This window comes from Sphaerodactylus townsendi, linkage group LG08 (assembly GCF_021028975.2).
Source record: "Sphaerodactylus townsendi isolate TG3544 linkage group LG08, MPM_Stown_v2.3, whole genome shotgun sequence".
Classification (NCBI taxonomy): Eukaryota; Metazoa; Chordata; class Lepidosauria; order Squamata; family Sphaerodactylidae; genus Sphaerodactylus; species Sphaerodactylus townsendi.
In genome coordinates, this window is record NC_059432.1 from 47,908,968 (window position 1) to 47,980,507 (window position 71,540).

Genomic DNA, 71,540 nt, shown 5'->3' on the forward strand with positions numbered 1-71,540 from the left:
CTGGAGGCCCCCCTGCCTGTCCGGACGCCCTCTGCATGCCCAGACCCCCCTTTTGTGTCCGGACGGCTCACTGCATGTAGGCCAGACAGCTCCCCAATGTGACCGGACACCCCCGTGCATGTCCGGACGCTTCCTGCATGTCCAGACGTACCCGTGTGTCTGGATGGCCCCCCTGCGTGTCTGGATGCGCCCCTGTGTGTCTGGACTCCCCTTTGAGTGTGTGGAGCCCCCCTGAATGTCCGGATGTCTCCACTGCGTGTCCGGACGCCCCTCTGTCTGTGTCTACATCATCGCCTCGCTCTGGGTTTCACCGTGGAATTCAAGAAGGGACTGCCCTCTGGACTCTGATTGGTTCCTGTGTATTTGTGAATTCAAACATATATTGTGGAATTTCAAATCTGAGAGGAATATATTTCAGAAAATTAAGAATCTTTTAAATGATATAAATCAAAATGCCTAGATGAAGAAAACAAAGGTGACATATACTTTGTTCTAATCTTTTTTCCAATTCATCACACAGATTTATAAAGTAAGTTGTGCTTGCTAAGATGATAAAAAATACCACAGAATGTTTACTTGAAAGTATAGAGAAATTTTATTGCAAATTAATTGAAATCAAAATACATGTCTCCCATTTCTGGCAGGCATTGCATGCTAGTCAAAGAAGTATATCAAACTCACAACACTGGAAATAATCCCAGCTGGAACAAGGCTAACTATTGTAAAGGGTCATTCAATATTTGTTCTTACTGAGAGATGTATAAACCATAGGAGTTTGCCACATGATCACCACCAGTATCTGATTAGCGTATGTAACGTTGAACACTTAAATCTAATTATATTTTAAGATCCAAAAGACAGGCAGCATTAATTTACTGCTCAGAAGAAAGCCAGATAGAACAAAGACAATACTACCAAAGGAACAGTAGTAACCAGAATTGAACTGATGGCTACGCCTCTTGTGTCAGTTGCATGCTTCTCCAGTTCTGTAAGTCAAAAAAACAGATTGGCATTTTTGTGTGTGTCTATATTTATATTTATTGGCATTGTGAGGTGTCCTCCCTGGACTGTGTTCAAGACTAAGCTCACAGTTGTCTGTCCAATATGTAATGGCAACAAAATAAAGAGATGGACAGATATGAATCATCTCTCTCAGATCAAACATCTTCAAGTTTTAATTTACACATTAATCTGCAGCAATCAACTTGAAAATATGTGAATGTCCCTGTGTTAATTCCCTGAAACCCCCAACACCTGCATTTTACACAGAGGTTCAATGAAATAGTAGACCTTGTTCCAACCTGTTATAATGTCAGTAGTATCCATTCCATATCTTATCACAGTATTATAAAACACTGCCTCCGAAAATATCAATGAATCTATAAATTCAGATTACCTACACAATTAACTAAATTATATATTAATCATCATATTTATTTATTGTTTTATTCTTTTTTATACTGGTCAATGACCAAATAAGCACATTGATTGATACCTGCCTTAGAAACCTACAACTGCCAAGATCCTCCTTCAAAGAATATAAGCCCTAAAAGCAGTTGCAGATATAGAGCCCCATCCAAGGCGGCGGCGGCGGCGGCGGCAGTGGCGGGGGGGCGGGGAGTGAATCCACTTCAGGGAAAGGTGCACTGCCACGCAGGCAGATATATTTTCTGTGGGGCATTTATCCCAGTGGAGGGGCAATTCCACTAATGTGAAGCTACTGCTGCCCCTCTAATGCTGGACTGCTGTGCTGAACACTGCATTGACTGCTGCATGAGCATTCCAGTGCCCCTGTTGCCCCCACCAACATAGCAGGGGTGGGCCAGAGCAGGGCCAGGGGAGGAACCAACATTAGTCAACTCTCTCCCAGCCTTTACACTGGCGGCTTTCAGGTGCACTTAAGGCAGCCATTTGGCTGGTGAGACCCATTCAGGCTTCTTGCAGAGGGGAGGCTTGACTTCCCCACGCCTCTGAGAAGCCTCTTTGGGGGTGATGGCCAGGCGCAGCTGTGGTCGGGTGCTCGGTTTGTGGATTGGGCTGATAGTCTGAGAATGGATTGGGGGAATTATCTTCCCAATATACAGTAATTTTTTTTCCAGTGGCATCCATGTGAGAGTACAGCTATATGAATGGCTCCACTGTGTGACAGACTACCATACTACTTTCATCCGCACAAATAGAAAATAAATTGATACTGGGCTATACATATTTTAAATATTGTAATGAAATGTCCTTAAACTGATTGAGGCTATCATATTCAGCAGTGTATTCCGAGTAATAATCTTTTATTATTTTAGACTATTCCTGAACATACTTTGTTTATTTTTATTTTACAGCATTTATTACTCACCTTTCTATTCTCATAAGGGTCACCAAGGTGGCTAGGAAATAAAAAAAATACATAAAATCACATCTTGAAAACCATTAAAACTAAACCACATCATCAAAGCAATTAAAATCAGAGCTAAAATACACATAAAGATATAAAAATAACAGTTGAAACATTGTGCCTCTGACTATCCAGAATGCTCCACTGGTCTACCCTGTACAGACACAATGGTGGCAGAAAATAATTGCTTCTTTGCCACCACCATCATCATGGAGTAGGCTTTAAAATAAGCTTTCACCATTGTTTTATTAAAATCATCCTATCTTTCTCCACTGCCACCTTAGCTGTTTCCCTTGTCTCTTCATTGAAACCCCTCAGAAGAAGTGGGCTCTAAAATTTGAGAAAGGGTGTGTCGAAGTGTTCTTGTCATGATTAAGAGTGACAGACTCTAATCTGGAGAACTAGGTTTGATTCCCCTCTCCTACACATGAGTGGTGGACTCTAATGTGTAGAAATGGATTGGATTCTCCCCTTCTCCACATGATGCGTGCTGTGTGACCTTGGGTTAGTCACTGTTCTCTCAGAATTCTCTCAGCCTCACCTATCTCACAAGGTGCTTGTTGTGGGTAGGTGGGGAGGGGAATAAATGATTGTAAGCCACTTTGAGACTCCTTTCAGTAGAGAAGAGTAGGGCATAAAAACAAATGCTGTTTCTTTTTCTCCTCCTCCTTTTCCTCCTCCAGGGTAATTTCCTCATTCCATATGTTAACCAGAGTGTCTACATAAGCACCAGCCATATCAACATCAAAATCACTTAAAGACATTCTGGTTCATCTAGCTCCAAGCATGGATCTAGAGGTGCCTGCCTTAAGGTGGGCCTGAGTTCTCCCGCATTACAGGTGATCTTTAAAGAGATCAGTTATATTTGAGAAAATACCAGTTTCACAGAGCAAATTCCATTGATTCTAAATGAAATCCCTCTCCAAATTCCTCTTTCCGCAGGCACCAAACCAAATCTGGGTGAGGGATTTCCTTGTAAAGAATTGTCTTCCCTAGGCAGGTCATTTGAATAGATTCCCCACCCCTGCAAAGTCTTATTATCCCTTAGTATTTTGCAGACAAAATTGCCCAGATCTGCTCTGGGTTAGATGCTGGTGTGGATGCTGGCGTGGTTCAGATATGGTGTACCTTTGGCACCTATTTGCCCACTTTCACAACCTTTCAGTTTGTGAAGCCAAAGGATGTGGACAGGATCCTTGGATAGCTGAGATCCATCCTCTGTGTTATCAGCCCTTGAACTTTCTGGCTGTTAAAAGCTGCCAGAGTGAGTTGGCTAAGTGGGTAAGGGAGGGGTAAATGTTTCCTTGATCAAGGCAATTATGATTGGATCTGTTCTGGAAAAAAATCCCTAAGCCCTTCTACGTAAGAGAATTTCTGATCAGTTTTGGGCAGAGTGCTTCTCAGGTCCAAGGGCTCTTGGAAGAGAGTGATTTTCTGGATCCATTTTGATCTTCCCTCAAGCCAGGGTTTGGAATAGAGACTGCTTTGGTTGCCTTGACTGATGACCTCTACAGAGGACTTGATTGGGGGCATGTGATGGTTACAAAAGAAAGAGCCCTTTCAATGGCAGCTCCACATTTACAGAATTAGCCTCCCCAGGAAGGTGCATCTGGCCCCCTCACTTTTTGAGGCAGTTGAAGGTGGTTTCATCTAGGACTGCATTTTGTTACGTTTAATAGCAATTCTGAATTGTTGTTTCAAATTTTGATTTTTATCTTTTCATACATCTTTGTCTATGTATTTTATCTATGTGGTAAGCTCCACAAGGAAGAAAGGCAGTTAGCAAGTATTTTAAGTAGATAATCTAATAAACACAAGTGAATAGTGATCTGACCATAATAAAGGAACTGTAATCAATTCCTCCATAGAACAAAATATTGGATTGGGAATGTAAATTGCACAATATTATTACTTGACACAGGCCCATGAGGGAAGCACAGCTCTGGTGGTATGAGCACATTATGCAGCTGGAGGAGATTTCTGTTGCAAAAGCAGCCCTAAACTTTGACCCTGGAGGTCACTGCCCACGTGGAAGACCAAAGAAATGGTGGGCGGCAGCATTGCTGGAGACATACATGCTGTCAACCTTACCCCTGAAAATGCCCAAATTCAAGCTATTTGGAGAAGAAAATGTCAGTGCTAACCCCCTCAAGTGGAATATAGCCCAGGAACAAGAAGAGACAGACCCATGGTTGTCATGTAGGCCATGAAATCCTGATTCACTATTGACAAGACAGCCTCAGCATGAATGTTGAAGTCCCTCAGGCAATTAGCTTAGGCATCCTCAGCACTATTCCCTGCCAGCTTATGCATGGAGATTGTTCAGCAGTGGGGTAGGATGTACACCAAGATAATCTCAATCCTGGCTCTCCATCCAACATTAAATACAGAGTCTCAAAACTGGAAGCATCCTGGATTTGGCACAATTTTAAGGGTTGTTGGCATAGAAGGAAACAAGAAATTACCATATTTTCAGTCTTCTTTTTGAAGCTTGATTGGTCCGAAAGTTACATCCACCTGGTTCTGGAGTGCACCTACATCTCTCCTTTTTCTGCGTGAGCACCCCTTGTTGCAACGGGATGAATCATCATGTAATCTGCATACTATCATGTGACATTTCAAGTAAACTTCATTGTGGTGTTCAAGAAATTTGAAGGTCTTAAATTTAAAGCGAGCAATATTGGGATTTGAAGAATTCACAGTTTGATAGGTATGATCCCGTACACATCTGGAAAGAAAGAAATCACAAATGTCTCATATTTGTTTAAATTGATATATCTAATTATCAACATTCCCAAATCTGTATATACTTAAATTCAAAGATTGGAGCCAAGTCACCCCATGAAACCCATTGTGGTGAAGTGAATAGGATCTGGGAGACCCAGTTTCAAATTGCCATCGCAGTAGAATTTGGTCCAATCACACATTCTCAACCTAACCTACCTTATAGGGTGGTTATGATGATAAAATATGAGAGAAGAATGTTGTAAGCTTCTTTGATTCCCATCGTGGAGAATCAGGCAGGGCATAAATGAAGTAAATAAATATCAATATAGCCAAAGATGGGGAGTAGACTTAGTGATTCAATAAACCCAAGTCACAGACCCCCCCCCCCAAAAGCCATATCAGCTTCTTTTACTGACAAAAAAAATCCCAGCTGTATTCAGCTGAATACACTTGCAGCTGAAAATGCTGAATTAGGCTTTTTCATTTTTTTAAATCGCCCTCTCCTCTGCGGCCATTTTCCAAACCAATGAAGGGGGGGGGGAGGAATCTCCATGCAGTGCTCAGTTAGCTTAGGATCTATCCCCCACCAGTGCTTTTCAAGTCCAGCAGAGGAAGGATCTGTCCCCTGCTAAGTGCTGGAGGGAGAGGTTCTCTCCTCCCTTTCTGCCATTTCCCAATCCTGAAGGTCTTGGAAAAAGGCGAGAGGAAGAACTGAAAAATTGGGGGGTTGTTTTTTTTAACCTGAATATTTTCAGTAATAGCTGAATAAAGGCAATGGATATGGCTTTATTTGGCTTTACCAACAATTTCCGTTTTGTTTTTAAATCCAGGCCAGAAATTTACTGATAATTTTTATTGGTGCCTGTGCCTTATGGGAAATAGATAAAAAGTAGGTAGGTTGGTTGAGGGGAAGGACTGAAAGAAGAAGGAAAGGTGATAATATGGGAGTTGCCAGTGGGAGGGAAAAGGAAATGGAATGGAGAGGCAGATACAGGGAAAAGTGTTGAGCCCTCTCCAATTCCTTGTGTATTTTCCACAACTTGGCACAACTGGGCCATAATTTTCCTGGGTAGAGGCTTTCAGAGGAAAAGAAGGAAGGAAAGGCAAATATAGCAGGACATATAAATTTAGATGAGATGGTATGTGGGAAGGAGAGAAAGAAAAAGGGAAAGGGGGAGAGGCTATGGGAGCTGCCAAGAAGGACAAAAGGAGGGAAGAGGAGAGAATAGAAGGTGAGATGCCTCCTACAAGTCTTTGTGAATTACCTCCTTGTACTAATATATTATATAATGGACTTTTGAGATTATATAATCCATCTTTTAGTAAACTGATGAGAATAACTATTAGAAGCAAAGTTACATTTTCTCCCTTGAGTGTATTATAGTGTATTTAATCCTTTGAAGTGTGTGTTTTACCAACTTCATTTTGAAATACTAACACTGCTCTTTCCCTATACCAGTAAAAGCAAATTTTAAACAATATATCAGCTTTGCCTCTGGATTCACCAAGAATTTTTATTTTTCTTCCTACTCAAGGAATCCACAGGAAGATAAAGAAGACACAATGTGGAAGCAGCTTGGAAAAGCATTATTAGTAGAACCACAAAGTAGGTGGTTCTTGATGATCAACAACCATATTTGATGCTTGTGGTCCATCTCCAGCTATTTCTCCAAACACAAGAAATTTCCTCCCACCCTTGTACTAATCACCAATTGGTTGCATGATGATATGACACTTGCTCCTGTTCCTCTCCCATGCCACCAGAGCAACTTTACACACAACATGGCTACCCTGACTGCTACAAGATGCAAAATGGTTCCCAGACTAGTGGGGCATAAGGAAATTCTAGAAGAGTCCCGGGAACCTCCTATGCATGCACAGCATACTGGGCCTTATTTAAAATGATCTGGATAGCAACTGCAAAGGATTAGCACCAGCTAATGATCTGGATAGCAACTGCAAAGGATTAGCACCAGCACAGACTTAAAGGAATGGGAGCAGAGAGGATGTTTCCCCATTCCATATAATATAAAACAGAACTGTTGAGAAAGGTCTTTCATAATGGGAATTAGGGTTATAGTTAATGCCTTTGAAATTTTAGGTAGCTATTTGTGGTCAGTGCCTGGCCCATTCTCAGCTGAGGCTCCTGCAGCAAAGACAAGGACTTCCCCAAAAGTGCAAGAGGAAAGTGGGACCCACCCACCTCCCTTATACCTCTGGCAGCCACTGTCTGCTCAGCCAGAAATCTCAGGATAGGGTCCTGGGCAGCAGGTAGCTGCAACAGCTGGGCATGGTCCTTGCTACCTTCTTTCTGGGCCTCAGAGCCTTGGGTGTTGGCTGCTGATGCCATGCCCCAGCCCCAGGACAACAAAGAAGGTGCTGGGGAAAGATAAGCCTCAGATGCCATCAGGCTAGCCCACAAGCTTGGAGGCAGCCAGCAGAAGTTCAGTCATAATAGTTTGGACCGAGCACAGAAGGAGCACAACTATGCAAGAACTTGGGAGGAACCAGGCAGGCAGGGAAGGGCTGTCTGAAGGCTCCCAGGAACTGGTCAGTGAAATAAAGGAGGACGGCCAGCAAGGACAGAGGAAGAGACTGGAGGAAGTGGTGCTCCAACCCCTAGCCCAGATAATGGCTAATGTTATGGAGGCTAATTAGGCACAGGGAGGAGGAATAAATGGTGGCTCTACAACCAAGCCAGAAGAGTGGCAGAAAGGAGGAATGTGCCACACTCTGCAGGAAAGAGAAAAAGGATTCGGGTGGTACTAGGGTTGCCAGCTTAAGGTTGGAAAATACCTGGAGATTTTGGGGGTGGAGTCAGAGAAGGCCAGGCTTTGGGGAAGGGACAGACTTCAAAGTGGTCATCATATCCTGGGAAACTGATCTCTGTTGCCTGGAGATAAGTTGTAATAGTGGGAGATGTAGGTTGTGCAATCCTGTGTTTCCCTTTACTATTCTGAAGTTTGGGGAGTTCCCTGAAAAGTAAAACAGTGCAATGGCTGAAGGCCAGGGGCCCGCGCTTGTGAGTGAAAGGCCTCACAGTAGCCTTCATTGCTTTGCTCACTGAATACAGCATACTACTGTTTTGTCACATAACTGTATATTTCTTTTTGTCGCAGTTTTGTCGCATAGTTGTGTATTTCTTATGGTTTTATTGCATTTTCAGATTGTTTTGGGTGTCCTGTTCTTTAATTTTGTAATGCAATTCTGTTACACTGTTGATTGTACGTATTAGACTATACTAATTGCATTGTTTTTAATTTGTGTAATTTACTTGGACTCTCAGGAAAAAAAACTGACCCAACAAGTTAAATAAATGAAAAAGGTGGCTGTAATAAAAAGGACATCTGACAGGATTGCTAACTTATGAATCCACACAACAGATCAATCCACTCTCCTGCCTTTGTTTAAGAATATTTGACTGTGAACTATTCTGTTATATTCCATATTTATTATTCATTTATATAAAAATACTTTGAGACTGAAAGTGGTTTGCACAATTTTTTCAAGAAATACTGGAGTTTTCTTAAGAAATACGATGCAACAAGGTAATCAAACTCTGAGTTTCTGTGGTATTTTTAGACCATTTTTCCTTTGGAAAGCTTGTGCAGTACACAAAAAATAAGTCTTTCACTCTTTGGCTGTATGAACTAGAATGACAGTAAGAAACACAGTAGGATACTGTCTCTAAAACATACTCACCCTGATCTGATCAAGTCATAGGACAAGGTGTTGAAGTCACTGCGATCTGGAGATGCTTCACATGTGTCAATAAATAGTTGCAACAATGGATCAGAACTGTTTAGAGTGGCTTGAACAAATACATTCTGGTTGAGCCGAACCATGTATGGATGGCTGTGAATTGGTGTGCTATAATTTGATGATTTAAAGAATGACATAAAGACGTCATAATGTCCTTGCTCTCCTTTGGTAATGTCAATGGGATTCTTGGCAACAAACTCTGTCTCAAGAACTATGTCCTTATTCATTGTACATGAAACATGATATTCAAAGTCTGGGTCCCTTGTAATGATGTAACCAGAGGGAGATGTCATGATTACGTTGGAATAGATCATAGTGTCATTACCCTTCTCCTAAAGAATAGAAAAACAATGAATGCATATCAATGCCATGTGTAAAATGTTAGGCAAACTATTTTCACATTGTACTAGACCACAGGTGTCAAACTTGCGGCCCTCCAGATGTTATGTTCTACAGTTCCCATCATCCCCTGCCAGCATCAGGCTGGCAGGGGATGATGGGAACTGTAGTCCATAACATCTGGAGGGCCACGAGTTTGACACCTATGTACTAGACCATATTGTAGAAGTCCTATGGCACAGAGCGGTAACATGTCATACTGCAGCCAAAGCTCTGCTAACAACCTGACGTCAATCCCAGTGGAAGATGATTTCAGATAGCTGGCTTCAGGTTGACTCAGACTTCCATTGTTCCGAAACCAATTAAATGGGTACTCAGCTTGCTGGGGTTAAAGTGTAGATAACTAGAGAAGGCAATGGCAAACCATTTTGTTAACATAGTAAGTGTTGTGATGTGATGTTGCCCCATAGATCATTAATGATCCAATGCTTGCACAGGGGACTACCATTACCTTTAGACCACAATAATGATACTTACTAAAATTATTAATGCTGCATTTTAATAGATTAAGGTTTATTTTTATCAGAGCCATCCTAATTTATATTTATATTGTATTTTAATTGATTGTGCTCTTTATATTGTTCACCGCCCTGAGCCCTCCGGGGGAGGGCGGTCTATAAACCTAATAAATAAATAAATAAATAAATAAATAAATAAATAAATAAAAACTTTCTAATAGAATTTTGAGATATATAAATTTATTTTATGCAACCCATGATTTTGAATTTTTAAAACTGTATTATTTTCCCCTTGCCAAAAAAAGAAAGAAAAAGAAATGGGACCCAAAAATACGCTGATATACACATTTGTTATTTTTTCAAAATGCCGAGCATACACAGGACTACTGCAGACATAATGCTGTCCTTTTCTTAGGACATGTAAATCAGAAGACAGTTCGGGGCACTCACACTTCTTATACCCTTGCAGGACAAATTTCTTCCTCTTGATTCAGCTACACTTACGGTAACTCCTGATGCTGACTTTAACTCTAACTTGGGTTCCTCCTAATCAGGATCTGATATCCTGATCAATGCTGATGTTTTTTCTTACATAAGGCATGAAAAGGGGAAAATCTCCAGTGGGGGTGGGGGTGGATGGGAGTGAAATAGGGAGAGTATGCTTCCCTATGTCACCTCCCAGTTTTTCCACCATGGTGAAGCCTATTTTATCTCTTCCCCATCTTGCATACTGAATAATAGAAGTACTTCTCTTGTCTGTATATGATAGGTGTGTGGCAAAAAACCAGAACATGATTTTGGTTTCAAATTTAATACCACCTCCCATTTCTTACTTGTCTTACTGTACCACAACCATGAAATGGTATCTTGAAGTTAATGTAGTCTGAAGTAATTTCACGTGTACAGGAAAAGTCCGATTGTTTCAGATGCAAATCCCATGCTCTGTAGCCCAGTGACTGCATATAGACTCTCTTGATGCGTGCATGCATGAATCCTCCAGAACATGTGAGTTCTAATTGATGGACAGAAACACAGTGTCATGCACCTAAACATAAATTTTTGACTTTGTACATGATCAAGTATCAACTAATTTAAAAGGAATTCTTGTGGCTTTGACTGGCTGTTCAAGATCAGTTAGATAACTAATTGAGAAATGGCATTAATTAAAATACAGAGTAAGTGCATGTAATTCTTACTCAGTAAGTCCACAATGTTTTTCTCTTTCCAGGGATCTCTGGTGATTGTTAGTTGGTTGTTTCTTTCCTGATTTTACATGGCAGTGGTGGCAGCTTCTGCCTTTTTCTCTTACACATGGTGATCTATCCTTTCCCCACTTCCTAGGAGCTTAAAGCATAAGTTGCTTTAACAAGCACTAAAAACACTGATATTTCCTTTTTCTCGTGGTTCTTGGTACATATCCCCATATATCTAGTACCAGGAATCCTAACCTAGCCATAGCCAATGCACAGAGAAGAAGAAAAAATGGAGTAAAAGAAACAGACATCTGCCAACACCAGTGCTGCCAAGATAAAGAAAAAAAGAAGAGGGGAAATTAGTGAAACTGCCACTGCCACCATAGAGGGGAGTAAGTAGAGAGACAGATAATCATCAGAGCATCTGCAGGACCCAACAAGGAGTTGGGAAAGCATATGCAAAGTGATCAGGAACTTTTTTTAAAAAAAAAAAAGCATTCCCCCTGGATACACTCTCTTTTTCTTTTAGTTGCCTGGCCTATCTGAATTGAGACAGAGGAATTTGCACATTAATATAAGAAAGACAGCCCAGGACAATTTCATAACAAGAGTGTAAACTATAATATTATTTTCTGTTCTATATATGCAATTCTAATAAGGTTGCTGTTTTCCTGGTGACCACAGGCAACCTCCCACCTGCCATTGTTCATTTTAGTTATGGGAAAAATCAGGAGGGGGAAGAATGACAGTGTTGCAGGTAATACTTATCTTTAACATGCTCTTTACCATAGAGGTTGGTCTTTATCACAGAGAATGGAGGAATTCTGAGAATATCACCCAGGTGTATTATCACAGACAGCAACTTCTCTGTCTGGAAGTAACATCCTTCTTGTTGATGGTTCACCAATTTCCTTTTGGTAAACACCATAGAGTTGGGAGAATTCTTAGGGGAAATGGAGGAAGTGACTTCAACCCCAAATCACCCTTCCCAGGCACTAATCCACAGATCTCCTTCATGTAACAAAATTTTAGTGACCTGTATTATCTTGCAATCTGTTTTCAGTAAGCAATGAATGCCCTTCTGCAGGTGAATCACCAAGGGTGCTTTGCAAAGGAGAAGGAGTAATTAATAGTATATTGTTTTCCACATGAATATAATGTAACATGGATTTTTCTTCAGGGGGAGATGTGCATGCAGATCCTCAGTTTCCAAATGTCAGACATTTTGTTTGAATTGCTAATTCTACTACCCACATTTTATTGTACATTCTGTATACTGAATGGAGAAAATAGAACTCACTTGTAAAAGATCCGGCTGTTGTCTTTATCTTATCTGTATACATAAAAACAAAAGAAAAGTGAGATTCTTTCTATGTCAAATGGCTCTGTATCTGTTCAATCAAACACATTAAGAACATAAGAGCATAACATAAGAACAAAAGAAAAGCCATGCTGGATCAAACCAAGACCCATCAAGTCCAGCAGCTTGTTCACACAATGACCAATCAGGTGCTTCTAGGAAGTCCATCAACAAAACATTCAACATACCATTGATTATTTTAATTTGTTATGTGACAGTATAACACTAAAACCCATGAAATCCACAAAAATCTACAAATTAAAATCACAAGGACAGTTAGATAATTGATTGAAAAATGACATCAATTAAAATACAAAGTCAGTACATGTAATACTAACTTCCGTAAGTCCACAAAGCTTTTCTCTTACCAGAGAACTCTGTGGCAGTTGGCTGGTTGTTTCCTTTTCCTTTTCCCTCTCTCCTTTTACATGGCAGTGGTGGCAGCCTATATCTTTTTCCCTTACACATGGTAGTCTAGCCTTCCCCACTTCTTAGAAGCTTGAAACACAAGTTGATCTACTAAGAACTAAAAACACTAGGATGTATTTTTCTCAGAGTTCTTGGTACAAGTTGACTACATATCCCCATATACCTAGTACTAGGAATCCTAACCTAACCATACCCATTGCACAGGGGAGAAAAAAAATTGGACTAACAAAAACAGACACCTACCAACACTGGTGCTGCCAAGATAAAACAGAAAAAAGAAGGGAAATTGAGTGAAACTGCCACTGCTACCCCACCATAGAGTGGAAGTAGATTAAGAGACAGAGAGCTTCCAGAGCATCAGCAGGACTCAAAAGGTAAGGAAGTTTGGAAGCAAATGCCAGATAACTGGGAACTCTTTAAAAAAAGCATTCCTCTTGGATACTCTCTATCTTCATATTATTTGCCTGGCCTTTCTAATACAGTCAGTCCATGACATTTTGTTTTAACAGGAGCATAATCTACAATGAATGATACTTTTCTCTTCTATATATGCACTCTTATAGGACTGCCATTTTCCTGGTGACAGCAGACAATCTCCCACCTGCCCTTGTTCATTTTAGTCATTAAAAAAATTGGAGGGGGAAGAATGATAGTGTGGCTGGAAATACTTGTCTTTAACAGGCTCTTTACCATAGAGCTTGATCTTTATCATAGAGACCAGAGTAATTCTGAGAATATCATCTAAATGTGTAATCACAGAAAACAGCCTCTCTGCCTGGAAGTAATGTCACTTCTGGTTGATAGTCTAGGATTTTCCCCAATTTCTATGGTAGAGATTATAGAATTGGGAGAATTCCTAGAAGAAATGGAGGAAGTGACTTCAACATCAACTCATCCTTCCCAGGCACTGACCCATGGATGTAGGTAAGGGGGGGTTCTTGGGTTTGAACCCCCCCCATTCATGTCCGAAGCTCCGCCCCTCCGTTTGTGGGTTTTAAAAACATTTTAGTGTTTTTTCGGTTTTTTCCTTATCATTGGAGGGTTCATTGTCAAACATTCCATCCCTTAGCACTTTATCATTGGTAGCACACGTTGTGCTCCAAAGCAGAGGTACATCCTTCAAATACGACAGAAACCAATGGGCTTGGAAGACCATAACTCCATTGGAGATTGCATCGTTGGCCCTATTTTACAAAAAGCAGCATAAATGTCTTATTGGATATGTTCCTACTTGATCAGTTCCCTAAGAATATTCAATCCAATAAAAACATGGTCTGTTTATTATAAATTCCAGCCACTTACATTGCAGACGTTTACCATTCCTGGTAACTAGAACTATATACTGCATTAAAATTGAAGTTAAGGAATATATGTGGTAAAGAGAGTGAGATTTTTACAACACATTTATGTCAGAATTTATGCATAAAAATTGGACATTGCCATAAATATTGGATAGATATTCTCCATACTAATTTCTTAGCAAGTATTTCAGAAACTCAGATGTGGTATTTCATTTATTAGACAAATAAAAAATGCACCTTGCACTATATATTCACATATGCCCTTCTCTATTAACATTCTTCAAGTGATTGAAAGGAAAGAAAAATGTAACTGAAAGTACAAGAGAAACAGGCATTGTGCAGACATACCTTGACAGATGACACTGGCATCTTCATGATGACCGCAGTTATGTGAACGCCAAGGTAAGTGATTACACTGAAACAAGTAAGTTTCATTCCCTGCGCAGTGGACATTATCCAACATAATAGGTCCTGCACCTTGACCAAAATTGGCATATATAGGTGCTGATTGCGCCGATCCACATCCAAGCTGTTTGCACACAACCTGTGCATCTTTCATGTCCCAACCATCGTCACAGACTGTTCCCCACATGCCATCGTGGTAAATTTCAACGCGACCTTCGCATTTGTTGCGACCATTCATTAGTCTCAAGGAACCTTCCCTGGGAACTTTAACAAAAAGATTATATATACATATATATATACATGTGTGTGTGTGTGTCCATAGAGTGTAGGTCTATCCAAAGTTTTTCAATGGACTGTAGACCCATCTTCTGAGTGGCTAACATTCTCCTATTCATGTATGTGTTTACTTGAACACAGCTTCTCAAAAATTAAAAAAAATAGGAAAACTATGTGTTGCCAGAATTGGCAGAACGAGCTGAAAAGATACCCATAATTGGAGTCTGCAGATCAAACGTCCTGGGGCTACCTTCAGCAAATGGCTGCAGGTAGGGAAAATCCCTTCAGCAGCACAAAAAGTCAAGTGCAAGCTGAGTAGGAAACTGACTAGAGAGCTTGACAGTTGGGCAGGAAACATAAGATGCCTCAGCTTCTGAACTCTGCACAGCAGGTGGGGAGCATCTCACAGATGACTTGAAGGGAAACAGTTCTCCTTTTAGCATCTTCAAAATAAGACGGCTTGTGCTGAAATAAGGCATCTTGAGGATGTCTTGGGGGAAAAGTTGTGAGAAGTTTTTCCCCCAAGATGTCTTTTTTTGCATCCTCTGGACGTCTTATTTGTGCTGTGCAGAATGGACCATGGGCCTGTCCAATGATTCTGTTGGGGAAGTATCTTTGTATGCTCAGAGGCACATCTGCAGTTCAGTGTAAATTCATCAATAAGTGCAAGCTGAGTAGGAAATTATATGTACTTTTTAATCCTTATTTACTTGATAATTTCAAGAATAATTTGAAATAAAATTCTAAATTAAAGTTTTGAATACAACACTGAGTAAGGATACAAAGTTTTCACCCAATGCCCAAAATAAATAAACTTCTCATCTCCTTGTTCAGGAGACTGGAACTTATTAGAGTGATAATTAGAGGAAATGGTCATTCTCCACACAGTATTAGGGATTACTAGTTAATGAATTGCCTAAAGACTATCACAGACTTTTAGTTCTATGTAACTGGCTTTAAGTGTTGCCCTCTCACAGGCAGATTTTCTGACATGTCACAGTGCAATGGGTTTCTCATTGAAATGAAAGAAAAAGATGACTATGTTTCGTTTCCTTATAACTACATCTCTACCAAGGTGCATTGAATAAGATAACAATCTTCAGTAAATTCAGCCAACCAAAAAGGAATCAAACTTACCAGAATAAGGAGCATTTAAGGACTCTGTGACGAGAAAGGTATAAGAGATGGCAGAGAGAATACATTATTCAGCTCTAATTTCACCTACAATCTCAGAGATTTCCCTAAGTTAGCAGCTCTTCTGTAGGCATAGGTCCAGTGTGCAATTGCTTCAGTTTTTTGACATATATTTCCCAGCTATAATTTCCCCTGCAATCCAGTATAATATGGTGCATTGTCAGCAGTTCTTAAGTGGATGATTAATTGGAGTTGAGAACGAGCAGGGCATAATATTTTCATTATTGTGATTCATCACTAGTTCCATGATGTGAGCTATTTTGCAATACAGATGTGCACTGGATACAAGCAATGGAATATTTTTAAGGCTTCCTTAAAGTGCAGAATTGGCAGAATCCAAAGGTTTGCACTGGCAAATCAGGCTTTATTTGTATTACAAAAATTTTATTGGCTTCTTGCAGAATATTTCTTCTGTAACAAAAGACCCCCTTCACTGTCATCTTACTGAGAGAATATCATTTATTTTACAGTGAAAGAAAGAAATCCTTTTTCTGTAGTTTACTGCCATATTTTTGTGAGAAGGAAAAGAAGGGAAGTGACTCAGATATGTATTGTGACAATCATAATTTTACACTAAATGACAATGTACACTAAACAAATGCTCTCTAGCAAGTAGTACAAGATGGTCCTTACCAGAGGAACTGCTTTCTTCTGGGATGGCAGTGGTTAGTTTTTACAGAAAAGAAAGAAACAGAGGATAAGAGCAATACAAAGTTAAGAGTAAGTTTTGCTCCAATTAAAATGACATGTTTTTTGTACAGTATCACATACATTCAGCGAATTAAGGGAAGTATTGCAAACTCTTAAGGAGAAAATCCAGCAATAAGATAAATTGTAAGTTCAATTTTGGCACTTGCCAGTAGTATTCACTGATTATGTTTTCATTTCTATTTCTGATCAACCAAGTATCCAGTTTTGATATTTCAATAGTTGGTATGCAAAAGACAGAACTGGAATGAGAACAATACTGTATAGAATCAAGTTTTAGAAGGGCAGACTGGCCTCAATCATGAGCTTTGCTCTGACCTCAGTCTCCCCTCTCATGGCAAACTACAGCAGCTCCAACCAGGAGACACTCAGCTATAATATTCAGCTAGCTGAGAAATCTTTATGTCACAGGCACTTTAGCCTGCTTTCAGTTGGGATTTTAACAGCGCAATCTGGGCTGTGTGTGTGTGTGTGTGTGTGAATGGGTTATGGGAATTGCAGAGTTTGCCTACTATGCTTGTGTAAAGGACACCTACACTAGCAGAAAGAGTAAATATGCTGGTGCGCATATGCCACAGAGCTCTGCAGTGCCCAAACCCAGAAGGGCTTGCTACCCCAAAGCTATGCTGGCATAGGAGAGCATGCCCGGGTGGGTTGGGGACTTTAAATATCTTCCACTGGGGTTTCAGTCCTAGAATGTCACCCTCTTCACCCCATACTTATGCCACTGGGAAGTGTGTCTTTCCCAGTGGGGTTATTTGGGCAGCAGGAATACATTCTTTGTTGCCCTGCCATTGCAAGGAGGTCTCTTTTTCTTTTGCATGCTGCAAATGCAGTTAATCATATTGTGGGATGATCAGCATGGCTGCGAGGGTTTATCAATTTATGCCTGGGTAACTATGCATGTGTGGCAGCAAATTTATCAAATTTATCTCCCTGTGAAGGTGCAAAAGCAACCCGGATTGTTTCCATGTTCCAATAGCTGCCTGCACTGCATGGATGTGAATGGGAAACAGGACAACAGTGTTAGCCTTGCCCTTGACACCCCAATATATATTATTTCAGAATATTTTCCTGTTAAACTACATTGGCAGAAGCCATCTCTCATATTTTTGTGTGTGTAGCAGTGTGTCCACTTAGAAGCAGGCCACAGGCAAAAGGTCTGCTTTGCAAAATTAAATCAGTGAATGGGTTACTCCAAGCAACAGATTCTTGGAAGCCTCATTAACTATAGACATGATCTTGATTACCACACCTCACTGAATTACTGTGATGCAATAGATGCTGAAAACCTCCTTGGTATCTGATGCTACATTTCACTACACCTTTCAGAAAATGGCTCTGCAACAAATGGTTGCTGCCTTGCATTTCCTCAACCTATTGATACAATTTTCCTAAACCAATCAATCCCTTCCTAATCTGATGCCTCAGCCAAATTTGAATAACCTGAGTGGAGGCTCCAAAGAGTTACTCTGCATAAAGCCATTCTGTGCTTCCTGATTCAATCTAAGAGCGATTGACTCCATTGTCCCGGGGTTTAGAATAATAGATAGAGCTTTTGATTAGCTCAAGCCAGCAAGTCCAGCATGGAAATTCCAAATAAAATGAAACCTAAGCTTGAAGTTCCCACCAAACCAGCGATCCACCCTATAAAAGAGCCTACACACCTTAAACTCAGTGCTCAATACTGGCTTGCACCTCTCTTGGTCTAGTTAGGTTGAGACATGATATCGTCCTTTGCCTGGATTCAGATGCTGGTCATTTAAATCCTTGCCTTCTACAAGATCTTCTTCAGCTGAATTTAGGTAATGCATGATCCCCGCTTCCCCAACTCCCTGCGCTATCATCCAACCTATCTTCTCCTCCCTGTTTATATCCTAGGAACTGTGTGTATGTGCCTTGATTTCTTGCTGTATGATTGCTTGCAAACAAAATTTATATAAAAATATTTAAACTACAATCTGGTCTTTTGTGAATTTTCTGCAGATGTGTTTCAAGCCGTTTCTGGTATATATAGTCTAAAAAGATCCCCTCCCAACCTGCCTCTCTTATTGCCAAGCCGAGTAATTCCCTATTGCTCTATAAAAATATAGTTCATAACTGTTAAGCTGGGTAACAACAGGTTCCTTTATAATGATTGCAACCTGCTATACATTTGCTGTGCAGAATCCACCAAAGTGTGCATTTTAATGATGTAATTGTTAATTGGGTTGAGGAGAAAGGATTAGAGCCAGTAGAATTTGGGAAATATTTCACTTAAGAAACTACAAATACTTGTGAAGGTTTTGGATGTTTTTTTCAAAAAAGACAGTAATTACTAGACAGTGCAAAAAGAAAAGATGCCAGTAGGACTTCTTTCCTGGAATTGCTTGAAAAATCACAGGGCCTTTGTTGGCACTCACAGTGTGGAGTAGTGATTAGGAGTGGTGTACTCTAATCTAGAGAACTGGGTTTGATTCTCTACTCTTCCACATGAGTGGTGTACTGTAATCTGGTGAACCAGATTTGTTTGCCCATACCTACACATGAAGCCTGCTGTGTGATCTTGGACTAATCCAGATCTCTCAGATCTCTCTCAGCCCCACCTGTTGTGGGAGGAGGAAAGGTGTCTGTTGTGGGAGGAGAAAAGTAGTTTGTAATTCGCTTTGAGACTCCTTGAGAAAAGAGGAGTATACATCCAAATTTTTCTTATTATTATTCTTGAATATGTAATTGATAGCAAAGGAATGGTATACTAGAAAACATTACTGGCATTCCAAAGGTCAGGTAAAGACAACAATGAGAAAGTGCTTTCATTTCCCACTTCATCCAGGGTCTCAGCTCAGTTTCCACATGGGCAACATAATCTTTAAACCAGGCCTTAATTATAGCAAAAGATGCTCCTTACCAGACGAAGATGATTCTGAGGGAGTTGGGCTGGGTTCTTGGGGAAAAGAAAGGAAGAAGTGTGAGAACAATATTGCGATAAACAAATTCCTCTGCAATTAAATGTGATTTTGTTAGAAACCTTGACCAACTTATTGATAGGGCATATGTGTCAAGGTCAGTAAAGAAGAATTGTTTAGAATAAGAAAAAACACAAAGGGCAGAATGAGAGCAGTTACATGTTACGCCACATTGGCAAGTCCTAAACTTTAGCAGATGCATGTGAGGTACTTTTGCCTTCTTTCTTCTTCCAGGCAGCAGGGTTGGACAAGGATGGCCAATTTATGAGCTGTCAGAGGTTCTTTCAGAAGTGATTAATCAACCTCAAGCAATGTGCTGTCCATCCAGTCTTCATTAATCCCCCATCAGTATTGTTTCCAATTCAAACTGTTTAGAACCTTTAAAATTTTATACCCTGAGTTGATGGAACAAAGCTCAAATATTTATATCAAATTCATCTCTCCAAGATGTTCTGCTCAAGCTCACTTGTGCTTTTTTATATTTAAGTGATGCTCAACTTGCTCCATACATTCCACAGACTGTGGAAAGCAACAGGAATGTTGAAATCTCATTAGCTAGGCTTTATGAATGACTGTGGTCTGTTCTGCACAACTGAACTAAAGACATCCTGAGAACGCAAGTCCTGGGAAGGCACTTCACACAGCCTGTTCCCCAAGATGTCCATAATATGCCTTATTTCTGCTCAAGATAGCTTTAAAAATGTTCAAATGTTCCCCCTAAACCACCAGCAAAACATCTCCAGCCTGGCTGTGCAGAATACAGAGCTCAGAAGATGACTTATGTTTCCTGCCTGACCATTTTGGTCTCTGTTTCACCTTCAACTGGTGCCCGAAATTTTGTGAGCCACTGGAGGGATTCTCCCTATTGCCATTTGCTGAAGGTGGCCCCAGGACGTTTGCTCTGTGGGCTCCAATCCTGGATGGCTTTTCAGCCAGAAAAGCACACATAGTTGTACTCAGCGACTCCTGCCGAATCCAACAATATATAGTTTTCATTTTCATTTTCTTTGTTCTCAAAGAGCTATCTGCATAGCTGCAAATGCATATGTAAGAGAATCTGAGCTGCTCAGAAGACAGGTCTGCTGTCCATTGGAAAACATGGGGTTGACTGGCCATCTAACATCTGATTTCATTTTTTCTTACTGCACAGTAGAAAACACAGAATCGTCTAAAATATTTATGCACTTGTCAGCTATTTAACATAGTCAGCAGGAGATTGTCTTCCAAGCTGCTCAACTATACGAAAAGGCAGTTCCTAAGCAGAAAATATGCCTGATGTCCAAGGGAGCACCAAAGAGAACAAGGTCTGCTTGGACACCCCATAACTTCATGAGTAGTGCCTGTATCTCTCACCATCTGATAAGCTGTCCTATTAGTTGCACAGAGATGTTGCCATAGACTGAACGGAGGGCAGGAAATGAGGAAGACGTTAAAGGAAGACATTCATCCATCCATCCACCCACCCATCCAGAACACTTGTCAGGAAAAACAAAATGGTGGACTTCAGGCATGTGGCAATAACTGCTCCTTACCTTTATGTTCCCCTGTGGTTGATTCTGGCAAAAAGGAAGAAGTTGTGGTTGATTCTGGCAAAAAGGAAGAAGTTGTGGTTGATTCTGGCAAAAGGGAAGAAGGTGTGGTTGATTCTGGCAAAAAGGAAGAAGTTGTGGTTGATTCTGGCAAAAGGGAAGAAGGTGTGGTTGATTCTGGCAAAAAGGAAGAAGTTGTGGTTGATTCTGGCAAAAGGGAAGAAGTTGTGGTTGATTCTGGCAAAAAGGAAGAAGTTGTGGTTGATTCTGGCAAAAGGGAAGAAGTTGTGGTTGATTCTGGCAAAAAGGAAGAAGTTGTGGTTGATTCTGGCAAAAAGGAAGAAGTTGTGGTTGATTCTGGCAAAAAGGAAGAAGTTGTGGTTGATTCTGGCAAAAAGGAAGACGTTGTGGTTGATTCTGGCAAAAAGAAGGAAAGAAGCAATTTTCAGGTGAATATTACTATCAACTTTTAACACATGGCAAAAACTTCCAATTTCCATTCATTTGGTTGCTCTACTAGCTATGCTTGGCTTTTAGAGAACCCAATGAATCAGATAAACCCAATGAATCAGATAAAGTGTAGGAAAAAATCAACTTGTTTTCAACCTTTTAAAAAGATTTTGAATCATATTGTATATATTTTTTTACTCTTCAGCTGTTTAACATAGATGAAAATATTTGGTTGACCAAGCAGCACCAATTCATCAAAAGCACTCCATGGTCTGTTCCACACAGCTGAAACAAGATGTCCTGAGGAAAGTCATGTAGCATCACAACACTATAACATTATAACAATTTATGATTTAAAAAAACATGATGGTCTGGTGGAGGAAAGGGCTGTAAACTGGCAAGCAAGAAAAGAAACTACACAGAAAATGTCCCTGTGTATGCTCTGTTGCCACTGAATATGCTTTTTCATTTGCAGTAGCAATAATGGGATAATCTTGGCCTGTGGATTTTGCAATGGTATAGTGCAACAAGTGAGAAACCAGGCCAGATGGGCCAGACATTATTGCTTAGTAGCCTAGTTTCCTGTGGTCTTCTGCTGGATTGGGCTGAGTTGCATGGCGGTTGCCATGGGGATAGGCTATGCCTAGTTGCATGGTGGCTGACATCTCCAGGCTTAATTGCATGGTAGCCTCTGCTGGCTTGTACCCAGTTGTGTAATGGCTAGCATCACCAGACCTTTCCCAATTGTGTGACTAGTTAGTTTCTGGTGGCTGCCGTTGGACCCATCACTGGAGAATTCTCCAAAATCTGGGGTCATGACAGGGAAGGGAATGATACCCTTTCCAGGGCTATTTTTGGCCTTCATGGGCTCCCCTCATGAATTTACTTTGCAAAAATTAAGGCCTAGAACAGTGGTTCTCAACCTGTGGGTCGCAACCCCTTTGGGGATCGAACGGCCCTTTCACAAGGGTCGCCTAAGACCATCAGAAAACAGTCTTTTTATATTTTATATATACCAATTTTATGGTTGGGGGTCACCACAACATGAAGAACTATATTAAAGGGTCGTGGCATTAGGAAGGTTGAGAACCACTGGCCTAGAAGGTTCACCAATATTGTTGTAGTTGCCAAGCAAACCCCAAATAAGCCACTAAGAGCATTCTTTTCTTAAAGATATAGACATTGTTTCTGCTGTTTTGGAAAGTTTTAATGGCTCAATCAATTTGAAGATATTTCTAGAAATCAAAGATCTCCTTCAGGTTGGTCTACCGCCCTGGAAACTGACCAGAGAGCTTAACAGTCGAAGCCTGTGTTATCTGAATAAAAAATGAGAGGCAGCTTTTTGAAGATGTCCCCAGGATGTCTTGTTTGTGCTGTGCAGAATGCATCTATGTTTCACTTTTATTTCCCAAGCACTCTAACTTGATTTCTGTAGAAACCAATGTTATTTTAAATACACAGAGCAAGTGTATAGTGATTGTAAAAGGAATCTCAATGTCCCTCCACCACTATTTCCTCTTTCCCTTTCCTGTAAGACCCTATAGTGTCCCTACTTTTGAACAGGAAAAAAGGAAGAGATGAGAGAAACTTCTGTAGTCTAGAGATCAGTGTAATTCTGGGAGCTCTCCAGGCCTGGAGATTGACAGCGCTAGCTACTACTACCCTTACTGCTAGGCTGTCTGGAATATGTTTCAATATCAAGTACTAAAAAGTTCTGAATTATTTTGAATATGGTTTTATTCAGGCCTCTTTCATACAGAAAATGTACAATGGGCTGTAGTCGGGATAAAGAAAACCATCTTTCTGTTTTCTCGTTCACATGTATCGGTGCAGGCAGCGATTGGAGTCCATGGAAACAATCTGGGTTGCTGTCATGCCTTCACACGGAGAAGGGTCTATTTAAAAAAAATTACTTCCCACATGTGTAGCTGTGCAGGTATGCATGAATGAACCCTCACAGCTATGCCAATGTTCCAGGATACTATCATCTGTACCTGCAAAGCTATGCAGAAGCAAGCCACGAAATTCAAAAAAGGAAAATGGTGGCAAATGAAGTGCCTCCTGCCCAGCTGTTCACTTGTGAGTCACTGCAACCCAGGATTTTTCAAAAAGATTGTTTGTTTAGCGATTTTCAAAAAACATAGTTTGGGGGAAATAACATGGGGCAGATTGTTTTGGAGGTGGAGTCTGTGCAAAGATCCTCCCCAAAATGGTGTTTTTGGCATCCTACACCTATGTTTATTGGCGCATGGAGAAGGGGCCTCCAGGAACTTTTTTTTTAAAACTGCAAATTTCATACCACCAAGGAAAGCTGGCTTTGTTTTTACATATCATATTTCTGCAGTTTGTAGATTTGCAATTCAAATCTTGTACTCTAGAAATCCACAATGAAATTTACAGGATCATTTCACTGTTGAGAAAGCTTCTTTTCTAATCCCTTTATGTGTACTTCCAAGTTGATAACGAAAACTGTTTATTAATGACAAATTTAGCATATTTTCATTAAGCCAATTATGAATAGATTAATTGGTCCACAACCAACTACAACTCATATTTTACCTTGTGGTGAGAAAAAGTAATAAACAGTTAATGGATTTCCTGATTGACAGGGATAACTATAGAATACAATAGTCATTACATTACATTACAAATTGATTTGTAACTGTGATAGAAGGAAGACCAAGTAGTTCCAAAGAGTATTGGGGAGAGACAGGGGAAAGCATATTACATTTTTAAATGGACAGAAAACTGAGGCTGAACAATGAATGCCTAATGCCCTCTTCTTGCCCTTTTTAGTTATATAGCATGATGTGGGACAAGTTAAAACACCACCTTTTATGCCCTGATCATTAGGTTTGGGACTAATTGACTGTTCAACAGCCCAGGATAATTGGACCACAGTGCTAGATTTTTCAATTTCAGGACTGGTCAAGTTCAATTTCAGGAATTTGAAAAGTGATAGGAAATAGGAAAACAGAAAAATTTTCAGGGCATTAAGCAACAAAAAAAATGGTAAGGGGACTTCAGAGGGATAATAAAGTATTGGAAGATACAATATGGAAGTGTCACGGTTGATTCAATTAATGGAACTTAAAGTAATGGTGTGCATGGAAGTAAAGCAGTTTCTAAAATGCACCAGAATATGCTTACCAGTTGTAGGTAGATGAGTTGTTGACTCTTGAACAGAAAAAGCAAAATGTCATTCAAAAGAAGATTGTGCTCAGTTCAGCTTCATAAAATTCATCACAGCGGAGTGCATTGAAGGAACGCTGGCTGTTTCCACAAAGCACAATAACAGTGCCCCAGGGACAGTAAAAACACCATCCCTGGGGGGCTGTTTTCACAGAAGGCATTGCTGCATCACAGGAGCACCAAGCTCGTGCCAACCCAGCGGCGTAAAAACACCACTTTTGAACCTCACTCCATGAGCAGGGTTTCTCAAAAGCGGTGTCTTCCACCCGCTGCCATGCGAACGGCAGGGGGTGAAAGGCGGCATTTCTCCCCTGCCTTCCTCAAATGAATCTTACCTTCTGCGGGCTTCCGTCGCAGTGCGGAGGCCAGGGGAAACGCCTTCTGGCCTCTGAATCCATAAACTATGCCACTACACCCCCACTCAGATGGCCATGCAGAAACGGCCACTGTGTCTGATATGAAGCAGATGATGCTTACCTGTTGTAGGTGGACGAGTTGTTGCAACTTGGACAAGAAGATCAAAGCAAAATAGGAAACAGGAAAATATATTGGTTAGTTCACTTAAAGTAGAGGTGTGCACTGAAATAAACCTGTTTCTAATGGGTATCAGCAGTGGTGTACCTGCCTAGGGACAGGGGGTACCCTATGTCCCCGGGTGCCCCCATTTGGTCACATGGGGGGGCGCCAACATTTCAGGGTCGTTTGTGTGTTTTGGTGTCACTAGCTTTAAAAATACACCCTTTCCAGGCACCCCAAGAAATGTGCCCAAGATTCCTCGTTTTGCGGTGACTTTGCTCCATTGTAGCCAATGGAAAATTTCTGAGTGTGTAGGCAGGCTGCACATTTTTGAAGGTAGAGGCACCAGACTTTCAGGGTGGCTCCAGGAGGGAACATCCAGGTTTGGAGACCTTTGCTTCTGGGGGTTCAATTTTAGGGGCCCCCAAAAGGCTTATTTTGTTTCCCCGCTCCTGCACATGAAAGCTTGCGGACTGAGTTCTCTCAGAACTCTCTCAACTCATCCCCCCCCCACTCCAGAAGCAAAGCTCACCAAGCTTGGATGCTATTAGTCAAGGCCTCTTGGAGCCACCTTGAAAGTCTGGCACCTCTATCTTCAAAAATGTGCAGCCAGTGCTTACACACTCAGACATTCCCCAGAATCTGCCAGGCTTTTCAGCAAGTTCTGTGATGGGAAAATTACTTTTCCCACCATAGACTTCAATGGGGCTTTCTGTTATGCCCAGATGGCTCTGTGGTAGAGGTTTCAATGGGAGGCACTGTGGTAGGGGTCTTGCTCTGAGTGGGGGCATTTCCTGTAGGGCTGCTGGTGTGAGTCTCCTGAAAGGAACCAACCAAATTTGCTAAAATGTGTGTGGAAGAGGAAAATGCTGTGGGCACCGAGTTGAAGGTGAACCTGATGCCCACAGCATTCAGCCATCCCAGGCAAACTTTAGCAAAGTTGGCTGGTTCCTTTCAGGAGACTCACACCAGCAGCCCTGCAGGAATTAAGTGCCCCCACCCAGAGCAAGACCACTAACACAGTGCCTCATGTTGAAACCTCTACCACAGAGCCAGCTGGGCATAACAGAAAGCCCCATTAAAGTCTATTTTTATGTTTCCCACCACAGAACTTGCTGAAAAGCCTGGCAGACTCTGGGGAATGTCTGAGTGTGTAAGCTGTGACCACACATTTGTGAAGATAGAGGCACCAGACTTTCAAGGTGGCTCCAAGAGGCCTTAACTAATAGCATCCAAGCTTGGGGGTAGGTGGGGGTGCTGAGAAGTTCTGAGAGAAAGCCAGCAGGTTTCATGTGCAGGAGCGGGGAAACAAAATAAGCCTTTTGGGGGCCCATAAAATTGAACCCCCAAAAGCAAAGGTCTCCAAACCTGGATGCTATTACCAGGAGGGCTTCCTGGAGCCACCTTGGAAGTCTGGTGCCTCTACCTTCAAAAATGTCTAGCCTGCCTCAGAAATTCCTCATTGGCTACAATGGAGCAAAGTCACCGCAAAACAAAGAATCTTGGGCAAATTTCTTGGGGTGCCTGGAAGAGATGTATTTTTAAAACTAGAGACACCAAAATTTCAGGGTATCATCTGGTAACTATTCTTATGATGCCACCCAAGTTTGGTGAAGTTATGTTCAGGGGGACCAAAGTGGTCCCTCAAATGGGTAGCCCCCATCTCATGTAAGCTCCCATTGAAAACAGTGGGGATGGGGGCATTCCATTTGGGTGTCCATAACTTTGCTGCCCCTGAACCAAAGATCACCAGATTTGGGTGGTATCATCAGGGCAGTCTCTGGATGATGCCCTGAAATTTTGGTGCCGCTAGCTTTAAAAATGCACTCCCTGCAGGCCAGAAAACATCAAAAATACCCCCCAAAGCCCAAATACCTTGCATTCACATTTGTTCATATTTGGGCAGGACATAATCAGACAATTTTTGTCTGAATGTGCCCAAATTTGCCCAGATTCCAGCTGAATCTGGTATTTGTTTCATCTGAATCTCCAACCCTCAAAAGTGATGCTGTTTCAGGGTGGGGGAGAATCCAACCCCAAACAGCATCACTTTCAATTTTGTTTTAACCGGGGACCCCAGAGTCTCCCGTTAAGGTGGATTTAAAAGAAGACTCTGATCTCCCTAGTTTAAACACCATTGAAAGTGATGCTGTTTAGGGGTGGATTCCACTGGAGGTGTTTTGTGAGAGATGATGCTGACATTTGTTTGGTAAATGTTTTGCTGAGGGTGATTTGTGAGAGATTTACATGCTTAATACCCACTTGCACTGGCTTGGAGTTTTTTCTCAGGCTAACAACCTACCTCATAGGGTTGTTGTGATAAGGAAATTAGGAAAAGAGTTGGTGGGGAGAGAGCCATGTATGTTTTGCTGGGAGTGGGAGGTGTTTTGTGAGCTGGTACAAAAAATAATTGTTTGGTCATGGTGGGGGAGGGTAGCCGCCCATACCCCGGGCGGGGGGGGGGGGCGCCAAACTCAGGTTTTGTCCCCGGGCACCAGTTTGCCTAGGTACGCCCCTGGGTATCAGAAAAGATACTTACCAGTTGTAGGTAGTGAGGTTGTTAACTCTTGATGAGAAAAAGAAGTGCAGAATGTGAGTCAGGAAAATACTACGGTCCATTCAATTTACTGAACTTAAAGTAAAGTTGTGCACAAAAGTTAAGCCATTTCTAAAATGCACCAGAAGATGCTTACCAGTTGTAGGTAGACGAGTTGTTGTCTCTTGAACAAGAAAAGTTGTTGCATTTTATGGGGGGTACGGGGTGGGGATACACCCCCACCCGCCCCTAGGGCATGACCACGCCTCCCCCCGCCCCGCCCCTGGCCTAGCACTTATAAAAGCAGCTCCCGAGGTCGGGGATGGCAGACTCCCCTCCCCTGCCCTGCCCTGCCCCTCCCCTCTGGGCAGAGGCATAGAGGGAAAATGGAGCCTGGTGCAAAATCTGAGTTTTGCCCCCCCCCCCCCCCAGGCAGCTGCTGTGATGCTGGAATCCACCCCCAAACAGCATCACTTTCAATGGTGTTTAAACTAGAGAGCCCAAATTCTCCTTTTAAATCCACCTTAAAGGGAGAATCTGGGGTCCCCCACCCTGAAACAGCATCACTTTCATCTAATGTAGGCATGTGAGTGGTTTACAAGATCAGGTGCATTCTAATCTGGAGGAACCGGGTTTGATTCCCTTGCTCACTTACTCTGAGCTTCGTGGAGGCTTCTTATCTGGGGAATTCAGATTACAGCCTGTGTACTCCCACTACTACATGCCAGCTGGGGTGACCTTGGGCTAGTCACAGCTGAGCCTTGAGGCTGTCTCAGCCCACCCTCTCAGGGTGTTTTATTTGCCAGAGGGAGCAAGGGCAAGAAGATTGTAAGCCCCTTTGAGGTCTCCTACAGGAGAGAAAGGGGGTATGTGATATAAATCCAATAACCGCTTCTAGCTTTCAAATCAATGAGGACCTTAGATTCTCCCTTTAATCCATGCTGAACAGGGTGGATTTAAAAAGGAAGAATCTGAGGGAAAGCCCAAGGGGTGCCTGCTGTCAGGGGTGCACATTATTAAGCTAGAAGGACCCAAACTTTCAGGGTATCTTTAGGAGTCTCTCTATTAATGGATACTCTGGAGACTAGTGAAGTTTGGTCAAGGATGTCCAAAGTGCTATAGGACCTTCTCAAAGATGTAGCCTTCATCTTCTGTTAGTCTCAATTGAAAACAATGGAGGATGGGGGGGGCACTCCCATTGGAGTCCATGCCAGCTTTAGACCCCCTGGACCCTCTAAACTTTTGGTAACAAAACCTGGGTGGTACTCGATAAGAGACTCTCATGATACCTGCCAGGTTTGGTGGGGTTTAGGTCCAGGGGGGTCCAGGGTATGAACTCCTTAAGTTGTAGTCCCCATCTTCTATTGAAAACTCTATTGGAAACGTGGAGGGATGGGAGGCACCCCTTTGGGAGTCCATACCTTTGGACTCCCTGAACCAAACGCTCACTAGAAGCACTCAGGTATATCATCGGGAGAGACCACCACACAACCCCTAACCCCGAAAGTTTGGTGCTGCTCAGATCCAAACAAGTGCGCCCCCTGCAAGGCCACAACCAAAAAAAAGCACTAAAAAATGTTTTAAAACCCACAAACTGGCGAGGGCGGAGCTTCGGACATTGGCATGAATGGGGGGGGTTTCAAATCCGAGAACACCTTACTTCTATGTCCATGTAAACAGGAGGAAGAATACTTTATTGGTCGAGTCTCACTTCACTTAAAGTAGAGGTGTGCACTCGAAATAAACCTGTTTCTAATGGGTAATCAGAAAAAGATGCCTTACCAGCTTGTAGGTACGGGGGGTGTTAACTCTTGAGTGAGAAAAAGAAGTGCAGAATGTTAGTCAGGAAAATACTACGGTCCATTCAATTTTACTGAACTTTAAAGTGAAGATTGTGCACTGAAGTAAAAGCCATTTCTAAGAGAATTCACCAGAAAGATGCTTACCAGTTGTAGGTAGACGAGTTGTTCTCTCTTGAACAGAAAGAAGAAGCAAGCAAAGGTGAATCGGGAAGATTGTGCTCAGTTCAGCTTCATGAATTCAATGCAGTGGAGTGCATTGAAAAGCAAAGCAAAATGTCAATCAAGAGAAGATTGTGCTCAATTCAGCTTCATGAATTTATCACAGCGGAGTGCATTGAAGGAACGCTGGCTGTTTCTGCACAGCCAAATAACAGCGCCCCAGAGACAATTAAAACACCATCCCTGGGACACTGTTAGCACAGCAGGCGTTGCTGCATCGCAGCAGCACCAAGGTCGTGCTGGCCAAGCAGCGTGAAAACACCACTTTTGAACAGAGGTGGGATTCAGCAAGTTCGCACCACTTCGACAGAACCAGTTGTTAAAATTATGCTTGTAAGCAACCAGTTGTTAAATGATTTCAATCCCATCACCGGAACCGGTTGTTGAATTATTTGAATCCCACCACTGCTTTTGAACCTCATTTCATGAGCGGGGATTATCAAAAGCAGCCTCTCCCACCCACTGCCGTGTGAACGGCATGGGGGTGGAAGGCGACATTCCCCACCCTCCTTACCCAAATGAATCTTACCTTCTGCGGGCTTCCGTCGCAGTGTGGAGGCCAGGGAACACACCTCCTGGACTCTGAATCCAGAGCCGTCACTCTAGCAACGGGAGCATGTCCCCTGGCCTCCACAACGCAACGGAAGCCAGGAAGAGGTAAAAGCCATTTTGGGTGGTGCAGCCTGTGCTAAGGCTGCGCCGTCGACCGTGCTCCAAGTTGGACTGTCCATGTGAAAGGTCCCGGGGGTGCATCGCCATAAACTATGCCGATACACCCCCACTCAGATGTCCATGCAGAAACGGCCGCTGTGCCAGATATGAAGCAGACGATGCCTACCTGTTGTAGATGGAGGACTTGGTGCATCTTGGACAAGAAGATCAAAGCAAAATGGGAAACAGGAGAATATATTGGTGAGTAAACTTCAGTTCACTTAAAGTAGAAGTGTGCACTGAAATAAACCTGTTTCTAATGGGTATCAGAAAAGATGCTTACCAGTTGTAGATAGTGGGGTTGTCGACTCTTGATGAGAAAAAGAAGTGCAGAATGTTAGTCAGGAAAATACTACTTCATTCGCAGTGTTCATTCAATGCAGTGGAGTGCATTGAAGGAATGCTGTGTCTGATATTAAGCAGAAGATGCTTACCTGTTGTAGGTGGAGGAGTTGTTGCATCTTGGACAAAAAAATGGGTAACAGGAGAATATATTGGTCAGTTCAGTTCAGTTCACTTAAAGTAGAGGTGTGCACTGAAATAAACCTGTTTCTAATGGGTATCAGAAAAGATGCTTACCAGTTGTAGGTACGGGGGTTGTCGACTCTTGATGAGAAAAAGAAGTGCAGAATGTTAGTCAGGAAAATACTACGGTCCATTCAATTTACTGAACTGGTAAATTTTTGTCTCTTGACTGAACTGAACTGGTAAATAAGTTGTCTCTTGAACAGAAAAAACAAAGTAAAATGTGAATGAGGAGAAGATTGTGCTCCATTCAGCTTCATTCGCAGTGTTCATTCAACGCAGTGGAGTGCATTGAAGGAATGCTGTGTCTGATATTAAGCAGAAGATTCTTACCTGTTGTAGGTGGAGGAGTTGTTGCATCTTGGACAAGAAAAAAATGTGAAATAGGAGAAACACCGCCCTGAGCCTTTGGGGAGGGCGGTACACAAATATAATTAATTAATGAATTAATTAATTAAACTAATTAATTGAATTAATTAATTAATTAATTAATTAATTGAATTAATTAATTAATTAAACTAATAAATAAATAAATATATTGGTCAGTTCACTTCACTTCACTTAAAGTAGAGGTGTGCATTGAAATAAACCTGTTTCTAATGGGTATCAGAAAAGATGCTTACCAGTTGTAGGTACGGGTGTTGTCAACTCTTGAGGAGCAAATGAAGTGCAGAATATGAGTCAGGAAAATACTACCGTCCATTCAATTTACTGAACTTAAAGTGAAGGTGTGCACTAAAGTTAGTCCGTTTCTAAAATGCACCAGAAGATGCTTACCAGTTGTAGGAGGACGACTTGTCTCTTGAACAGAAAAAGCAAAGCAAAAGGTGAATCAGGAGAAGATTGTGCTCAGTTCAGCTTCATGTATTCAATGCAGTGGAGCAGTGGCGTAACTAGGCAAACTGGAGCCCTGGGCAAAACCTGAATTTGATGCCCCCCCAAGTGCATGCCCAATGCAACACACACCCCACCTTGTAGCTACGCCCAGTGACATATCTAGGCAAACTGGAGTTTGGCACCCCCCATGGGCAGCCATCCTCCCCCACTGTGACCAAGCAATGATTTTTTACACCAGGTTGTTTCAAAGTCACCATCACATTATAGAACATGCCCCAACTCACAAATCTGAGCACAGCAATAAGCCATGCCACACAGCAGAAATAATTTTTTGAAAACATTTTCAAAATACTTTCAAAATGTTTTATTACTGCTATGAAAACATTTTATGGTGTTGTATCCGAGTACCCCAATTGGGAAACAGCATCACTTTCCAATGTTTCAAAGGAGAATCTGGGCTCCCTAGTTTAAACCAGTGATGCTGGACTCCACCCTAAACAGCATCATTTTCAATGATTGTTTAAACTAGGAAATGTAGATTCTCCTTTTAAATCCACCTTAAAGGAGAGAATCTAGGGTTCCCAGTTTAAACAATATTGGATGTGATGCTATTTTGAAGACTGATTCTCCCCACCCTGAAACAGCATCACTTGCAATGTTTGTGGGGACCTCAGATTCTCTCTTTAAATCCATGTGTCAAAGGCGGGGGGATTTAAAAAGGAAAATCTGAGGGGAAATTTGGGAGGAGGTGCCTGCTGGCAGGGGTGCAATTGTTAAGCTAGCAGCACCAAACTTTCAGGGTATCTTTGGAGACTCCCCTAATTACCACCCAGGTTTTGGTGAAGTTTGGTTTGAGGGTTAAAGTTATGGACCCTCAAAGGTGTAACCCCATCTTCTGTTAGCTTCCATTGGAAACAATGGATGATGGGAGGCCTGCCCTTTGGGAGTCCATAGCTTTTGAGACCCCCTGAACAAATTCACAAAACCTGGGTGGTATCAATAAAATTCTCCTGATGATACCTCATAGGTTTGGTGAAGTTTGGTTCAGAGGGTCCAAAGTTATCGACCCTCAAAGGTGTAGCCTCATCTCCTATTAGCTCCCATTGGAAACAATGGGGGATGGGGAGACACCCCTTTGGAGGTCCTTAACTTTGGACTCCCTGAACCAAATCTCACCAAACCTGGGTGATAGCATCAGGAGAGTCTCGTAAAACATCCCTCAAATTTTGGTGCTGCTAGCCTAAACACTGCGCCCTCTGCAGGCCACAAATGGAAAAACACTGAAAATACAAAAAATCCCACAAACAAACCTCTTTACAGGGGCTGGCCAGAACAACTTCCCACTTTTCCCAATGGGAGGAACGCCTCTGCAGTGGAGTGCATTGAAGGAATGCTCTGTCTGATATTAAGCAGAAGATGCTTACCTGGTGTAAGTGGAGGAGTTGTTGCATCTTGGACAAGAAAAAAAATGTGAAACAGGAGAATATATTGGTCAGTTCACTTCACTTCACTTAAAAGTAGAGGTGTGCATTGAAATAAACCTGTTTCTAATGGGTATCAGAAAAGATACTTACCAGTTGTAGAATGCGAGATTGTTGTCAACTCTTGAGGAGCAAATGAAGTGCAGAATATGAGTCACGAAAATACTACCGTCCATTCAATTTACTGAACTTAAAGTGAAGGTGTGCACTAAAGTTAATCCGTTTCTAAAATACACCAGAAGATGCTTACCAGTTGTAGGAGGACGACTTGTCTCTTGAACAGAAAAAGCAAAGCAAAAGGTGAATCAGGAGAAGATTGTGCTCAGTTCAGCTTCATGAATTCAACGCAGTGGAGTGCATTGAAGGAATGCTCTGTCTGATATTAAGCAAAAGATGCTTACCTGGTGTAAGTGGAGGAGTTGTTGCATCTTGGACAGAAAAAAAATGTGAAACAGGAGAATATATTGGTCAGTTCACTTCACTTAAAGTAGAGGTGTGCACTGAAATAAACCTGTTTCTAATGGGTATCAGAAAAGATGCTTACCAGTTGTAGGTACGGGGGGTGTTAACTCTTGGTGAGAAAAAGAAGTGCAGAATGTTAGTCAGGAAAATACTACGGTCCATTCAATTTACTGAACTTAAAGTGAAGGTGTGCACTAAAGTTAATCCATTTCTAAAATGCACCAGAAGATGCTTACCTGTTGTAGGTAGACGAGTTGTTGTTTCTTGAACAAGAAAAGCAAAGTAAAATGTCAATCAAGAGCAGATTGTGCTCAATTCAGCTTCATGAATTCATCACAGCGGAGTGCATTGAAGGAACGTTGGCTGTTTCCGCACAGCCAAATAACAGCGCCCCAGGGACAATTAAAGCACCATCCCTGGAACACTGTTTGCACAGCAGGCGCTGCTGCATCACAGCAGCACCAAGGTCGTGCTGGCCAAGCGGCGTGAAAACACCACTTTTGAACAGTGTTGGGATTCAGCAGGTTCGCACCACTTCGGCAGAACCGGTTGTTAAAATTGTGCTTGTAAGCAACCAGTTGTTAAATGATTTCAATCCCATCCCCAGAACCGGTTGTTAAATTATTTGAATCCCACCACTGCTTTTGTGGGGTTTATCAAAAGCGGCCTCTCCCACTTGCTGCCGTGCGAACGGCATGGGGGTGGAAGGCGACATTCCCCACCCTCCTTACCCAAACAAATCTTACCTTCTGCGGGCTTCCATTGCAGTGTGGAGGCCAGGGGACAAACCTCCTGGCCTCCCAATCCAGAGCCGTCACTCTAGCAATAGGGGCATGTCCCCGGGCCTCCACCATGCAACAGAAGCTAGGAAGAGGTAAAAGCCATTTTGGGTGGTGCAGCCTGTGCTAAGGCTGTGCTGTGGACCACGCTCCAAGTGGGACCGTCCATGCGGAAGGTCCCAATGGTGCATCGCCATAAACTATGCCGATACACCCCCACTCAGATGGCCATGCAGAAATGGTCGCTGTGCCTGATATGAAGCAGAAGATGCCTACCTGTTGTAGATGGAGGACTTGGTGCATCTTGGACAAGAAGATCAAAGCAAAATGGGAAACAGGAGAAGATTGTGCTCAATTCAGCTTCATGAATTCAACGCAGTGGAGTGCATTGAAGGAATGCTGTGTCTGATATTAAGCAGAAGATGCTTACCTGTTGTAGGTGGAGGAGTTGTTGCATCTTGGACAAGAAAAAAAATGTGAAACAGGCAGGGACATAAGTATAGATTTTTTATGGGGGGTACGGGGTGGGGATACACCCCCACCCGCCCCTAGGGCATGACCACGCTTCCCCATGCCCCGCCCTGGCTAGCACCCATAAAGCAGCTCCCGAGGTGGGGATGGCAGACTCCCCACTGCCCTGCTTCCCTGCCCTGCCTGCCCTCCCCTCTGGGCAGAGGCATAGAGGGAAAATGGAGCCTGGTGCAAAATCTGGTTTGCCCCAGGCAGCTGCTGTGATGCTGGAATCCACCCCCCAAACAGCATCACTTTCAATGGTGTTTAAACTAGAGAGCCCAAATTCTCCTTTTAAATCCACCTTAAAGGGAGAATCTGGGTCCACACACCCTGAAACAGCATCACTTTCAATGTAGTAGTGGTTAAGGATCAGGTGCATTCTAATCTGGAGGAACGGGTTTGGATTCCTGCTCTGCCACTTGAGCTGTGGAGGCTTATCTGGGGAATTCTTGAATTCAGCCTGTGTACTCCACACATGCCAGCTGGGTGACCTTGGGCTAGTCACAGCTTTTCGGAGCTCTCTCAGCCCCACCCACCTCTCAGGGTGTTTGTTGTGAGGGAGCAAGGGCAAGAGATTGTAAGCCCCTTTTGAGTCTCCTACAGGAGAGAAAGGGGGATATAAATCCAAACTCTTCTTCTTCTTCTAAACTGAGGACCTTAGATTCTCCCTTTAATCCATGCTGAACAGGGTGGATTTAAAAGGAGAATCTGGGGAAATTTGGGGGGGGGGGGTGCCTGCTGTCAGGGGTGCAATTATTAAGCTAGAAGGACCAAACTTTCAGGGTATCTTTAGGAGTCTCTCCTAATGATGCAGTTGAGCTGGTGGTTTGGTTCAGGATGTCCAAAGTTATGGACCCTCAAAGATGTAGCCTTCATCTTCTATTAGCTCCAATTGAAAACAATGGAGGATGGGGCACTCCCATTGGGAGTCCATAGCTTTAGACCCCCTGGACCAAACTTAACAAAACCTGGGTGGTATCAATAAGAGACTCTCCTTATGATACCTGCCAGGTTTGGTGGGGTTTGGTTCAGGGGGTCCAAAGGTATGAACCCTTAAAGTTGTAGCCCCCATCTTCTATTAGCTCCCATTGGAAACAATGGAGGATGGGGGCTGCGGGAGTCCATGCCTTTGGACTCCTGAGGGCAAACCTGCGAAACCTGGGGTAGTATCATCAGGAGAGACCACCACACAACCCCTGAAAGTTTGGTGCTGCTAGTCCAAACAGTGCGCCCCCTGCAGGCCACAAACCAAAAAAGCACTAAAATGTTTTAAAAACCCACAAACTGAGGGGCGGAGCTTCGGACATGAATGGGGGGGGGTTTCAAATCCGAGAACCCCCCCTTACCTATGTCCATGGAAACAGGAGAATATATTGGTCAGTTCACTTCACTTAAAGTAGAGGTGTGCACTGAAATAAACCTGTTTCTAATGGGTATCAGAAAAGATGCTTACCAGTTGTAGGTACGGGGGGTGTTAACTCTTGGTGAGAAAAAGAAGTGCAGAATGTTAGTCAGGAAAATACTATGGTCCATTCAATTTACTGAACTTAAAGTGAAGATGTGCACTGAAGTAAAGCCATTTCTAAAATTCACCAGAAGATGCTTACCAGTTGTAGGTAGACGAGTTGTTCTCTCTTGAACAGAAAAGCAAAGCAAAAGGTGAATCAGGAGAAGATTGTGCTCAGTTCAGCTTCATGAATTCAATGCAGTGGAGTGCATTGAAGGAATGCTGTGTCTGATATTAAGCAGAAGATGCTTACCTGTTGTAGGTGGAGGAGTTGTTGCATCTTGGACAAGAAAAAAATGTGAAACAGGAGAATATATTGGTCAGTCCACTTCACTTCACTTAAAGTAAAGGTGTGCACTGAAATAAACCTGTTTCTAATGGTTATCAGAAAAGATGCTTACCAGTTGTAGGTACGGGGGTTGTCAACTCTTGATGAGAAAAAGAAGTGCAGAATGTTAGTCAGGAAAATACTAACGTCAATTCAATTTACTGAACTTAAAGTGAAGGTGTGCACTGAAGTAAAGCCATTTCTAAAATGCGCCAGAAGATGCTTACCAGTTGTAGGTAGACGAGTTGTTCTCTCTTGAACAGAAAAAGTAAAGCAAAATGTCAATCAAGAGAAGATTGTGCTCAATTCAGCTTCATGAACTTATCACAGCGGAGTGCATTGAAGGAACGTTGGCTGTTTCCGCACAGCCAAATAACAGCGCTCCAGGGACAATTAAAACACCATCCCTGGGACACTGTTTGCACAGCAGGCGCTGCATCACAGCAGCACCAAGGTCGTGCTGGCCAAGCAGCGTGAAAACACCACTTTTGAGTGAACCTCACTCCATGAGCGGGGTTTATCAAAAGCGGCCTCTCCCACCCGCTGCCGTGTGAACGGCAGGGTGCGGAACGCTGCATTCCCCCCCGCCTTACCCAAACGAATTTTACCTTCTGCGGGCTTCCATTGCAATGTGGAGGCCAGGGGACACACCTCCTGGCCTCCCAATCCAAAGCCATCACTCTACCCACGGGGGCATGTCCCCTGGCCTCCACATTGCAACAGAAGCCAGGAAGAGGTAAAAGCCACTTTGGGTGGTGCAGCCTGTGCTAAGGCTGTGCTGTCGACCATGCTCCAAGTTGGACTGTCCATGCGAAAGGTCCCGGGGGTGCATAAACTATGCCGATACACCCTAACTCTGATGGCCATGTAGAAATGGCCGCTGTGCCTGATATGAAGCAGAAGATGCCTACCTGTTGTTGATGGAGGACTTGGTGCATCTTGGACAAGAAGATCAAAGCAAAATGGGAAACAGGAGAATATATTGGTCAGTTCAGTTCAGTTCACTTGAAATAGAGGTGTGCACTGAAATAAACCTGTTTCTAATGGGTATCAGAAAAGATGCTTACCAGTTGTAGGTACGGGGGTTGTTAACTCTTGGTGAGAAAAAGAAGTGCAGAATGTGAGTCAGGAAAATACTATGGTCAATTCAATTTACTGAACTTAAAGTGAAGGTGTGCACTGAAGTAAAGCCGTTTCTAAAATGCGCCAGAAGATGCTTACCAGTTGTAGGTAGACGAGTTATTGACTCTTGAACAAGAAAAGTAAAGCAAAATGTCAATCAAGAGAACATTCTGCTCAGTTCATCTTCGTGAATCCATCACAGCTGAATGCACTGAAGGAATGCTATGTCTGTTATGAAGCAGAAAATCTTTACCTGTTGCAGTTGTAGAAAGTGTTTCCTCTTGAACAAGGGAAGCAAAGGGAAAAAATGAAACAGGAGAATGTAGTGGTCAGTTCAGTTCAGTTCACTTAAAATAGAGGTGTGCACTGAAATAAACCTGTTTCTAATGGGTATCAAAAAAGATGAATCTTGAACAGAAGTAGAAGAGCAGAATGTAAGGCAGATTCCGCATGGGCCAAAAACAGCAGTGTGAAAAATGGTGTAAACCCTTTTATACCATTTTACACCATTTTACACCATTTTCACACCGCTGTTTTTGGCCCATGCAGAATCTGCTCGTGACAGGAAAATACCATGGTCAGTTTGCTCTCCTCAACAAAGAAAAGGTGTGCACTGAATCAGTGCTGTCTAACATCTAGTAAAAGTGGCTTACCAGTTGTAGCGGTTGTTGTTTCTTGAACAGAAAAGAACAGAAGAATGTAAGTCAGGAAAATATTGTTGCCATTTCAATGTATTGAACTCAGCATAGAGATGTGAGCTGAACAAATCTGAGTCCATTGTGAAGTAGAAAATGCTTACCAGTTGTAGGTCGATACGTTGTAAATCCTTGAACAGAAAGAGAAGTGTAAAATATGAGTCAAGATAATATTGTGATCAGTTCAATTTAGTGAACTCAAAATAGAGGTGTACACTGAAGCAATGCTATTCCTATTACATAGCAGAAGATGCTTACCAATTATAGGTCCAGGGAATGTTGTTTCTTGAACAGAAAAAGAATAGAAAATGTGAGTCAGGAAAATATTGTGTTTAGTTCAGTTTACAGAAATGCAGGAGGAGTTGTAGCATCTTGAACAAGTTGTAGAAAGTGTTTCCTCTTGAATTAGAAAAGCAAAGCAAAATGGGAAACAGGAGAGTATAGTGGTCAGTTCAGTTCACTGCACTTAAAATAGAGGTATACAATGAAATAAACCTGTTTCAAATGGATGTCAGAAAAGATGCTTACCAGTTGAAGGTAATGGGGTTGTTAACTCTTGAAGAGAAAAAGAAGAGCAGAATGTGAGTTAGGAAAATGCCACGGTCCATTCTTTTTACTGAACTTAAAGTAAAGGTGTGCACTTAAAGTAAAGGTGTGCACTGAAGTAAAGCCGTTTCGAAGTAAAGCCGTTTCGAAGTAAAGGTGTGCACTGAAGTAAAGCCGTTTCGAAAATGCACCAGAAGATGCTTACCAGTTGTAGGAAGACGACTTGTCTCTTAAACAGAAGAAGCAAAGCAAAATGTCAATCAAGAGAAGATTGTGCTCAATTCAGTTTCATGAATTCATCACAATGGAGTGCATTGAAGGAACACTGTGTCTGATATGAAACAGAAAATCCTTACCTGTTGCGGTTATAAAAGGTGTTCCCTCTTGAACAAGAAAAGAAAAGCAAAATGGGAAACAGGAGAGTATAGTGGTCAGTCCAGTTCACTGCACTTAAAATAGAGGTATACAATGAAATAAACCTGTTTCAAATGAGTGTCAGAAAAGAAGCCACCTCAGGCAGGTTTCCCAAAGCAATGGCATAATAATTTTCTGAATAAATTAAGTAATACTGTCTAGCCAAGATGTTCAAAGTGCTTAAATACGCTGACACAGGAAATAAACATAATAAGAAAAAGCTAGAACATACCAGAACAGATGACACCAGAATCTTCATGATGCTGACAGTTGTGGACAGCCCAAGCATTGTGAGAGCATGCCCAAAGATGGGGTCCAATTCCACTACACTGAACATCACCCAGGAGAATAGGACCAGAGCCTTCACCAAAATACGCAGCTCCTGGAGCTGCAGTAGCATTCCCACATCCAAGCTCTCTGCATCTTTTACGTTCCACATGTCATCATGAACTGTTCTTATCTACCTAGATTGTTAACATGTGATCACAATCTGTCTCCCATTCACCTAGATAGTTAACTTCAACACAACCTTTACACCTATGTCTTCCATTCACCAATTGGAGCCTCAATTCTTAATGGGGAAAAAATACCAAAAACATATTAAGGGCGGTATATAAATATAATAAATAAATGGTGAATACTGGAATACTCGATAGATACTGGAGCCATGGATGCTGGTGTTCCACAGCCTTTCTAGACTCATTTAAGGCACAGATCTTTATTGGTTGGGCAACTAATTGCTTAGCCTATGGAAAGGCCAAAGGACAAGCTATTCAAAAGGGTTCCCATCCTTCTCATGCAGTTTTTTTCCCTTAAGTGGAGGAGATGGAGGTATGACCCACTATTAAAACCTCCACAAAGGATTTAGGTTTAGGAGTGATTCAGCGATAGATTCTACACAGAATAGCCTGTGCTCCTCATACAGAATGATGTTTGAGCAAGCTGTAGCTGTAGCTTGTTAGAGGTAGGTGAGAAAGAGAAATACTTTAGGATTTTACGTTTGTTGTTCAGCACTGTAAGTTCTATATTAAACTGACCCTTGGAGCATGTATTCAAATCTTGAATGCATTAAAGTACACTTATTAATTTAAACATTTTTATCCTGTTGTTTGATCAGCAGCTTCACTACATGAGTGTATAATGATTTGCAAAAAATGCAATACAATCTTTAATTCTATTTATGTACTTCATTTAAATACAACCTCACATTATTCCCCTCACCCCCATTTTATCCTTACAAGAACCCTGTGAGGTAGGATAGATTGAGATTGTGTTACTGGCCAAGAAATCACAGAACAAGCTTCCATGAGGAGTGAGGATTTGAACCTGGGTCTCCAAAATCTTAGTTCAGCACTCTAACCACTACAACATACTGTCCTGAGTCTGGATCAAATGTTGAACAAGGGGTATTAAAAGATGGATACTCTGTAAATAGAAGGATTTGAACGAGCCAGACATAGATATCTGGACATTAGAGTTTATGATCCTAGAATCCAAACAGTGCCATTCAAAGATCAACGGATGGAACAGTTGTATAAAGAATTATGCAGACATGTTGCATAGACACACGCAGCATAAAGAGTAGACAACACTGAAGACCAACTAGAGTTGCTTTTGTTTGTTTCCGCTTCTCTTTCTTTTCTCTAGGCCCTCTCTTGACCTTCTGTTGTGTTTTTCTGCTCATTTGACTTTTTGTTCATGTGCGTAGAAGTATGATGGGTGAAAAAATTGTGACTGAATGTACAAAAAAATTCACAACCAGGTCCAAAGGCAACTTTTACAGGATGCCAAAATTCTATGGACAGCATGGAAAAGAAGGAAAGTAAGAAACAGGGAAGCTAAAGACATGCAAACAAAACTACATTTAAAAAACCTGTTTACTATTATTTTCATAGAAATTTATATACCTTTAACAGAACTTTGTGTTCAAGTTTAGCTAACAGTAAAGAGATAGGATCAGTAAATCATACAAACAAACTACTTACCATGTGGCTCATATAATGTTGAGTAGTCAGCATTAAAGCCCTTGCCTATGACACTTGCGTCACTGGAAAAATTTACTGTTAGGGCATTTGAAGATGATACAAATGTTAGAGGGGCACCATTACAATATCTTCCAAGAGAACGGGAGTTTTGGTCCCCATCATAGATTTCAACTTCGTCATAATAGCATTCGGTTCTGAAGGAAAACAATAGGCATATGAATGTAAAATCAACACAACAAAACATTTGTGTTCTTTCTCTTAGAAGTCACCAAGAAAAAGGTCCACGGATGATGCAGAAACTGTGTGCACGCTGTGTGAGGTCCAAGATACAACTAGAAAGGATACAAGGATGAAGATAACCTCTTTAAGGGTCTAAACAGATGCTCTGAAGATGACGGATCGCTGTTAGTCTGTAAACAGTGATTTTTGAGTCATCTGTTTTTGCTCTCGAGCTATAATGTGAAACAGCAGGCAATATTGACCACAACATTACATTACAAAGAATTCTGCTCTCAGGTAAGAAACAAACTCTGCCTTTCCCAATCACCATTTAGGCAGATGCAGCTCATAAAATCAAATGATACTACACAGTCAGAAAAGCCACATTATGATTTTTTTTAAAAATCAGATACATAAAATGGAACAATTTTAAAAGATATTCATAAAACCATTCTCTAGAGCAGACTGTAAAAACAATTTTAAAAGATAGAACTCACATTGAAAAATAAATGTGCCTAGAAGAGTGTAAGATAGAGGCAGAACAAGCTTCAAAGGGCAGGACACATTAAAGGCAAAGTACAGCCTGCTTCTAGTTGTCATCTGCCCCACCTCTACTGGCAGGGGTACAAAGGCAAGGCTGGGGAAGAAGACCATGATTAGCAGTACAGAAGGGGACACTCCTTCAAATACCAAGTCCTCAAGCTGTTTAGAGTCTTAAGTTAAGAAATGGGATGTTGAATAGATCCCAGAAACAAATGGGCAACTACTGCATCTCTGGTGGCCCAGAGGTTATAGGATCGATCTCTCCAGAGTAAAGAGTGGTGGGAACTTCAAGCTCACACTGTTTTCAGACTGACCTATGATGGACTAAAAGGACCCTGTTTGGAAGACAGTGAAATCTCTCCCCACCTCAACCAACCTCTGGAGTGCTTAGCAGTGCAGTGCCAAAATGGGGAGCCCAATCCTTGCACTCGCTCAGTGCACACTAAGGTGAAAGAACTATGTCTGGATTTGTCTCCCTCCAAATCAGCCTGCATAATGCTTCTCTCACACCCTTCTGGACAGGATTAAGTCAACACAAAGACCTTTTCCTGGAGAGAGTTCCCATCTCCAGTCCTGGGCCATACACACCGGTGAAGACAACGGATGTGTTAATGTGCTTACCTCCTCAGTGTTGTACTAACTAATGTTTCTTCCTCTGACTAATACCTTTAACAGCCACCTCATTTACATTATCATTGCTTTACAGCTGTAATTTCACCAGCTAACTTTCTCCTTGTGGAAACTCCTGAGCCTAGAACGTTAGACTGATATCTCAAACCGTTAGATCAATAACCCAACTATTAAGGTTAATGTCTGTCTCTTGTCTTTTCCCAGAAAGGCAGGAACTCTCTTTGTCTTGGGAGATCAAGGATCACTCTGCATAACTCTGAGGATCCATTTTTCCCCTGTAAGAAGCCCACTCTCCCAATAGTCAGGGTTCAATATTTCTGGACAACTTTCTGTATGTGATATTGTTCCACTGTATGCTGCTCATCCAGAGCTAAGTGCAGATCACTCTGTTAATTGGACCATTCTGCTTCAAGATCAGATGATGATTACTCATATTTTCCTTCCCTCATATTCCTCATCTATCCAGACCTATCCCCTCACAACTGCTAATGTCCTGGGACTGCGTGCGTGTGTGTTCTGCTGCTTTGATTTTGTTGTGTGCTTCTATACCCCCATTATTCCTTAATAAAAATTGTTAAACTTTATTTGCTCTCCTGAGAGTTTCTTGTGACAGCTGACTCTCATATACATATGCAGTCAAGGTCTTGCATTGCCCAACCTCTAGCTAAACCAAGGGTCTGCTCCTGCTGATTCCCCACTCTAAAAGGGAGAAACTTCCCACAACTTCAGGTGGGGAGGGGAGGGTATTCAATAAAATAAAATATAAATAAATACACACATTAATCCCAATGACAGTATTTATATGTCTACCATGGATCCCTCCAAGTAATATTGCAACTGAAATGCATCTGAAATCCTCCTTGCATGAACTGGAAGGGGCATCATACTGTTCATTTCTCTTTGAACACCCTACATGATGTCCCATCCCATTTGATAACTTGGAAAGCAAGTGCTGAGTGGAAAACACCTTTTTTACTCATTCATTAATTGTCATGTTTCCGAGTTACAGTAACAACAATGAGCAAATTAGTGGCACCTGTACATTGCTCCATCAAGTTCTTTTTCTTCACCTTTATCTTGGTTATGAAGTCTATCTTTTTCGTGCATATTTATTTAGTAAACTCTTTATATTCCACCATTCCTCATGGCTAAAGACAGCTCACAAACCACAATTTAAACCACAATGTAAAACATTCAAACTAAAGTACAAATAATCACCCCTGCCTCCAAAAGATCCCTGTGGTCTATATCCCATTATAAATTATGGCACTTGGACACAAACTGGCAGGCAATATAACTGCTTGAAGATACTGTTTCTGATGGGTTTTCTGGGCTGTGTGGCTGTGGTCTGGTGGACCACCAGACCACAGCTACACAGCCCAGAAAACCCACCAGGACCAGTTGAATCTGGCCATGAAAGCCTTCAACAATACATTGCTTGAAGATAGGCTTACTTACTGAATATCCATCAATGTTAGGTTTATACGTGATCTGCTTGGAGTTCTTATATTCCATACACAATGTTCATTGTTGTGATAGTTTCCAGGATAATTTGGGCTGTGAAATGATCCACGGGAATATGTAAGAAGACCACCACAAGGATAATGTCCTGTGAAGTAAAAGAAAGCAAGATCAAATACATAAAGGAGCATATATTTTTACAGTTGTGAGAGAATCAAGTCATCTCCATCAAATTCAGTTTGACAGACACATGACTAGCCCACAGGAAATACATTCCCTGAACACCTGTAGAATCTTCATGTTATCAGTCAAGGGACCCAAAGGATGCTTTTGAGGAGATTTGGTTCAGATTCAGGATTCAAACAAGTTCAAAAGTCCAGTGACTCCAAATATGTCACATTATTTAATGGGTGGCCTGACTGGTGTTAGGGATAGTTAGTCAGTTTCTGAATGTTATCTACATTCCTCAAGGTTTCCTCAAGGTGAACCTTGAGGAAAATGACCCAAAACTCATGGATGAATTGAATTCCTTGTATTTTCAGGGGTAACTGAATCCCAAAAAGGGTTACATGACCCACACTGATTTAGAGGAATCCACATAGAATTTACATGTTTTCCCTTTTGTCAAACTAAAAGGAAAAGAGTTTTTGCCACATGTCTTTTGAGGAACCCCCACTAGGAAAATCTAGAATTGGATGTATAGAAAATCTGGCCAGTATTTTGTCAGTTTATTATATGAAAGGGAGGATGAGTTCCCACTTGTCAAATCTAATTCTAAACAATGTGCTGTTTTTAAATCTCTTATAGTCTTAAATACCTTCATTGACTTCATTGCAAGTGTACTGCAGTGCATTGCAATGGATTTCTCTGGTTTAACTATCAACTGATAAGGATGTCCATAAGTGTATATGTGTGCCTATTTATGTACAATAGAGAGAAAAGAAGAAAAGAAAAAGAGAGTAAATGCAGATAAATTTAATTATATTACCTGATGAACATAGAGATCCTACAAACACCAGTAATAACGCAGTAAAAATCAGCATTTTCCTGGATTATCTGTAAAGCTAATGAAATATGCCTCAGAATATATGCTATAAAGGTTCTGAAGGGGTGTGCCATGCAATTTGATATTTTTATCTCAGCATGAATGAATAAAGGTAGAACTGTATGTTTTTTCTGGCAATCTTTTGCTTACAGTAAAGCTATGTTTTTGTTATTTTAAGTTTTTAAAATACTTTTCCTTGTTGAATACTTTTCTTGGAATGGAAGAGATAAGAATCACTTGCGTCATGTGCAATGCAAATATTGGTGGAACATATTTACTTTAGTGCTGCCTTGGAACATAGGCACAATTCCTTATTAGCCTTGTCAGAAAGGAGAAAAGGCATTTGATAGGTTGATATAAGCAGAAAAGGCATTTGATAGGTTGAGTTGGGAGTTCTTGTAGATAACAAAGTAGTCTGTTGCTGTTTCCCTGGGATTAATTATTTGCACATTGAAAACTTTGCTTTAGAATAACCAGTAATCCTTCAATCTAAACAAGACTGATATCCTTTGGCACATAACAGGAGCACCTTCTTTCATTCCTGTTATTTAATTTGGCTTTAGGACCACTGGCATTTCTCTCAGGTAAGGCAAAAAGATAGCTGAATTTTCATTATGAGACCAATTATGTGAACTCATATGGGAAATTCATGAACCACTGCAGGGAATGTCCTGATCCCTCCCAATTTATGCCCCCCTCATGTTCACCCATTTACACTTTCTCTCTACTTCATCCCACTTCTACTGTTTCCTCCTCTACATTTTCTTCCTCTTCCCCTCCTAACACCAATTTCCCACCATTTGATTCACCCACCTCTTTCCTGTCACTTTCTCCTGCATAGCACCATTTTGCCAACCAACCCACCACCACCACTTTCTTCCATTTCCATGTTATCTACTCTAACTGCTTTCACCATTTTCTCCAAGCTGCTGTTACCTTTTTCTCTACCCATTGCCACTTTCTGCACAAAATCAGGACTTCTCCTGGTTTTAGTAACATTGTCTCCCAGTCTGACTTTGGCCTGATTGTATGGTTTTTTGATCCACAACTCAGCCAGGTTTATGTTATATACTGATGATGTATTGGTATTATTTTTAGAGCTTGAATATTCTGTCTCTTATTATCACTTCAAATACACAATCAATAGCCCCTAAGTTTCAGCAATTAATTAAACATGAAGCACTGATGTAATCACTAAACCTTTAGGTCTTGTTGCTATTGTTATAAATATTTACTCTATAGTCCATATTAGCATGAAGAGTATACTGAACAGGCATTTTCAAGATCTGGAAATGTGAGTTTTCTTGACAATAAATCTCTGCAGCAAACAATGCTTCTTTATAAGGAGAGGGTCCCATTTACCACTTGCCACTTCATTTCATTAAATTTCATTTTCTTTTACAGAATGTATATAATATCTGATGGGAAGTCTCAGGATTGCTTAATATAAAAAAACTGGTCTTGCTTAGCTATTTCTTGGCCTTTCAAATTTTGGTTTAGAAATTTGGGCCTAGTCAAGTTGCTGAAGGCTCTTCTCTGAGAAACTGATGTCACATTGGCTTTCAGTTTCAAGAGGGAGAAGGGATAGGTTGGGATTAGACACAGGTGCAAGTGAGATCATGAATCTGGGAGTGTCAAGATCAGAGATCCAGAAGGGAGTTTCACATTTACATTCTATCTCATTAGCACAAGGAACACTGGGCATGGGAAAGTTGCTAGATTGTGAATACATGTCAGTTGTACATGTTCACATGTCTTAGCAACACATGTGCTGGATCAGGTCAACTGTGGATAGTTTGTCATAAAGCAAGACCATTCATTCTAGTTTGATGCTTCTAGCCATATTTTCAATTGTAGGTTGGACCTCATGGACCTCATGCAACTAGAACACTGGGATTTTTGGACCTTGGAGTTCTGTCTGGACTTTGTTTCTTCAGTGAGATCAAATAACATCTGAATATGTATTCTAAGTTAACTATTTATTTTTATTTTATTTATTTTTATTTATTTTATTAAATTTCTATACTGCCCTTCCCCGAAGGGCTCAGGGTGGTGTCCATCATTCAAATAACAGTTAAAAACCATTTCACCCCAATCCCATTTAAAACCATATACAAATTATAAAATTCAAAGTCCCGATGGCGATTAAAATTATTTCCCCTTCCCCCTTCCTGCCCCCCCCCCACAGGAGGCCAGATTTTTCCACAGAAGTGAGATGTTATCCCGGCTGGCCAAATGCCTGGCGAAACAGGTCCGTTTTACAGGCCCTGCGGAAACTCTGTATGTCCCGCAGGGCCCTGATCTCACTTGGGAGCCTGTTCCACCAGGTAGGGGCCAGGGCTGTAAAAGCCCTGGCCCTTGTAGAGGCCAGCCGGATCACTTTGGGGCCAGGGATCACCAGGAGGTCCGCCTCCGAGGAGCGGAGGGGCCTAGCAGGGCGATATAGGGAGAGACGGTCCCGTAGGTATGCTGGTCCAAGGCCGCGAATAGCTTTAAAGGTCAAAACCAGAACTTTAAACATGACCCGGTACTCGATCGGCAGCCAGTGTAGTTGGTACAGGACCGGGGCAATCCGGTCCCTAATAGATGTTCCCACCAGCAACCTGGCTGCCACATTTTGTACGAGCTTCAATTTCCGGATCATGGCTAAAGGTAAGCCCGCGTAGAGCGAGTTAGAGTAGTCCAACCTAGAGGTGACCGTGGCATGGATCACTGTGGCCAGATCCGAGCGGGAGAGGTAGGGGGCCAGTTGTCTAGCCTGCCGCAGATGGTAGAACGCCGCCTTAGCCGTCTGGGTGACCTGGGCAACCAACGATAGTGATGGGTCCAGTATCACCCCAAGGTTTTTGGCGGATGAGGCTAATGTTTAATACTTTATTATCAGTTTTTCACTGCCCCCTTGCTCATTTGCCCACTTAGAGCAGCTTTTGTAAATGATGATGACCTTGATGGACTGATGGTCTGATTCTGTATAAAGTGGGTTTTTTTAAAAAAAGAAAAGAAAATGGGGAAATGGTGATAGATAAGCAAAGGACAAGCTGCCCCAGTCAATCTGTCTTGGAAAGATCTTTACATCAAAATATACCTTTGCTTCATATCTAAACATCTTGGTAGGGAATGATGTGGACTATGATGTGTAATACCCTGATTCTGCTTAAGTAATTTGAAAGACAAGTCAGAATAGAAGAACTATGTTGTGACTTCCACCTAGCTGTGCCTAAGAACCCAATCCAAAGTGTGTATGTGGGGGGGGGATGATCCTCCACTGGATGTGGTGTGGGCTCACACTGACAGGGGTGCCCACCCCATCAGCATACGGGCACCTCTACAGGTGGTGAGGACATCCACACATTTATGAAGGCACTGTGGGTGGCCGTGGTACCCATCTGGCAGATAATGTGGGCCCAGAGGTGGAGCTGACTGCAGGTAGCTTCCACCAGACCAGCCTCAAACTTGCACCACAACTTTTTTGGTGTAAGTTCCTGGGGGAAGAAGGATTTTGCGGGTTTTTGCTTCCCCAGTCACCACACTCCTTTGTCCCCATCTGGAGTGAGCTGTAAATCTAGGTCAGAAGCCTGAGGACTGGGTTGTATATAATGCATAGAAAAGTTAACTTGGACTATCTGCAGTGCATCAACTATAGATGAGTCTATTTCTGTGATTGTGTTCATGAGCAAAGTTGAGAGAGACTCAACAACCATGAAGCTCACCCCTTGCAAAAACATGAAAAAAATGCTGTTTATTTTTCACATAACTACCATTTGAATTTCCAGATGTTAACAGCAAATGAGCAACTGAATTCTATTAATTCTGGTTTTTTTCATAGTGGTTATTTCCATTAATTTTGGATTCCAGAGGGTGAGGCGAAAATGTATCTTAAATGGGACTATGTATTGTCGAAGGCTTTCACAGCCAGAATCACAGGGGTATTGTGTGGTTTCTGGGCTGTCTGACCGTGTTCTAGTAGCATTTTCTCCTGACATTTCACCTGAATCTGTGGCTGGCATTTTCAGAGGATCCTCTGAAGATGCCAGCCACAGATGCAGGCAAAACGTCAGGAGAAAATGCTACTAGAACACGGCCAGACAGCCCAGAAACCACACAATGCCCCACTTAAATGGGACTACCAGGCTATTTCTGTGACAGTGATTTCATAAGCTGTGCTATGCTTCAACTTAATACAATTCAGACTATTGCCTGAATGTACAATCTAAGCATCATATAACTGAACTGAAATAAAAACTAACCAGTACAAATAAAATGAGAAAGTACCAGAACAGCATCCTTTCCATGACTGCAGTTATGCACATGCCACCCTCTGTGGGAACAACAGAGGAAGAACTTATTTTCTTGGTACTCCACTTGATCTAATAGCATGTTTTCAATCTGTCAACCTGAACAGCCATTCCCTAATGCTGCTAGGGCATTTCCACATCTGAGCTGCATACACAAAACCTGTGCATCATTTATTTCCCAGGAACTGTGACAACTTGATTCCTAGGTGTCTCAATCAAAAAGCCTCACACAACCTCCACATCATTTTTTTTCTTTTCACCAGTGACAGTTTTATTCCTTTAAAGAAGAATAGTATTCCCTCCTTATCCATGATTGGGTGTAGGTTTTGATGTGAGATGTTCTTTCTAGACAGTGGAGCGGATCCAGGTTAAAGTGGCAATTTCTGCTAATTCCCCTTTCCCATTGTAGAATGCCTTCAAGCCAATCCTGAGGTTCTCCTACCTCCTAGGAGCAGCATTTCATAGACATCAGTGGGCTTCAGTGGGAAAGGGGAGACAGGAAAGTTCCATGCTGCCACAGGAGAATTTCATCTGGATGTTCAATAGCAGGTCTTAGAAAAGACCTTTCTCTGCTTGAAATGGTTGAGAGTCATTGCCAGTCACTATTGTAAGCTCTGAGCTACTTAGAAAAATGCTTGAACAGTTATAAAACAGCTTATAAAGCTAACAAAGATGCTCATTTTTTTCAATGGATCATAAACTTAAGCGCAGCTGCGCCTTACCGCAGCTGCCATTGCGAGAGGCGGGACCCAGCAGTGAGGCCATGGCCGGCCGCAGACGCTTCTCTGCGCATGCGCACCGGTTCGGGCGCATGCGCAGATGATCCAGCGAGGCTGGCTTGCCCTGGGAAGGGCAGGGCAGCCCATCGATGTATCGAATGGGGCCCAGGCCATGGGCCTATAAAAGGCCCTGCCTTGTGGCCAGGCCCCATTCGGAGCCTGGACATGGAGGCTTTTCCCGCCCACCCGTCCCTGTTATGTTGGGAAGATTGTTATTGTCATAGCCATCAGTGGGTTGCGCATGGGGGATGATCCACTGGAAAGGGGAGCTGGGGGAGCTTCCCTGTGTTGTACACCTCCTTAAGAGGTGGGGGTGGAGCAAGCTCAAGGTAGGGACGCCCGCAGGGGGCTTAGAAGCTTGCGCCAATAGCGTAAGTTGGAGGAGGCCTCCAGTCATGGGCACTTCGCCGGTCTGGACTTTTTCTCACTCCAATCTTTCGCTTGGTTTATTCCTCTAGCAGCTGGGCTGAGGAATTCTTTTCACCCTCTGGGTCAGCACTAGTGCTGCCCAGAGGCTTGGATCACCCCCCATGCTGCGCCATCTGTTTCCTATGCTTTCTGTTAATAATAAAGTTCTTTGTCTATGGCCTGTTTTTCTTATCCACTTAAAAAATGTGTTTGAGTCTTATTGGGGAAGTATAACCAGGTGGGAAGGGCCACACATCTCCCCGCAATAACAGAAGACACAGCTAAAGTCTAATTCTGAAAACAAGGATATAGACTCAGCAGCTCCAAACTTTTGATTAGCATCAATCTCATTATTTTGATTTGCCAAAAATTTTATTGTCAAATGCCTTTTAAATTTCTACATATAATGATTAATATGAAAACACTATCTGCTCCATATAAATACCCTAAATTTAAGGCTCCTATCCAAATCCATGCCACTTTGGGATCCATGTTGTACCAGATTTTCAGATAGACTGAATCACTGTAGAGTCAAATTTATATGTACAAACTAGTGATATGAAATATGAACTTTTGTTACTCGGAAGGAGTCAGTATAAGGAATATCCTAGAAAATCTTCTTGTGTTTGTATTGTGGACACTGATTGACAGGGATATGTTTACTGTAAGTATACTTCTCTATTGCTTAGACAGTTATTACACTGTTTATTCTGCAATAATATTGGAATATTTCCTAAGTGTGTTTATAGAGATCAAATGAACACCAGGAAGTGCATAATTTGTTGCTTCACAAAGTTGCACAGCGACCTTTCTCATATATGCCAGAATGGAAGCTATTGGTCAATGAAGAAAAGTCAATACTCTATCAAAGGGAACATCTAAATATTTAAAATGAAGTGCTCATTTGACACACACATATTTATTTGCACTAACAAAAAATATCCTTACACTGACAGGTGTTTTCTGCATGGAGTTGGGCATGTGCTGTTTCCTTATTTACATTTCAGCTGCTAATATAGTAATACTGAAATCAAGCCTCACATATGACAGGTTTCTATGCCTTCTCCTTGCTCCAGTGGCTACCCCTCCCCCACACACAAACCAGGGGCATTTTCATTCTTTTCCAATCCAATTCTAAGTGTGGGGGGTGGGAGTAGAATGGTGGCCAGAATGGTGCTGCCACACTGCCTCTAAGGAGGCAATAGATGGGACTGGGGAGAGGAGAAGGGAAAACCTTAATTCCCCTGGAAAAGCCCATTGTGCAGGCTGATTTATGCCACACTTTTTGGTAGCACAAATCTGTGCCACTAGGAGAAGTTGTTCCCAGCCTGAAAGAAAACTGGGAGCTGACTAATGCTTACTCCACTTCTAGGAATGCCCCCAGAATGTCCACCATGATGCAGGCATGGGCAGTGGCCAGTTTTCGAGTTTGGCCACCATGCATTTGTGCCATGGTGCAATGCTGAGGTAAGGGCCCAATGCCAACATTTGTGCCACTTTGTGTGGCGCAGTGGGCCTGGATATTGACATAGTCTCCAGCTGCTTCCAATGCGGCATCAGCCCTCTTCCTGGATTGCACTCTTAATCATCGATTGACATCTTTTAATAGCATTAGTAGAAATTCAATATCCATAAGTCCACTTTTTATTATCTGAAATTCTTCCCTTGCAGATAGTATAGCCAACAAATCTAAAGAAAGAACAATGGATTTAATTTTTTTTCTCAATGCGTGTTAGACAGTAAGCATTTGATGAGTGGGACTAAAATTCAGTAAGCATTTGATGAGTGGGACTAGTGCAGGGGTCTGTAAGCTGCGGCTCTCCAAATGTTCATGGACTACAATTCCCATCAACCCCTGCCTCACGCAGCCCCTCCTCTTCAGCAGCTGGCCCGGACTTACCCAGGCTGGCTCCTCTATGACTTTCTTAAAGGGGTAATTCCCCAAAGATTGCTTAAAGGGGAAAGCAATCTTTAAGCAATCTTTGGAGAATTATCCTTTTAATAAAGTCATAGAGGCTGGCTGCCAGAAGTCGAGCCTCAGAGCCTGCCAGGGGGAGGGTGAATGAGGGGGATGAGGGGGGATGGCCGGCCAGACAGTGGGAGGGCAGGGGGGTGGGTGGGGGTGGGCAGGAGCCTGCTGGGAGCCCCACAGGTGTGTGCCCAGCATCATGGGTGGCCCCACATTGCCATAGGCGATATGCTTCTGCTTAATGGTCATGAGGCACATCTTGGTTTCAGGCAATTGCTGGCCAGTTTCTAGACAGAGGACCACATACAGTCCACAGTTGGGTAGCCCAGGGATTTTATAAAGAAAGCTAGATTGAATTCAAGTGAGTGGGTCCGGCCTGTGAAGAATATAGCCATCATAATAGGGGCTGTCACAAAACTGTACAACAGTTTAACAAACTATGAAACGGCAAAGGTCACAATGGCAACCTAAGAATACACTACTTAAGAATACACTACAAATGGCATAGTTGTATATCTTTAGTAACAACTAAACAAGTTTTTCCATTTTCTTTTCATTGCTAGGACTTTTAAGTCCTCTGTTATCATTTGTATTTTTCAGAGACACACAGTGACACATTCAACACAATGAAAGTCTGCAGTTCTACAATTGTCTTTTTAACCATATTTTACCATATCACATACTTAGTCCTGTTGTATGCTGTTCATAAATCTCTTCATTAACACTGTCACTTACATTTCTGTATTGATGCATTCAAACTAACCACTGAACAATGTAATTACCTCATAATGCTCTACTTTTTCCACTTTCACAATGCACAGACTATCCATTCCTCCTCATCTGCCAAGCAAGCCATTTCTTCCCTTTCTACATCTTTGGCACTGTACAGTGCAGTCTCAGTATCATGTTGTCCTTCTCATGGCCTCAGCATTCCTGGATAAAGGTCTAATTTTCAGGCAGCTATGGCACCAAGATATTTTGTTTATCTAAGAGAGCAGTGGTGGGATTCAAATGATTTAACAACTAGTTCCAGTGGTGGGATTCAAATAATTTAACAACTGGTTGTTTACAAGCACCATTTTAACAACCGGTTCTGCCGAAGTGGTGCAAACCTGCTGAATTCCACCACTGCAAGAGAGGCCGGGGAGGGTAGGCATCATGATATAGATTTATCTCTTCAGATCTCAGAAGCTAAACACAGTTGGGACTTGAGTGAGAGACTACCAAAGAAGGCTCTGAAAGGATGACAATGGCTCATTCCGCACATGCAGAATAATGCACTTTCAAACTGCTTTCAGTGCTCTTTGAAGCTGTGCGGAATAGCAAAATCCACTTGCAAACAGTTGTGAAAGTAGTTTGAAAACGCATTATTTTGCGTGTGCGGAAGGGGCCAATGACAAAGTCTACTTCCCACTTGCCTTGAAAGCCCCTTGATGGCACATAAATATGTAAGAGAGGCAGAATTTAGAGGAAGTTCTTTTTTAGCTCCTGAACTTTTTGTTCTTGCCTTTGATCTGAATGTAAATACTCTAAGTCCTCCCCTGCAGCTCCCATAGTTCTTGCCAGTTCTAACGTTTTGTCTTAGGTTGGATTACTATTTGTCAGTAACTTCAGAGTCAAATATTGTCAGATGACACATTTTCAATTAGTTTTCTGAGCTCAGCTACTTACAGTGCAATCTGGAGCAGGGACAAATGAGCCTTGAAAGTGGTGAAAGGTTGCAACAATGTAGGTGCCCATTCTACTGGCGTAAGGAGCAAATACGTTGATGAAAGGGCTATTTTGCCAGCTTAAGGGTTCTGCACAACTATGTAGTGCCCAGATCTGGAAACTGCCATGTGTACCATCAGCACTCCTGTGTTGTAGAAGCCTGCACAAGCATGGGTGGGGGTGTTCCCAGGGGCAGAGCTGACTTTAGTCAGCTACCAGTGCAGTTTTGGCCCATGAACATCTCCTTTAGTGACACAGACTTACGCCATCTAAAAGGGTTGTGTAAGTCATTTGTTCTGGAAAGAAAGGAATTTCTCCTACTTCCCCAGTACCCACATTGCCAATTGCCTCTTTGGATACAGTACTACAGTGTTGTCCACAGCCTCAGCTCTACAGCTTCCCTCTTTGGTTTGGGCTGCCCATCATGAGCTAACAAGGATTCTGTGGAGTGCCCAAGTTCAACCAGAGCTTCAACAGCTTCATCGGCTCCAGGTGAAACATTGGATAATATTCAAGGTTTTCACACTAACCTTTACAGTCCTTAACAAAATGGGACTATATTACCTGAATGACCACCTCTCCTGATACCCGCCCTCAAAGAGCACTGTGCTCTGCAAATAACAACTGGTGCCTGGCTCAAAAGTATCTGGCTGCCTCAACCAGAACCAGTACCTTTTCAGCTCTAGCCCCAGCCTGGCAGAACACCCTATCTAATGTGACCAAAGCCTGCAGAATCTATCAGAGCCTGGAAAACAGAGTTGTTCCATTCTGCCTAAGGCTGAGGGCTGCAATAGCAATTATCCACTTAGTGACCTTGCTTCCCTCTTCCCCTTTCTTTCCCCTGGTCTTCTTTTGTTTCTGTTATTAAGATATTATTAACCCCATCCTTTGCTGGGGTTTTATTTTTGGGTGAGAATATATTCTTGGGCACCATGATTGTTTATTATGTTGTTTTATTACAAGTTGTAAACTGCTGTGAACCTGTATAATAGGGGAGAGCAGTCTAAAAATCCAATAAACATAAACATAGACTTCAATGCATAATGTTCCTTTAAGATCTTCTCAGATTGGGTAACCTTTCATCTCCTGGCTTCTAAGGCTTGTAATGAATTTCTCAAGCAGGTATACACCTTGCATTCACAGCTAATAAATGCTTTCTGTTTGTTATGTTTTCTGAGCTTATTGACCATAAAATAGTGACTACCTTTCACGATATTACTGCCAATGTCCCTTTTCTGGATCAAGCTATTCAGTGGCTATAGTTTCATCAATGACATTTCCATGGAGCAACAACTTTGACAACATGAATAATCGCTTTATGGGATAACAAAACCATTCATTTATTGCTGGAATAAGAAAGGAACAGAAACAGAATCCTAAGAATAGAATATTAACTATATGAATCTGTGTTCTAATTTTGATATCACAATTAGTGACTCAGAATCAGGTCCCCAAAGATCCCAGATTCAGTTAGAGACAGCAGAGGTGAGAAGTGTAATAAGAAAACATTTTTTGTAGCTGCAGCGAAAATAGGTACTTTGACCAAGGCAGAAGCAATGAATACATCTCAGGCTTTTTTGTTATATAGCAGTACATCCATCAATACATTATTGATTATATTGCTTTGATCTATCCCTTTACATGCCAACACAGGTTAAGCACACCATATGCCTTTACACAGGTCGCATGATTTAAATGGGGTTTTAATACCTAGAGAAGGGGATTTTAGTATGGTAAAGAGCGGCACTGAATTAACAGGGGCTGGCATTTGCTGCCTGGGAAGGGCACTGCTAAGAGGCCCCACCATGCCTACCCTTAGAAGAGCGGAAAGCAGGCGGCGGCAATATCCATTATGGGCAACTGCGTCATGCCGCCAATGGGGCATAATGACATCAGCAAGAGGGGTGGTTGGGAGCCTTTATAAGGCTTTGACCCAGCCCTTGCCCCCTCCTCTGAGCGGTGGCAAGTTTCCCACCGACCTCTCCCTCTTGGACAATGTTAATGCATGTGTTTGCTGTCATAGCCAAGCCGGTGGTTGGCGCATGGGAACTGATCTGATGGTGAGGGAAGCTGGAGACCCAACCCTCTTTGGTGGAACCTCCTTAAGGGGTTTGGGGTGGAGAAAGCCATGGGTCAGGACACCCAGAGAGGGGCTACTGTGGCTTGTGCCCCTTAGCAGTAAGATGGTTCTTCAGAAAGTGGCTTGCCGTCCAGCTGGGATCCACAGTTACTGCACAAGGTTAATGGTTTCCTCCAACAGGTGGGTTTGTCTGTTTGTTTGTCTGTTTGTTTGTTTGTTTATTTAGACTTGATAGACCACTCAACCCCTGGAGGGCTCTGTAGAGGAAGGAAGTTTTCACTGGGGACAGCACTCGGGCTGCCCAGTGTTCAAATCAAATCCCATGCCGCACCTCACGCTTCTTTTCATCCTTTGTCAATAAAACGTTTTGGCTGTGGCCAAAATTTAACCCCACAGATAAGAATGTTATGTTCTTAATTTTGGTTGGGAACTGTGAGCATTTTATAGTAAGCTGCAGTGGAACAAGACAAAAATAGCAGATGCTTCTTCCCAATATTTTATTCCCTTTAACATTTCAGTTGTATAAGGTTAATTCTTCTTGTGAGCTAGTAAAAACTGACGCAGAGTGTTAACTTGCAAAGATATTGTAATTTTATTCCAAATAAATTAAAATCAAAACTCATTTTTCTTCTTTGACAAATATCACATGCAAATCAAGTGTACAAAATACTGGAAAGTAACACAGCCAAAACTTGTGGTCTCCACAGATACCTAATATTTGCAGCTTGCAAATAATAAAAAAATAAAAATACAATGGATATTACATGATTCTGTATATTCTGTATAGCACTTAAATATAATTAAATAACAATGTCCAATAAACAGCCAGGAAAAAATACAGACATTCCAAAATAATCATGAACCAAAGTAGTTGAAATAATAATTTAATTTTGATTAGAATCTGTCTTTTTAAATACTAGCAGTTGGACAATGGGGTTGTGATGCATGCAGTAATTTATGTTATTTTTTTATGTTAACTTCTTGGAAGAAAGCAATCACTTTTTTGATGTTAACTTCTTGGAAGAAAACAATCACTTTCAGAAACAGATGTGCTAGCTGCAGGACATACTAAAGTAAAATCTATAGCCTTGTTATGCTGGTGACATATTAATATCAGTAGATCTGGTTGGTTTTTTTCTTCATCAATTTACTGATCAGAAGAAAGCCAGCTAGAACAAAGACTATGACTACCAAAATCATAGCAATAATAGTAAATGGGCAGATGCCTTCATCTTCTGTGAGAATTGCACGCTTCTCCCGTTCTGAAATTAAAAAGAAAGGATGTAATGATTTGTTGGAGTTTATATATAGGCTCAATTGCTGTTTGGATTACTTCTTCAGCAGTGATATCTTAGTGGCATATTCATCATTTGATTACAATAACATAAATGAATAATTACAGAAATAAATAATCCAGTTGAGGTCAAAAACCATTAAGTCTTATTGGCCTGCATTTAAACAGTTAGACATGAATCCAGTACAGGGGCGGAGCAAGGGGGAACTGCGCACAGGGCACATGTGTGCGCCATGCACCCCTGATGCAGAGCTGACTGCTCCCACCCCGCCCTGGAACGCCCCCTCCATGGCCTGGCCATGTCTTTGCCACGGCGCCACTTGGAGCATTGCCCCCGCCCCGTTGGCGCTACACCACTGGTCCAGTAACACCTTAGAGACCAAGAAGTGTTTCAGGGTGTCAACTTTCAAAACCCAAAAGTCTCCTTTGGCAAGACACAGTAGAATAGAAGTGGAGATCTGAGTCCTTTTGTCCTAGTCAAAAAGTAAGAGGGGTGTTTTAAAGAATGCTTGTAAAGGACAAAAAGGTACAATGCATATTGAAATCAACTTGTTTTCAATGGGGTCATAGGATTTTTATCTCCCTAAATATTTCTCCTCTGCTGTAATCAACCTGATTACAATCTTGTTGGTCACTAAGGTACCACTGGACTCAAATATAATTTATCAACAAGTTTGGCTAAAATATTAGAATGTAGAGCAATTTTATCATGGTGTGATAAGACATTGCCTCCATGAATACTCCACAATCTGTGGATGTAGATAGTCCACACAATTGCCTAAGCTATAATTCACTTGTTATGGTTCCAAAGAAGATGGTGAGAATTCTGATAACAACTTTTAAATAAAGATTTCTATCTCCCTTATGGATATAACAGTGTCATTATAAACAGAGGCACACACTTCTATGTTTATTGAAATCAATGGGCTTAAAGGAGGTTAATTCTGCTTAGGATGGCACTTGAAGCATTCCAAATCAGCTTCAAGGAATCTGAAGTAGTTAAACCACTTACAGACAACGCCTGTGTATCTTTAGTGACTTTTACAAGGTGATAATATGCAATGGGATTTTATGACTCTGTTGTGTGATGAACTCCTGTATTATTATGCATTTATTAAAACAAATAAAAAGATGAATACAGAACTATGTAATTTTGTAGCAAACTATGAGTAATCACAGTGAAAGTTTTGGGACCACTCCTGAATATATTTTGGAGGCCACTGCCATGACAAGAGAATGAATCATAAGTACAATTTACCATGTTTTTTGCCTTCTTTCCTGAGCCACACTGTTCCCATAACAGTCATGCCATCCTGGAGCGCAGTTACATCCCTATTTTTTGTAGGTAAGCACCCTTTATAGCATCGAGATGAGTAATCAGATGCCTTGCATACTACTAGGTAGCATTTCAAGTAAATTGCATTGTGCTTCTTAAGCAGCTTAAGGGCATTGAATTTACAGCGAACAACATTGTTGCTTGGTGAAGGCAGTTCCTGATAGGTAAAATCTTGTACACATCTGAAAAAAAAGAAATCAGGTGACTCAGGCTTGTTCAGATAATCACATAAAAAGCACTGGACCTTTGAGTTGGTGTACTGGTAAGAATAATGATTAAAGGAAAGATTCAACTCTTCTTCCCAATAGTCCACTTGTGCGTATATAGGATCCTAGATATGTGTATTATACAACCATCAGGCATGTTTATAGTAATTTCAACTCTTTCTGCACATTTTTTGTCTAAACACTCATTATGAAATAATGATTCTGCTCCTTCCCTCTGCTGGTAAGTGTAGAAATTTAAATAGTGAAGCAAGTGACCTCTGGATTAATCCAGAGTTTTTATTTTGTTTCATATCCAAGCCATGCAAAGGAAAGTGAAGAAGGCTGTATGGAAAAAGAAGCAGCAGCATTATTTGGGGAGTTACGAAGTCTGTGATTCAAACTGGAGGTGGCTCCATGCCACACCTGCAGCCCATGGTGGCTTCAGGACTGCCTGCAAGGGACCATACGAGCAGTCCCGAGGCTCCACCAGGATAAATTATGCCAGTGGTCAGCCACTTCTTCCACCTGTGCAGAAACGGCCTATGATATACAAGGCCATCAGAAGATGCTGGCTCTGTTTGGAATCAAGGTGCATCTTCCCAACAAAGACAGCTGTAGTCTGGCTGCCTAGCACAGCCTGTCCATTTAAATATGTTAGCAAATTCAATATTATGATATAGATCAGTTTAATTATTAAATAAACTAGTTAAACCCAAGTTGTTGTCTTGTATCTTAATTTGAAGGATGTCTGGGACAAATTATGCAATGAAGCAAACAAACTCCACATTTATTTGACATTTTGAGAGCAAAACCTTGGCAAAGTAATCTGGATGATAAGTAGTTGATAGTCACTTTTTGAAAGGACATCCATAGAAAAATATATAATCTAGAATATCAATAGCATAAGCCAGTGGTGATACTAATATATAATGAATACTACTTGTCCTCCTCAGAGTAAAATAGATGAATTATCCATGTAAATCAGTAAGGCAACAAAATACCTCTTATTTTGCTCATGTAAAACACACTCACCCACTTCTGATCAAGTCATAGGTCAAGGTAGTGAAGTCATTAATGTCTGGAGATGCCACACATGTGTCCATAAACAATACCAACTTTGGATCAGGACTGTGGAGAGAGACTTGGAGGAATACGTCCTGATGTTGATGAACAAAGTATTGATTGTAGATGGGAGTTTTGAAAGAGAAGTCATAGAATGAAATATTAATGTTGTATTTGCTGTGATGTTTTGTAATATCATTTTTGGCAACTAAATTTTGTCTTGAAATTTTGTCTCCATTCATTCCACATGTAACATGAAATATAATTATCGTTTCCTCGTTGACATGTTTTTTCCTCATAATGGTATCACTAGAGGCAGGTATCTTGATTACATTGGAATATACCATAGTACCAGAACGTTCCTGCTGAAGGACAGAAAACAAGGATATTGTGTCAATATCATATATAAGTTCTCTGAAATAGACTGCATGTACATTATAACCATTTAAAGACCCACTAATATTTCAGAACTAGTAATAAAGTCAATTGTGCGAAAAAATACATTAGGCTCTAGAAAACTGTTGCTGGTAATTTCTGTCATTGTTCAAAGTAGGGTTGGTGGGCATTGTAATCTTTCACTGTATGTATTTGCTATTATAATCCTTCTTAATATATTCACAGTGTTTGAGTCCTCATATAATCAGAAGCCAATATAAGCAACTCAAAACCATTCCTCATACCTTTCAAGAATAAATGCTTTCTTGTATGAGCTATAGTTAAGGTAAATCCAAAAACTGGCTTTACCATGGATAATCCTAACTTGGATGATGGATCCCTCCTAATCAGGAAACCCTGATCAGTGCTGATGTTTCTCTGAACTGTAAGTAAGGTATAAGGGTGTAAGGCACGCCAGAGAATTTCCTTAAGTCAGTGCACAACTTTTTTTAACTCACAGAAAAGGGGGAGCCAGTTGTTATATATTCACCAGCTCAAACTGAATAAAAGTAATTTCTCCATACATATATTACAGAACCAGAACGTATTTTTGTTTCAAAAGAACCAGAACATACTTCACATTAATCTCCCCACTGCCACTTTTCTTACTTGTTTTACTGTGCCACAACCATGGAGTGGTATCTTGCAGAAGACATAGATTGGAGTAGTTTGACATGTACAGGAATTGTGATTCAGATGCAAACGCCATGGATTGTAGCCCAATGCATGGAGGTCTTGTTTCCTGAGTTGTACATGCATGTAACTTCCAGAACATACGAGCACTGATTGATGGATAGAAGCAACAGTGTTAAGCAAATAAACATAGATGCTATTTTAATTCCTCACTAAGCTCATGATCTACTGTTAACTATCTCTTTCACTATCATCTCTATCTCCTACTCTCTCTTTCTCCTGGGTGGCAGCACTCTGCCTTTATTTCCTGTTTATCTTATCTGTCCTTTCCCTGCATCCCAGTTGCTCTTGACAGGTTGCTCTGTCAAGCAACAGGATGATCTTCAGTCTACAACTTTATTAGACCCCCCTCCTTTTTAGGGATAATTTTTGTGTTTTGTAATTCATATGGATACAAGTACACAACCATAACCTTTTGTTGTCAAGTATATTATTTCAAAATAATTCAATCTGATGTCAATCTTTTGCTCTTCCCAAGCATACTCAGCATTAAAGCAACTCTGAAACTGCTGTCATAAGAAATAAACTGAGTAGTGAATTGTACATATTAAGCTGCATATAATAAAATGAATAAAATGTGTACATATTAAGCTGCATGTAATAAAATAAAATAAAATTTCAAGCTTTCCTGAAAAAGGATTACTTTGATCCTTTCCAATCTGGTTTTATGATACTGAAAAAACTGAAACAACTTTGGTCACCCTGTTGGATGACCTGTACAGGGCTACAGACAGAGGAGTATGACTCTTTTAATGCTCCTAAATCTTTCAGTGACTTTCAGTACCATCAATCATGATATCTTTCTGGACCACTTTTTTGGGCTGGGGTTAGGAGGCACTGTTCTGCATTGCTTCCAATACTACCTGAAGGATATATTTCACAAAATGGAGTTGGGGGACTTCTGCTCAGCCCCTTGGCCTTTGGCCTGAGGGGTCCTACAAAGTTCAATCTTCTCCCCTGTGCTCTTCTTTTTTTTAAAAAAAAAAATTAATTTTATCATTTAGGAATACACATTAATTGGCAGATAGTCTGACTTAAAGTGGTTCCAGTAATAACAGAATATGATCTGCCACATACGGTAAATTATAAAAAATGTACATTTGCGAGTGATAGTTACAAAGAAAAAGCGATTTAAAATTCTTGTACATAAACACAATGTGAAAATATAGGTATAAATGTGTGATAATATCTTTATGTACATACACACACATATACATAGATAAATAATAATAATTAATAGGTTAATAATAATCTTAAACTATGCAGATAACAATGATTCTATTTTGAGATAAGTGCCAAGCTGAAAAGAATGTATATTTTTTAGAATTCCTATTTTTGTTTCTCCAGACATCCATCAGTTTCAGTAACGTAGTCATGGTCCCCTATGCTCTTTAACATCCACCTGAAACTGCTGAGTGAGGTCATCTGGAGTTTTGGAGTGGGTTGTCAGTCACCAATATGTGGATAATAGCTCTATTTCACTGTCCAGGCTGATCCTAGGGAAGCTGTAGAAATTCTGGTACTTGGTGGCAGTTCTGGAGTGGATGTGGACTAATAAACTGAAGCTTAATTCTCACAAAGTGAAATTGTTACTGGTGAGTGGGAAGTCTGACCCAAGATTTAAAATGTCCGGATGGAGTTCTGAATGGAGTTCTGAATGGAGTTGCACTCCCTTTTAAGAAGCAGGTCCATAATTGTGAGATACTTTTGGACTTAGACCTTCTGCTGGTTAAGCAAATGGCAGCTGCAGCCAGGAATGCCTTTTACCAGCTTTTCTGGGCAGAAAAGATCTAACCACTGTGTTATATGCCCCGGTTACAACTTGATTAGACTGCTGCAATGTTCTGTGGGGCGGGGGGGGGGGGGGGTTGTCCTGGAGAACTGTTCAGAAACTTCAATTTCTACAGAATGCTGCAGCCAGAATATTGAATGGAAGTGGTTGTAGGAACCATATCACTCCAATTTTTACCCATCTACAAAGTGATTTTATTATGGATGTTTTAATTTGTTATCCTCTTTGGTGAACCTTAGGGGGACAGAAAGACAGTGTATAAATTTTGTTAAAGAAAAAGAATAAACTAAATAATGGCTTCTATTCTCTTGCAAACTGCTCTCAAGAGAGAATGTTCATGTCAGAGAAGACCTGGGAGGGGGTCTTAAAGCTTTCTCCACCAATAAATCTCCCCATGAAATGTTCCTTTAAGTTTCTTTTATGCTTGCAGGATTCATACCCATATTTGTAAGGTAAACATGAACTAAGAACTCCAGAAGGGGTTAAACCACAAGCAATAATTTTATTTTTGTACTATATTATTAATAATAATATTATATACTATATTATTAACCTAGAAAGATAAACTTACCACTTGAAGGAATTGGTTGTTCGTATGTCTTAGGAGCTGTAAGCATCAAAATATGACAAAAGCAAATCAACCATATTCTATGTATTCTATATGTATTCTATAAAGACAAGGATATAATAACTGGTAGTCTAATAAACACTGGTCAAAGTCTTCAGTGGGCCAAAGGTTTTGTAATCTTTACATTTAATGAGCCATATGGTTGCATTTGATTTCCACAGAGTCCATTTTGGCATGAGAGACCATCCTGACTTCCCAGCCTAAGTTTTCATGGACTTGAGATTCACAATAATAGGACATGTTGAAACTTATTTTCAAGATGGGAAAAGTGGTTGTATTTTGTATCAAAAGAGGGAAGATAAGAATGCTAGTCTTGGGAGTGTGGGGTATGCATTTTAGTCTGGCTTGTCTTTTTTGTCTTTCTTTTTTTCCTTTTTCATGGGAATGGAGTGTGAAGTTGGAGCAGACACAGGTGCATGTGGGCAGCACTTTTGATGCCAGTCAGGTCTTTGCCAGTGAAGGGGATGGGCATCCTGTCTGCCAGAAGGGTATCATTCCCCTACAAAGTGGAAGGGCACTCATGCCACATGCCTCTGTTGTGGTTGTGCTGTTGCTGGGTCTTTTCTTTGTGTCCACAGGCTCCCTCTGGGAGGTTGGGGTGGGAGCACTGTAGAGGAGCAGTAGACAGATTGGTGGCAGTGATTGTCTGTGAGTGTATGTGACACTCAAAGGGACATCATCAACTGCTGTTGTCTGATTGGTAAACAATCCCAGGGTTGTTATAGACTCTGGTATGCTTGCTATGCCGCTGCTGCAGCAACCATCACAACTATGCTAAAAATGTGGAATTGATCTACATGGTTACAGTCTGTGCTCCATATGCAAATGCTAAAAAGGATGGAGAGAGGTAAATTGGTAAAGTAAAATGTATTCCCAGATTAAGTTTTAATCATGCTCATTTTATCAGCATCCATCTATGGGAACTCCATAGTGTTATAGGACTCATTAGCTCAACCCTCATTAGGGATACCTATAGATGCTGTTTCTACAATGCCATTTTAAACCAATGCTAGAAGAATCTTTAAATGCACATGCATGAACATACAGAAACAGAAATGAATTTGCCGACATTATTGTGTAGCTGATTTGATTCAGAATGAGAGTGCACACAGACAGTAAACGTACCTGAAACTGAATGCTAACTTCTTGCTAAACCACTTGCTTTTCACTCATCAAATAGAAATCAACAGTTTCGGTCATACTTTTTGGGATAAGAATCTCTGGATCATGAACACACAGTCAACGGAGTGGGAAACAGTCTCCTATGTCACTTGACAGTGACATAGTTGAATCTGGTACCTCTAAGAGATACCCACTGCTTGATTAACAGACTACAAAAACAAAAAGGGGCAACATCTTACCTATTTCCAGAAGATCAGAAGGTAGTGCATTGGTGACTACTGTTTCTGTTGAAAGTCATCAAAGTATATAAATAATACATAATATGTTGATACCATGATTCTAGCACTTATTCACTCTAGCAATTATGCAAAAATTTTAAAGAGATTTACAGAAATACTGTACCATCATGTACTGTTTAAATATATTTGACACAACTGCCAAATGGCTAAAGAACTAACAACGTGGTTTATGTAGCTGTATTTTTAGACCTTATTTGGTCCCATACTGGAAAGTTGCCTTCAGTCTTTCCAGTGATTAATTCATACCACATCCATTTGAAAGTCTGAAAGGAAATCTGGCTTTTAAAAGTTCCTTTCCTTCCTCTTATCCAGCTTGCTAACATTCATCTTTTCTTTCATCCCTTCTTTCTAATGTGTGTTATTAAAAAACATTTTCAATGTGCACATTTATTAATAATTAGAGATTTTTGAGAAACAATGTCTCATTGTCTCAAAATGTAATTCTTCTATTATTTCAAATTCTTTCTCATTTAGTTTTTTTCATTTTGCACTTCCAAGCTATAAGGCCTATGGACCAACATTCAGACTGCATAAAGGCAAAGGGAAGTAGTAGCATCATTACTTGTTGAAAAGAACAATAAATGAACACGCATACTTTATTAGAAGTGACCTGCTAATCTAACAGGCAATATAAATTGCACTAATACAACCTTCTAATTCTACCCTCATATTGAGGCCTCTGCAGTCAAAATTTTCCCACAGCCAACATTATATCAACATCGGTAACAGCTAGCAAAAAAGTCAGGGATATGGAAGAAGTACCGGAAACAATCACTAGCTAAATAAAAAAAATCCCCCAAAGAAGCCCCCAGCATTCAATCAAAGAAGATATAAGCTAGTCCCTGCTGGTGGCCAGGGTGAGGGATGAGGGGAGCCTGCCAGACCCAGACCCAGTATTTCAACTGCACAAGATCCACAAGGTCACAGTCTGTCTATAAGTCTATAAGCTTCTTCTCAGAATCTACTCAGCAAAACAGCCGGCTAAAACATTTAATCTAGCCAAAAGAAAATGTTTCCAAAATTTAGGTATAATCAACTGATAAAAAATAAGATGAAAGGGTAGATGTAGGCACCATAACAGAAAATAACTGACCAATTGACAAGCTAAAGCCTCTGATCTCTATTAAAAGATTCAATAACAAAAATACAGGGGATAGCAGAAAAATATGGAGCTAAGATTTAATACTGAATCTCAGGAATTCCGAAAGAAATGGTGTCTCAGTCAGTCTGAGCTTCTGTTATCTCCCAGCAGTGCTCACTGAAGGGGACAAATTGCTGGCTAAAGAGTAGACCAGGTCTAACTCTTGCCTCCTCAATGTTTTGAGGTCCTTTAATGCAACACATGGATTAGTTGGGCTTTCTTTTGACCCACAAGTTTTGATATTATTCAGGATCAGTCAGTGCCAGTGTGTCAGTTTAGCTGAAGAAATTGCCTTCACACAAGCACACTTCTCTTTATTGTTTTTTCCTCTTCAGTCTATTACTTTCATGTTCTCTGGGTTCTCTTTCTTTTAATTTTTTCTGGATCTGTTACTAAACTTTTGGAGCTCTGAAGGAATTTTTTAAAATTGTCAACTAAATGAAGTTTTTCCCTGTTTTTCTTTGGCCATTTCCACATGGCCAGCTGAATGGGGGCATGAATTATGCCGATGCATCCCCGGGGGCTGTTCGCATAAACAGCCACACTGGCAGCACATCTGGTGGTGCAGCCTTCACATGGGCTACACCGCTCCCCAATGCCTCCTACCTCCTGCCACCTTCTGTCACTTTGTGGAGGCTAGGGGACACACACCCCATGGGCAGAGCGATGCCTCTAGGGTCAGAGGCTAGGAGGCCTGTCCCCTGGCCTCCACAAAGTGATGGAAGGTGGCAGGAGTTGGAGACATCCAGGAGCAGCACGGGAAATATGCCGGCTTCCACCTGGTGTTGTTTGCTCGGCAATGGATGGAAGCCAACATTTTCCAAAAAAACCTCACTTGGGGAGCAAGGTTCAAAAATGCCGTTTCGGGGGGAGAGGGTGACACTGCATTGATTTGGTGGTGGCACCTGTGTGAAGGCTCCCCCCCAATGGTGTTTTACTGAAATCGGTTATTTCAGCCCGTGCAGAACCGGCCTTTGTTTAAATATCACTAAATGAGTTTTAAGACTCATAGACTTCAAAGCATCCAAGATGGACGCCAACAATAAATAAGCTGATTTTGACTCTCTTGAATGTGGAACTCTTCTCAACTATGAGATGCGATGATTGGTAAGTTCTTGGAGTGATTTATAAGAATGTGAGAGACTCTGAATGAAAAAGCTCTGTTAAGATTTCAAGAAACTCCAGAACTCTGAACAAACGAATCCAATAATTTTTCTTGTAATTCTTGTGAAAAATATTATAATCCTTGAAAAGAATGTGATTGAGAGGAATGTTTCAACATGTAGCCTTCCATAATTCCACCCCCCACACACACACTAATGTTGGGCAGTCCGATCCAGGGGGCTAGCCATGGCACCATAATGGCACTACTCCACCACTCCCCAAGAAGCTTCCTGGTGGTGTGGGAAGGCCTCAAAAGCATAAAAGCCTCCCTGCTACCAAGAAGTCCCCATTGGCCTTAATTAACTTACATCACCTGAAAGGGCAATTGAAGTCTGACTTTCCAGCTGCTGCCATAATGCAGTAAATGACTGGGAGGGAGATGACTAACTTCAGCTCCACCCCTGGCCAGCCCCTACTACACTGATGGCAGCAGGAGCACTGGGACACTGGTGCTGTGTCTGGCACACATCCCAGTACTAAGGAAGATCATGGCAGCCACATGCTGGTGATTTCATTATTCTGCTGGGGCAACTGGCCTGGAGAGGGCAAATCCACTGGAGGAGCCGCATGCCACTTCCCCGAGCAGATTCCTCCCCCCCCCCCAGCTTTGGATGGGGCCATAAATATATAAAATATCATCTCAGATGCCAGGATCAATAATTGGACTTAGATTTTATACAGATTCCTATGGTAAACTGAAGGAGAGGTCAACGCAAAGATATAATAGTGTTCCATTCATGTTGACAAAATTTTAATGAGATATAAAGGGAAAAAAATCCTTTCTTTTCCTGTATTGAATGAAAATATCTCTGGATCTTGAGCACAGAGTCCTCTGGAGACATTGAGAATATCATCAAAGTGTGAAGCAGCAGAACTTTATGTCTTTAAGAGTCCCACTTAGCCCATTGCCCAATGAACTAGAAATCAGGTAACACAAAGGATTAATTTCTTACCTATTCCAGGATCCGGACCACTAGCCCTTTCTGTTAAACAAAATGTAACAGTCTCCTTAGTCATTCAAACTACAGTATAGCTGCATTCCCATTTCTGTCCTGGAAATATAGGCCCCTTCCACACATGCAGAATAACGCACTTTCAATCCACTTTCACAACTGTTTGCAAGTGGATTTTGCTATTCCGCACAGTAAAATCCAGCTGAAAATGAATTGAAAGTGGATTGAAAGTGCATTATTATGCTTGAGCTAAAGAGGCCATAGTCTGCTCATGGAAACAACAATAGAGAGATGGTATTCTAATTACCTGATAATGAATGATGCCATGGGTCTGTAATTGAACAATAATATTTTGTAGGATTATATGATTATCCATATTCTAGCAATCATATGCCATATTGACTTTCTAGCATTGGCAACCTTCCAGCTTCATACTCAAAACCAATTTGGAAGGATTGCTATAGTTACATTTAAAGCACTTTTGCACTTTTGTTTTCATGCTAAGTCAAAAGTGAAGCAAAAATGCCAAATCATGCCAAAAGGCAACTTTAAAAGTACTAAAGGGACCACATAATGAGGGGACTACTGGCAAACTTTGGCAGAAGGACAGTAAAAATGTTTGTGAAAGGGGCACCAGACTTGACTTATTTATTTAAAAACATTTTAATGCCACCTTTCCACCTGACCAGGATCCACAAGGAAGCAAAAAAAATGTTAAAAGGGCAGCTGTTCTCCTGACCAGCCCCCACTACACCTGTGTGGCAGAAGCTCAGCTGGCTCCACTTCTGGTGCCACATCTCAGTGCTGGGGAGGATGGTGGCAGCCACACGCCAGCAGTTTCACCCCTCTGTTGGGGCAAGTGCCTTGGGAAGGGCAAATCTGCCTGAGGGTTTGCATGCTGCTTCAACAAGTGGATCCCCCCCCCCCCCCCGATGTAGCTGTAAACATATCAATATCAGCTCTGATGCAAGGATCAGTGATTGGGCTTAGATTTTCTACAGATTCCTTTGGTGAACGGGGATGGTGGGTTGATACAATGATATAATAGTGTTCTATTCAAGTTTCAACACAATCTGAAGTGACACGTTTGTTACAACAGATCTACTAAAAGAACAAATTCTTTTTTATTTCTATTGCTGTGCTGAATGAAAACATCTGTGGATCTTGATCACACAGTCCTCTGCAGACTTCAAGAATATATTATTCGATAAAATTGCCTGATGAAATAAAAATCAGGTACTAATGTCTTACCTGTTCCAGGATCTGGACCACTAGCCCTTTCTGTTAAAATAAACATAATGTTACAGTCTCCTCCAACCTTTTGTCATTCAAAGCTACAGCATAGCTGCATTATGCTTCCCATTTCTGTCCTGGAAATGCAGTCTGCCAAAGTAAAAACAAACAGATGGATGGTATTCTAATTACCTGATATTGAATGGCGGTGTGGGTCTGTAAATGAACAATAATATTTTGTAAGATTATGTGATTATCAATATTCCAGCAATCATATGCCATATTGACTTTCTAGTATTGGCAACCTTCCAACTTCATATTTAAAACATGTTTGGAAGAATTGCTATACTACTTTAAAGTACTTTTACACTTTCATTTTCATGCTAAGTCAAAAGTGAAGCCAAAATGCCAAACGAGTCCAGTAATTCTTGCGGAAAATTTTTATAAGCCTTGTGAAGAATGTGCATGAAAGGTACGTCTCAACATTTAGCACGTCCATAATCCCACCCCCACCCCAGTAATGTTGGGCAGCCCCGTCCAAGAGGCCAGGGGGCTGGCTTTGGCACAACAGCTGCAACACTCCACCACTTCCAAAGAGACTTCCTGACGGTGTGGGGTGGCTTCAAAAACAAAACACTTCCTGCTGCCAAAAAGTCCTTTCATGGCTCCACAGCGGCCGACCCAGAAGCGGCCGACCCTTGCTTAGGCTAACCAATACAGAACACAGTCATCTGCAGGCAAGGAGTCCATCTCTTTTATCATCAAAAGAGTGAAACTGCAGAACTTTGGGTCTTTAAGAGCCCAGCTTAGTCCATTGTCTGATGAAATAAAAACCAGGTAACACAAGAGAACCAAATACTTGCCTGGTTCAGAATCTTGACCACTAGCCCTTCCTGCTTAAATAAACAAAATGTTATTGTTTTCTCCAATCTTTAATCATTCAGATCTAGCATATTGTAGCATTATGCTTCCATTCCCCATTTCTGTCCTGGAAACACAGTCTGCCAGTATAAAAACAAACAGAGGGATGATATTCTAATTACCTGATAATGAATATGATGAATCTGTAAATGAACAATAATAATTTATAGGATGATATGATTTTCATATAATTATATGCCATACTAATTATATGCCATACTAACTTCCTATTATTGGCAACCAATCAGTTTCATACTTAAAACCTATTTGGAAGGATATCGTAGCGACACTTAAAGTACTTTTGCATTTGCATTTTCATGCTAAGTCAAAAATGAAGCTAAAATGCCAAATCATGCCAAAAGGCAATTTTTGTAGCACTAAAAGGACCACATAATCAGGGGACTATTGGAAAATTTTGGCAGACAGA

General features: G+C 41.5%; 2 protein-coding genes across 51 annotated transcripts; both read right to left on the reverse strand.

Annotated features, from left to right (window-relative positions):
• Positions 1-576: 576 nt before the first annotated feature.
• Positions 577-45,665, reverse strand: LOC125437741 (deleted in malignant brain tumors 1 protein). 50 transcript variants are annotated; one of them, XM_048505629.1, is made up of 48 exons: positions 45,537-45,665; positions 44,546-44,696; positions 41,696-41,889; positions 39,653-39,679; positions 39,502-39,525; positions 39,279-39,305; positions 39,009-39,035; positions 38,855-38,881; positions 38,709-38,729; positions 38,309-38,335; positions 38,155-38,181; positions 38,001-38,027; positions 37,845-37,871; positions 37,161-37,187; positions 37,007-37,033; positions 36,859-36,885; positions 36,706-36,732; positions 36,552-36,578; positions 35,016-35,042; positions 34,862-34,888; positions 34,043-34,069; positions 33,889-33,915; positions 33,746-33,772; positions 33,595-33,618; positions 33,438-33,467; positions 33,288-33,314; positions 31,804-31,827; positions 31,650-31,676; positions 31,360-31,386; positions 31,081-31,107; positions 30,936-30,962; positions 30,785-30,811; positions 30,629-30,655; positions 27,927-27,953; positions 27,773-27,799; positions 25,195-25,221; positions 24,676-24,702; positions 21,079-21,492; positions 19,489-19,524; positions 16,527-16,541; positions 15,837-15,860; positions 14,367-14,687; positions 12,229-12,261; positions 10,569-10,747; positions 8,819-9,210; positions 4,855-5,117; positions 2,351-2,381; positions 577-986 (listed from the first exon to the last, which is right to left on the reverse strand). In XM_048505629.1, the coding sequence occupies exons 1-46, from the start codon at positions 45,589-45,591 to the stop codon at positions 4,862-4,864; spliced, it is 2,976 nt and encodes a 991-aa protein (XP_048361586.1). In that variant the 5' UTR covers positions 45,592-45,665; the 3' UTR covers positions 577-986; positions 2,351-2,381; positions 4,855-4,861. The 50 variants fall into 50 exon arrangements, with proteins under 50 accessions (XP_048361586.1, XP_048361584.1, XP_048361585.1 ...); XM_048505627.1 differs by having other exon boundaries at positions 16,527-16,544; XM_048505628.1 differs by lacking the exon at positions 27,927-27,953 and adding an exon at positions 29,716-29,742 and having other exon boundaries at positions 16,527-16,544.
• An 11,793-nt stretch (positions 45,666-57,458) lies between these two features.
• On the reverse strand, positions 57,459-68,965 carry LOC125437748 (deleted in malignant brain tumors 1 protein-like). Its single transcript, XM_048505682.1, has 7 exons — positions 68,960-68,965; positions 65,642-65,686; positions 64,224-64,259; positions 61,777-61,949; positions 60,703-61,097; positions 59,387-59,646; positions 57,459-58,096 (listed from the first exon to the last, which is right to left on the reverse strand). The coding sequence occupies exons 4-7, from the start codon at positions 61,924-61,926 to the stop codon at positions 57,948-57,950; spliced, it is 954 nt and encodes a 317-aa protein (XP_048361639.1). The 5' UTR covers positions 61,927-61,949; positions 64,224-64,259; positions 65,642-65,686; positions 68,960-68,965; the 3' UTR covers positions 57,459-57,947.
• Positions 68,966-71,540: the final 2,575 nt, after the last annotated feature.

What these genes read in the sequence shown, in the direction of transcription:
- LOC125437741 (XM_048505627.1), bottom strand. Translation starts at nt 45,591, where the DNA reads ATGCTGATTTTTACTGCGTTATTACTGGTGTTTGTAGGATCTCTATGT. An exon ending in AACGTATCGACCTACAACTG is followed by an intron (nt 38,730 to 38,854) that starts GTAAGCATTTTC and finishes TTTCTGTTCAAG; the next exon opens with AAACAACAACCGCTACAACT. An exon ending in AACTCGTCTACCTACAACAG is followed by an intron (nt 33,916 to 34,042) that starts GTAAGCATCTTC and finishes TTTCTCACCAAG; the next exon opens with AGTTAACACCCCCCGTACCT.
- LOC125437748 (XM_048505682.1), bottom strand. Translation starts at nt 61,926, where the DNA reads ATGCATGTACAACTCAGGAAACAAGACCTCCATGCATTGGGCTACAAT. An exon ending in GTTGTGGCACAGTAAAACAA is followed by an intron (nt 61,098 to 61,776) that starts GTAAGAAAAGTG and finishes TCTGTCCTTCAG; the next exon opens with CAGGAACGTTCTGGTACTAT. An exon ending in GAAAGAAGGCAAAAAACATG is followed by an intron (nt 58,097 to 59,386) that starts GTAAATTGTACT and finishes TTTTAATTTCAG; the next exon opens with AACGGGAGAAGCGTGCAATT.